This window comes from Pseudopipra pipra, chromosome 3, assembly GCF_036250125.1.
Source record: "Pseudopipra pipra isolate bDixPip1 chromosome 3, bDixPip1.hap1, whole genome shotgun sequence".
Classification (NCBI taxonomy): domain Eukaryota; kingdom Metazoa; phylum Chordata; class Aves; order Passeriformes; family Pipridae; genus Pseudopipra; species Pseudopipra pipra.
The window spans coordinates 9663914-9724861 of record NC_087551.1 but is presented as its reverse complement, the minus strand read 5'-3'; the positions used below and the strand labels follow the sequence as shown (position 1 = coordinate 9724861).

Below are 60948 nucleotides of genomic sequence, written 5' to 3'. Positions count from 1 at the left end.
GCGAGTGAGCCATTGCTGTGAGAGCCCCCGTCAGTGAGCCATTGCTGTGAGAGCCCCCGTCAGTGACCCCCATCAGTGACCCACAGGTGCAGCTCTCACCCCGACCCCCATCACTGCCCCCATCACATTCCCCCCTCGGTGATCCACAGCTGCAGCACCAGCCGTCGTCCCCCGGGTGGACGATGGGTGCTGCTCCACAGCCAGTGTTATTCAGATTTATACTTATTCATTCTTCATCAGGTCACAGGAGATTCTGAAGTACGGGGACTCTGTTGGGTCACAGTCAAGCGACAGCAGCCTCGTGCCTGGTCGTGCCTTAGACAATGATTAAATCCTCGGCCACGGTGGCACAAGGAGGTTCTGATTAACAGCAGCGATTCTCGGTGTGTTAAATGGCAGAAGCGTGTGAGCACGTGGCCGTGGGCTGTGTAAATGGATGTGTGTGGAAATCCGTGGGGTCACGCCGGGGCTCGTGGCTCACTAAGTCGTGTTTGTGTCTGCCCCTGTGCTGACACCAGACAGACTGGGCTGAGGATGTTGTTTTGCTCCTCGGTGGTTATGTTGGCAGATGCTTGTCGCGTACAATTTGTTTTGCAGACTCAGCAGATAACCCCAAATGAGTCGCCAAGATCAGGTGCTCAAGAGTCACAGGGACTCCTGGACTCCCTTGGGAGATGTGTCCGACCTGACCAGTGTTTGCCCTTCAAAAGGATGAGTTTAAAGAGCAGAAAATGTGACACTAACAGCCAGAAAGACCTGTTTATTATTACTGTTACTTCATAACTGTGGCCTTCAGTGTCAATGGTCGTCACCACCACTGCTGTGTGTGCATCCTTTATACCTTTTGTAGACAAGCTTTAGAAAATAAAGATGTACTTTCTTTTCTTCAAAATTGAATCCTTGGCTTTCCGGAGTTATTATCAGCTCAGCACAGATCAAACAGACTTTATTGGAAGCTGGAACACCAAAAGCTGTCAAAAAAATCAACTATGTTAAATTTTAAATGCTTGTTAGGAAGCCAATGGGAATTTCCCTCCAGCAACCTGCAAACGTCACTCACAATATTTTCATAGCATGTTTTCCACTACCTGGCAGAAATCTCTTTGTGCCTTACAGCCTCTGCTGTGCTCAGACTGCAGACATGCATTTGACACACTCCTCGTGGGCAAAACATGGTGGTTTGGGTTTTTTTTTCTTGTTTTATCTTTTTTTTTTTTTTTCCCCTAGGGATCACATCAGTTGGCCTCTGTCTGTCTTCTAATCCCTAAAACCTGACACAGCAGCAATAAAGTGAGAGATCATAAACATAAGGTAAAACTGATCACTGTGTATCAATCCAGACTGCAGAAAGACTGAGTTTGCAGGATTTGGTCATGTGGATAAAGTCAAGGAAATCTAAGAGGCTGTGGGAGGGAGGGAGGTGGTGCTGGCCCTGTCCTACCTGTCGTTCTGCTTTGCGTCACTTACTGTTTTCCCAGAGGAGTGTCCTCAGCCGCGTGGATTAGGGATAGCATTCCTGCCTCGGCATTGCTGCCAGCTGGCTGGGCGTGTCCCCATGGCTTCTGCAACCACTCACAAGTGAGTCAGAAAGTTTGGATTTGCCCAAATCATGTTCATTGTTTGCTTTCAGAGGTCTGACTTTCTGGAATTGAACCTGGGAGTATCTACATAACTGCTTTCCATTAGGAAAGAGACAGATGGGAGGTGATCAGAAGGGAGAGGCAAAAAGAAAGGGAATCCCCAGCAGAGAAGCAGCTGTGGGTGATTATTAACTACAGACACTGGTTTTGAAGGGAAAGCCCTTCCCACAGCCTTGGTGGCAAACCAAGTTTCCCCTTTCCAGCCCTATGGGTCAGGCTGAGGCTGAAGGCCAATCCTGCAGGGTGGATACTATTTTCCATGCCTCCCTTGTATGAATCATGGACTGATCCACTTGCTGCTGCAATGTGTTTGGGTCCTGGTGAGCAAACTGAGCCAGAGCCAAGTCCAGTCATGCAGGACTGACCTCAGTGCTCAGCTGGTGAGGTTCACATCACTGATCTTGAAGCATCTTCACTGAGTCAGGGAGATACCCTGCCGGGTTCATCTCAGTTGATTACTGAGAGCAGCTCTAAAAAGAAATTTTGCATCAGTAGTTTAGCATGAAATGTCCTTTATGTAGAGCTGGGCTTACCCCACTGTTGACATTTGCCCAGGAAGCCCTGATCTGGCTGAAAACGTCAGGTCTGTGTTTCTCTTGCACCAGAGAGGTACATTCAAATCCAGTGATTAATTGTGTCAGAGACACACGGGAAAGCCATACCCTGGAATTGACCTTTTAGCCATGCACCCTCCCATGACCTTTAATATTTTCCAGTTGCAATGAAAAGAGTCTTGTTATCTGCTCACACAGGGAAAGTAACAAACGGTTTGATTTTCTACCTTATGCTTCATTGACGTTCTCTCTGAGCTGAATGTTGTTACTGTTCTGCTGCATTTTGTATTAACAGCAAAGCCCTCTGTTCCCCTTGAGAAAAATAAACTAGTGCTGCATCATAGTTGTGGATTAGAAGGAAAGGGTGACAGCCAAGCAGTTACCTCCTGCTGCTTGCTTTTCTGACTGTCACCTTTCAGCTAAACCCCGTGGTGGCAGTGACAACACCAGTCCAGCCTGAGATATCTCCTCCCCTCTGGACCGTAGGATACTCAGTGGGTGATTTCTAGAGACTCTGAGAAGAAAGGCTGCGGTTTAAAGCATTAAGAAACCTCCCCAAGGCACGTGGAATGGCTGGGCTTGTGAGCTGTCGTCTGAATGTGCTGACGGATCTCTGTGGGTAAGAGCAGCCATTGCTTTTACCAGCAGGGTTGGTGAGGTGGGGGAATTGTGAGTCAGCAAACCACAGTTCACTTGATCTGCCCCTTCAAGTACAGCTGCTGTCCCTAAAGTCTGCTTTTATGGTGGCATTTCAGTTATCTTTGCTTCCTACTGATTGCCAAGGGCCACGTCAGCTTTGCAGGACAGCCGCGACTCAGCCCTGCCAGCACTACAGTGCCTGGGTGACATAAACCAACAAACACTCCTGGGCATGTGGGACATAGTCCTGCAGAGAGTCTCTAAGGGAAAAAGTACAGTCCCAAGTAATTTTAGCCAGGAAAATATTTCTACTGCTATTTTTTCAGCTACATGAGTTAAATTGGCATTCTTGCAAAACAACAGAAACATGATGGGGTTTTTTCCTGCACTCACACAGGTTCAGGAGTCTTCTGCGGACTCTTCCTGGGAAGGAAATGGGAAACAGTGGGTTTAGTGCTGTGGAAAATAAACAGTAAAAAGAACAAAGTAGCTCAATGTTTTCCCAGATACGAGAGAGAGCAAGAGACAATAAAAAGTAAGGAAATGCTTATTACTGCTCAGTGGCAGAACCAGCAGCCAACTGTTGTAGCAGCTGGGTTATCTCCAGGAATATCTGGGCTCCTTTCTTGGGATGCTATAGTGTTTTACAGGGTCCTTGGTTACAAGGTCCTGGTACCACTAGCTTTCAGAAACTTCCATAGAAAACCTTTGCTTGGCTTGTGCTGCAAGTGAAAAAATTAGGAAGGTACTGCGATCCAAAGGGAATATGAGGGAAAAGAGTGATTAAATGTAATTAGAGGGCAAGTCCCCTAGGAACCCTGAGTGTAGTGGGTAATCTTGTCTCTAAAAGAGCAGCATTAAACAATGATAGGAACAACCAAACTTCGAGGAAAAGCTCTCCCTGGAGGAAGCAAGGGATATAAAAGAAATATGTAAAATAATGAACACTGCCGAGAAAGCAGATGGAGAGTTTCTGCTCTTCTTGTCTTAAGTGATGCGAAGTGATATTAAGACTGAATTTTTCATGCCGATAGCAGGGAAGATATTTCCATGCCTTGTGTAAGTGGAGCGCGGTGCTCAATGCCACGAGAAACCTTTCAAGACAGGAGCTTAGGAAGATGCAGAGTGGGACGGCAGTTTTATAGGGCAACATTTCTGGCTCTCAAAATTAACACAGATGACAATTTTGAAGATTATTTTTATAATGTCAACCAAAGGCTAACTATTATGGCTCAGGATCAGACCTGTGTAGAGAAGACATGACTGGCCTACATCTACACTCGTGGGCCACCACCTGACACAGCTCTTTCTGGGACAGTTTCTTAATGGACTCCATGAAGACACTGTCATAACCTAAGGACAACCCATAAAACTGGGATGCCAAGTCTCTCCTGTTGCTTCTAAATGCTCTGGCACATATTCCTCCATGTTCCTCCTGGCTCTAAGTCATTCCTCAGCACGTTAGACATGCTGCATATGTGGCTACATTTCACACAGTTTCTTCTTGGTTCTCTCTGTCTCCAGTAAAGAGGCTGTGTAAAATTAAAAGCTCTTTCTTCTGTATCTGGATTGAGCCCAATTTATCACATAGCAGTTTATTCTGATGGAGTACATTAATACCTGAGTCATCAGGGGCTCTGGCTTTTTTTATGTCAGCTTTCCAGGCTAGCTTTGTTATGTGCAGTTCTCCCTTTGAATCTGGACACTGCCACCCCAACATTACAAAAGGAGGGATTCTGGTGGGATGTTTTCAGGAAAGTGTAATGGGAAACAGTCTCGTGTGAGCAGCACCTCAGGCAAGGAAAAAGCTCTTGCTTCTGAGATTACTTGTGAGTCAAAATGTGCAGTTTCAAAGCGAGTGATGGTGTGGAGTGAGAACAAAAGTACAGAAAAAGCAGATCAAGTTGGTGATGTCTAAAGAAGGTAACAAGGAAGCAGGGCTGGGATCTTATGGACTTTCAGAGGTCAGAATTAGATTATAGACACCACAGGGTGCAGTACAGGTTTTATTTAAAAGATCAGAGATAAAGGCCTGGAATTATAGATGTTTTGAGACTTTGCTCTGCTCTAGGTTGCAAGATCTGTGGGTAGAGGTACAGCCACTGGCCAAGTTCTCTCACACACACACCCTGCTGAGAGGAAAAAAACACACCTTTCTGCATTTTAAAATTCTATAACTGAGAGGCTGTAGAATGATGTGGGTGCCCAGATTAAACAGAGGGAGCAGCACCCTGTCCCCTCACTGCAGGCTCACCCAGCCAGCAGCTTTCTAAATAGTGCCTCAGTCCTCTGTCTTTGACCTTGAGTGGAAGTCGCAGGGATTAAAGCAGGTGGGGACCACAGGGAGGATTCTCTTCCTCTAAGGACATGACAGGTAACAGCCATTATTAGGAGAGGGATCTGTGTGGAAAGCATCACCAGGTTTTTAAGCACACAGTTCATCTTTGCTTGTGTTACCCCGCTGTTGCCCTGAGCTCATCACAGCTTCAGTGTGACTACTGTGATTTGATTTAGGTCAAATATATTTCCAGGAACCGCTTTGCGTGACAGCAGAGGGCAGCCTTTCCCCAGACTTCCAGGAATGACGAGTACATGGATTTCAGACAATCTTTTCTTGTCTCCTGGTGTCTGCTAGCTGCCAGCAGAAGCCTCCGTAGGAACAGAGCAACTGATTCAAAGCAAGCAGAGATAGAAACAGCACTTCAAATCGTATCCTTGCATTTGCACAGCTTGGCTTCTCACCAGAGGGTGATCAGCTCTTGCACCTCCTCATTATTCACCTAAGGTGATGTTTCCCTTCCAACTTATATCAGAGTTCAACATCAAAGTAATTAAAAATCCATGCTAACTCTTCACCTTGACAACAACGCATAACAGAAAATACATCATTCTTGGTGGGGAGTATGTCAAAATCAAAGTGACATTTTTCAGTGCTTGACATGCTGCATTAAAAAGCACCTCTGTTAAGAGACCTACGCAGCTGGCTGAATAAACCGTGGTGTGGGTGAGGCCTCAGATTACTTCATCTGCTGGTGACTTTTCAAAAGAGGCTCAGATATGCTCTGTGGATTCACCCAGCCCTGAAAAGCAAGGAGAAAAGTGATCAGCACTCTAATGTCCTGCCCCTTTTTATTCCCTGCTCGCAGAGCCAGAAGAGGAACGCTTACTGGGACAGGGTGTTTTGAGATGACCAGAGCCAAACTCTTTCTAACATCTCCTGGATCCTGTGGAAGCATTTCTTATTACCACATGGCAACAACCTTGTCCAAACTGTGTTTTTGTACTTACTTGACTGATATTAGTCTGGCTGTTTCACAAGCACAAGAAAGATGCAAAGATGTCTTCTTCTGGGAGGTTGCTCCTGATGCAAACACAAAAGAACACAGATTTACTTCTATGTAGGATCTGCTTTCAATTTCTACTTTTTATCCTGCTTCTGTTCTCTCAAAACATGTTAATGGCATCCAGATGCTTATTAACACGCTTCATAGTAAGAACCAGAGACAGGAAATACAGGCCAGATGAGGAAGAGAAAAGCTTAAACAACAGTTAAGAGAGCTGAGAGGAATCCAGAGTCAGCAGGACCAAGTTAAAATTTACTCTGGAGCCTTCAAGAAACTAATCAAATGGTTGTCAGTGAGTGACAGTATAAACTCCAGGGGACAGAAGAGGTCCCACAGGACCAGAGAACCTATTATTAATACTTAGAGGGACATCCAAATACAGCATTAATTAATATTAAAGGCCCACATGAGCCTTAAAGCCACTGCTATGGGCTTACAAAACCAGGCCGTGTCTAATCAACTCCATTCCTCTCTTTGATAAGGCAGCTGGCCTGGAAACTAGGAAAGGGAAGTCACAGATGTGCTGCATCTTCACTTGAATCATGCTGGCTAATGCAGCCACCAAAGGAAATGGCCTAGACAGCATTACTGGGAGGTGAAGAGGCAATCAAGTTGTTTACACTCAAGGTGTAACATTCACCACGTCCCCGGCTCTGTCTGTCCCATCAGCCACTGCCACGGGAACATCGGCTCCCAAAATCTGACTGAAGAGGTAGGAGGCTGGATTTCTGTGCAAGCACCATGCGGGGTGGGAGTCACAGGGAGACATTTATTTTCACACAGGAAATCACCATCAGCGAGGAAATTACACCAATTCCCTACACCATGCTCAAGGTCTTGGAATTCTCGAGCATCTTTTCTTTACAAGACATGCGGGCAATTCACCCCCAGTTCAGCTTTTAATGAAAGAAACACTTAAACCACTCTTCTACCAATCTCCCCAGCCCACAGAGCCTGCTGCAGCCTGCTGCTTCCAGCTGTCCCTCATAGGAGCCTTCTCATCCTTTGAAAGTTGCCCTCTTCTTTCCCAGCTCTGCAGAGAAATCTGGCTAACTAGGAATCTCAAGGCCATTCTAATGCTGTTCTCCTCTCTTCCTGGCTGCATTCATTATTAATAGCTCATCATTAAATGTTAATACATTGAATATCAGAGGTTTAAGGCTTGTTAGGCACCTTTTCTCCCTTTTTTTTTCTTCCAGGTCTATTTGTTGGACAAGTTCATTCAGTGTCATGCTGGGGAAGGTGCTGATCGATAACAGACACACCTTTTGCAGGAAGCTGCTTTTTTGCTTTATTTCCAAGCTCTGCAGAAGCACTTGGAATACAACAGCTTTTGCTTGGAGTTGTTTCTTTTTCTCTAAGAAAACAAACCCCAAACAGTAGGTAAATATTGGGTCCCAACTTGCTCCTTGGTTAATTTTAATAGATGTGAGTTTATGAGTTCTGTCTTTGTTCACTGATGAGTTGGTTTCACAGGGAAGATGGTCTGTGTAGGACTGATCCTAAGGCAGGATCTGTCCCCCAAAGAGTGTGAATGGTGGGTGGTCCAGGAGAAGCACTGAAGGCCATGGTAGGGAGAGAGCCTTTCCATTATGTTTTTCAGGATGGAATTTGCTCCACCCACATCCCACGGGTGTAGCAGTGACACTGTCAGCAGCACTAATATTTGCTTGCACAGAGTTGTTTCAGTGTGGATCATCCCCCTCACCTTGCAGTTAAAACCTGACAGGAGGACTCTGTAGAAGATCCAAATTGCTGAATGGTCGGGGCTCAGGCACCCAAAATTGAAATGCTTCTCTGTGGGCAAAAATGTACTGAAACAAAGAACCATCAGGATATTTTTCCTCAGTGGAGGAGGTGGGTCAGTCTTTGAAAGGACATACAGCACGTGGGACATGGGCAGGGACCTTCTCTCTTCACTCAGCAAGCAGAGGGGCCTCAGGGAGGATGAGGTGAAGCTGAAGACAGAGTTCAGGAAACAGAAGCAACAACCTGTCAGTCTGGCAAACACAACCTATGAAGAAAGATCAAAAGGACTGCTTCAGCAAAGAGAAGAACAGGCTGAGGAGAGACATGCTGAGAGCCTTAACTAGGTAAAATGCTGCTAGAAGGAGCTATGGCCTCCACGTGCTCTCAGTCCTAACTGCTTTAGTCCTAATGTGCTAAAGATGTCCTTTTGGGGGGCTTTAGATTCAGGAAGAGGAGCCATTTTTTCACTAAGAGGATGGCTGAACCAAGGACCAGGCTGTCTGGAGAGGCTGGGGAATCTCCATTACTGCAGATTTTGAAAGAATAAGCAAGTGGCACGCTTGCAAGCAGCATTTGGGTAGAACTGACCCTGCCACCAGGCAGACTAATGAAAGAGAGGACCTTCCATGGGTCTGTGGTTACATTATGAACAATATGTTCTTAAATCAGCTCATGCAAAGGAACTTGCATCTAAAACTTGCAAAAAAATTGTTTCGTACAACCTGGGAACTCTTGTTGGTGGTGGTTGTGGTTTTTTTTTTCCTTTGAAATAGTGAGGAGATTCCAGATGCACTGATGTTTTGAGTATTAAGAGCAGAGTTAGGTTAAATATTGCCCATCCTAGGGACTCCCAGAACTCCTCTTCTCTTCCTCTGCTGTGTCCTGGGGAAGCCCACCTCAGACATACCACCTTTATTCTTCTATACTGTGAATTAGCCCCTAAATTACAGTCTGAAACGTTGTTTGGGGCCAGCAGAGCCTAAGCCTCTTGCATGATACTACTCAACATATTTTTTTCACTGCAGAAGCATAAATAGAGCCTGGCTTTATTAACCATTAGCCTATAAAGTTAAAAGTATAACAAAATGCAGGCACACATGGTCTATAAATATATTTATGCTGTTGTGAGGAACATTAACCCCAGGCCTCCACGGTATGAAAAACACTTCACCATATAAATAATGTGCATTTGGCAATACTGGCGTAGGGACAGGAGGACTGGGTTTTTTTTTTTGCTTTGGGGCTGGCAGGGGCTCTAGGCAAGCCCCACTTTGGCAGAGGCACTGGCCCCTGCTCCAGCCATGGCTTCCCTGGCAGGCAGCTGCCAAGGAGTTTGCCATGAGCATGATTCATCATCACCCAAAGGTGCTTGAACACACCTTCTGCTTCTCCTGCTCCAGAACAGGTGGAGTGAGATTTTCAAGTGATAGAAGAGTGACGCTGGCAAAAAGTGCTGAGTAACACTGAAAACCCCCGGAGCGGTGGTGGAGCCGAGTCTCTGGCATCACTTACCCTGCCTCCTCAGGAAAGCTGCTCTGGATCCACTTTTAACGTGAATAAGTGAAAAGGCATCACATATCCATGCCCTGGGTGGTTATGTGGTATTTAAAGACCCGCTGATTGATTTAGCTCCCCTTCTGAAGTGAAGCAAGGGCTACTTCAGTGACCTGAGGCCCTGGCAGCTTTGCTCTGCTGGTGTGTTCACAAGCTGTGGGAAGGGGCAGAGGATGGGAAAGGTGCCCACATCCCTGTGACCTATCTCAGGCAGCATTTATCCCCCAGCACTGGTGCAGGGTGACACCACAGCCTCATTCTGTGGTGGGAGCCATGGACATGTCCCCTTTACAGGGCAACACAAGCTGGGCAGGTAAGACCATGACCTCTCAATGCCCTGCAGCTTGGAGCCTTTCATCTTCTCTGGAGTCATAACTCAGGTGACTGACCAGACAAAATGAAAGTGGGCTCACCTGCACCACAGTCCTACAGAGACTTTGGAGACTGCCAGCCACTGTGCCAAGGGGAAGCACAGGCCAGAGAGAGAGGAAGGAGGCCAATTAAAAAGCCAGGCTCTGCCTCCGTGTTGCTCAGGGCAAACTGAACAGTTGATGGCATCGCTGGAAGCTGCATTTGCTTTTAATTGTCCTCGTTCCACTGAATAACTAATTCTCTCCTCCTCCCACACGACAGAAAAAAAAAAAAAAAAGAAGCATGGGATTTTTGGAAAGGATGAGTTGACTCAATTCCTTTCATCCAGCACATGACAGCGAGCTGCAGTTTTTAGCTTTGCATCCAGGCAAGTTTAGAATATCGCTGCATGCGTTTGTTTTGTTTCAAATCTTCTGGGATCAGCTAAAAATATTATTGTGGAGAGATGTAGATATGGAAGCACTAAAGGCTTCGTATTCATCCAGCCCCTGAATTACAGCCAGCCAAAGGAAATTACCCAGGTAGATCCCGTTTGTAAGATGGTTATATTAAAAAATGATTTTACATGTGTCAGAGGGCTGAGAAGTGGGAGGTGCTGGGAATCTGAGCATGATCCAGGGAAAGAAGTGTATTCCTTCAACCCAGAGACAGGCTTAGCTCGTCCTTCATGAGCTGTTGCCCAGGAAAGCCATTGCTCTCTCCTTATCCTTGACCAGCTCGTGTTTCCAGCCTTTTCCAGGACAGACTGAAGGGAAACCCTATCTAGGCTGAAGACTAGATGACCAAAAAACCCCTCGAAATACATTTTGCAGGGCCTGAGTGCAGACAACATGGTTCAGTGCATTAAAAGCCACGTATTTCAATAGAATCAGTTAATAACCACAGCAAACATGACAGAAACTTTCAGATAAGACACTTGCAGAGAAAAGTGAATTTAATTTTTTTTCTGGGGGGGAGAGGGGATGTTTTGAAGCAGAAACAAATACAAGGGCCAACAGAATGAGATATAAACAAGCAGACAGTTAATCTTGGGAGTTGGTGGTAAAGAAAAATACACCTAAGGAAGCTTTTCCCACTGAGTGATTGAACTGTACACTGCACTTATATCTACTGTCTGACAACGTGAACTATCATTTCCTCCCTCCCCTCTCTGTGCTGTTCACGCTTCGTGTGGTGCTCCTGGGGAATCCTCAGGAGTCCAGTGTGTGCTCTGCAAGGGCTGTAGAGAGGAAGCCTTTTCATGAGACCTTTCCACTACAACAAGGAAAAACAGACAAATCCTGGCATGAGTTCTAACTCCAAAGGACTCCACTCTCATTGTATTTCTGAAAGGCAGCAGATCTCCAGTACCAATCTCAGTACAGGACTGGTATTACAGACATAGACAAGGTAGAGGAAGGAAACTGGAGCACATTCATAATTTACTCTTGCCTCAGAGCTGTTTAGGGACACTAAATCAGCGAAGTATTAAAAATAAAAACATCACAATATTGCAGGCATTGCCAAATTACAAAGGAGTTGCCTCTGACAGGAAGAAAGTCCTTCTGGACTTGATCTCTAAGGTCGTTTGCACCCCTGCAAGGTATCTGAGCCCCTGTATGGCAGCAATGGCAGAACCCAGGACCTGCCGGTGCCTTTGCTGCTGCCACAAACACATCCCCACCAGCAGAGCCAGGCAAACAGCACAGGCCAGCAAACAGGGTGACTTTGGTGCTGGTTCCCATTCCCTCCTGCCAGCCCTGCAAAAGGGGCAGTAGGACAAAAATGGAGAACTGGGCACAACAGCAGCAAAATAAGAGTGGCAGGGAGTGGGCAGGAAGCTCCTGACTGCCAGAGCTGGCACTTTGCCTCTGGTTACTCATCCTCCCTTGAGCTCAGCCTTGGGAAACACAGCCCCAGGCGATGCCTTACCTGATCCCACACAGGCTTGTGCCAGGCAAGGTGAACAGGACCTGCTTCTGCAGTTCCTTGCTCCTTGTGGCTGCATAATGGAGTGCATCTGCCAAGGATGGAAGGCAGGAGGATGGGCAGCAGCTCACAGGGGGTCCAAGGCAAGAACATGAAGATTCAGGCACTGGGGCTTACAGCTAATGCCATTCCCTAACGCTGCCCCGATGCCCAGGCACGTCCAAAGCCACCAGCCCCGCTGCAGGCTGTGTTTGGGATGGCTGCTCTCACAGAGGCACCTTAGGCTTGAAGGAGTAACAGCCCATTTTTTCTGCTCTTCAAATCTGCCCCCTTTTTGCTTTCAGGACAGGACATGGGACCAGATCAGACCAACAACCAGTAGCACCCAGCACAGCTGAAGGAGGCAGCAGTTCCTTGTGCACCCATCAGTGTTTCCCCGGCTCAGCTTGTGTCACCAGCTACGTTTCCATGGGATACTGCTCCCAACAGCACAGCGATGTGGTGCTGTTCTCTGTGAGAAAACAGGGTCCTCTGCTCTTGCTGCTGCCCTGGAAGCAGCACCTGGGAAGGGGCAAGGTCTGCTGCTGCCCCTGCAAAGACCACACTTGCCAGAGAACCCCTGACCCACGTAGGAACCATCACAGCTCCTGCAGAGATGCTTTTCCAGATCTTCTTTACAGGATACACAACAGCACTTGTTTGAGTGATCTCCTGCAGCCACAAAGAAGCCTTAGAAACTGCATTTCTAGGATGATCACAGCCCTTGGTTAAAGCCAAGTGCTACGATTAAAAATAGATGAGCTTTGCCAGCATTTTTACAGAAAAGGGATGAGCCAAGACTAGAACCAGGAAATGTGGTCTAATCCAACAGCAACTAGGCCTGATCCAGGCTGAAAGACAGCATGCAAGTAGCTGTAGTCATGATGATAGATTTATATTGCAAAACTGGAAATGTATTTTTAGAATGGAGCCTGGAAAGTGTCACTTCAGAAAGCGATCAAGCACGGCGCGGCAGGATCATTATGAGATTTGCAGAGCACCTTCAAACACAGGAGTCTCCTGCGGTGACTTCATCAGGGTGTCAAACCTTCCAGGAGACCAGGCTCATTCCTGCAGGTGTAACAAGCCTAGCACAGATGGGATTAGACCACCTCATCCACAGCCTGCACCAAACAGCTCAGAGCCACAGGTCCCACAGGTACATGTGGGACTGCTCCAATCCAATGGCTGGGTTGGCCAAGGAACCGGAGCGCTCCGTTAGTGCCAGGCTGCCCACCCAGGGAAAAGCCCCCAGGAACCTCCCCATCAGCTCCTGCCCTGCTGCCAGCCAACACACTGAGCTGCCCCACTGCTGCTTTGGGGGAAAAAAAACCCAAACAAAACCCCCAAAACAACAAAAAGCCTTTGTTAGCCAGCTGCTGTGCCAAGCTGCTGCCTCCTACCACTGTTCAATCCATGCAATTTCTTACAGCTGAAGAGCAAATTAAGTTAATTAAATCACATCTCACTGCGCAGGACAGAGCAGCCATGCACAAACCAGCTGCAGAACACTGGCTGCTGATTTCCAGAAGCACTTCTGCAGCACTTCAACAAACTCTAAGGCTGGAGAAGCACCTACACCTAACCTCATTTTCACATGCACTCCCTTATCAATTCCTCCTAATGGCAGTGCTCTCCCAGGGAAGAGTCCTGTCCCATCTGCTGTTTGCATCACCAATGCTTCTGCCAGTTGAGCAAACCTTTAAAACCAGGTGAAGGCCACAGATCCCACCTGGGGCTGGTTTTTGCAGGTGCAAGAGGCTGACTGAGGCTGTCACAAATGGAGCTGTGGTTTGTCTCAAAGCCAGCACGGTGCCGCCTCCTGCACCTCGCCCAGCTCCAAAATTTGTTCAGAAGCAATGGCCTTAAAGTTCAGAGTGCTTCAGTCAGCTGGTTGAGTCTAAGGGATCATTTTACTTTTAATCTGATATTCATTTTACCGTTTACAGAGGACTATTGTTCCAAACAAGAACAGAAGCCTGGCAGACCTCAAACAGGGAACCCCAGTCAGAGCTGCTGCTATTAGTGATGGAACTTGCTCCTCAACTACTCAACCTTTGCTATCCTGCTTTTGACAGTGGGATCTCCCCATATCAAGCATTTGAATGCCCGTGTTCTGCCCTTTTAAAAATGGGATTAACAAGCCCAGCTTGGGTCAAGAGAAGTATGCAACAGGCAGAGAGCATGGGGCAGACTCTGAAGACTGATCTTAGCCTAACACTCCCCAGAGACACAGCCAGTTGTGCTCTGACACCTTTGTATGGGGAGTCTCTTTTTTGGGGGGGTGAGGGTGGCGTAGGAAAGTACAGTGAAAGCAGAATGTATCATCTTAAAGAGGGCAGAGGCTTAAGGATGGCTGCATGTTGGGCGTGGACCTTTCTTCTTCCCCTCTGCAGTCCGATGTGCCTCTACCCAACGGCACCACTGGCTCCACACCAGCCTCCAGCTGTGCCTCCAACACAGGGTGAGTACATGGCTCTCCACACTCCTCCTGCCATCCCCTGCTCGGTCTGTGCCCACAGTTCAGCTCTATGTTACTCACACTGCTTTGCAGCTTTCATCATGTCCTTTTCTGATTTTTCATGTTCCCATAGTCAACAAGATCAGGGCCACGGAAGTGTCAACCAGATTTTGTGGAAGATGGAATCAAAAGCTCTTATCACTTTAGAAGAGCCCAGACATTTAGTTCAGGTTTTGCTCACATTTCAGTATTTTTAACTTACTCAAGGAAGAGATCATTTAACTGTGTCTTTTAAACAACACTCTCACCTTTGTTAACACACAGCTAAATATAAAATATGTTAAGAGGTCACATCTGACAGGAACCATTCAAACCCATGACCAGGAAAATGTGCAAAGTCTTTACAGCTGCTGCTTTTCTGTGCTCTTAACCCACATGCACAGTACAGACACCTTAGGTGACAAAAGAAGGGCCATCCCCATCTCTTGGAAACAAAGCCACAGACAATCCCAAATTTCTATTTTTGAAAAGTGTTTACTCATGTAGTTTGAATAAATTAATTTGCAAATAAAAATTAAAACTACAGTATACTATAGTTTGAATAAGATGATTAGAACAACTACAATACAGGGATTTCTTGCTGCATAAGTTTCATTACTTAATGCATATAATCTGGAAAATGTCAAAATCAGTTATATTTCTATGGAAAGGGAGTAACAACAGTTACTTGTACATGACAGCTAACTGAACTTATAGTACAGGTTTCCTGACACATGCATTTCCTGAGTGAACCAAACAATATATATAATTTCTTTTTAAAAATGGAGAAATAATTGACAGTCAAAGTAAGTAATTTATGACATCTAAGCAACACAGGTCTCTTTAAACCAAGAAAATTTTAGAACAGCTTCAAAAGAAAAATGAAAGCTATGCTATAAAGTACAGAAATTTGCTACTGTCAATTAATTATACAGTACATATTTTGGAAAAAAAAAAAAGTACGAAGCTGGCCGAAAAAGCTCAAATCAACCCTAAAAAGGTCAGGTTGTGTGTTTGCCTTGAAGCACAGTGGGTCAGCAGCAAAGCTGCATGTAGTGCACTGGTCTTTTCTGGTGGATATGGAGGGAATGGAAGGGGAGAGAGGGGAGAGCAGAGAGAGACCAGTTAACCAGAGCCCAAGCACAGCATCCCACACTGAGGGGTCTGAGCCCAGCCCAGCCCCAGCTCCCTCCGACAACAGACAATTGTGACCAGCTGCCCAAGGATGCTGGGACATGGGCACACATCCCCTGGGTACCAGGCTCCACCTGTGTTCCAGCTGTGGCCTTGATGAGCATCTGCACTTGGTAAAAGCCCCCATGTACCAGTCTGAGGGTGGAAGGCAGAGCATCCACCTGACAAACCCCTCCCAAGCTGGGATGTGGCCAAGTCACAAGTTACTCCCCACACTTGTGCCCGAGTGCCTCTGCCTCTCCCCTCACCCCCACCCCAAACAGCAAGGAACAGAACAAGCCTCATCTTTCAGGTCTGTTCATTTTAACATTGGAAAAACCCTCACAAATGTCACTAATGCTAAATAAAGAGAAGTGTTAGCGTGAAGGGAGAAAAAAATCCTTAATCTAGACTAAGTTGCATATTCAAAGAGTCTGGTAAATATTCTCCTCATAGCCAGATCTTGAGTACAGTCCTACCAAAAAGACATTTTAAGAAGTCCTTCTTCGCTACCTTTCGACACGGTTAAAGTACAACTTTATGCCATCATAATTTGCATTAGCTTTGTTTAAAAAGCATTTTAACTATTCTAAGAACTCATTATTTTAGATTAAAAGATTTTTCTACCATTTCCATCTCACGTTCTTCTCCATCCAGAACTACTCTACACATCCAACTGCCAGATGTAACACACCATGACCATGCTACTCTCTAAACATTCTACGTATGTTCAATAATAAAGATAAATAGAAAAGAGTTAATATACATGTTATATTTTACAATGTTTGCATCCAAGCTGTAAACTAATGTTCTTTGAACTTTTTACCCTCCATATACAAAAAGAATGAAACAACTTTCAAACACTTGTGGGCATGTGATTCAAAACCATTAAACGGAAGGCATCGAAGTTCACTCTTACAACACTTCCTTCACCTCTTCAGAAGTAGTTATTAACTAAAAAAAGCAGGAGTTCTCCCCCTTCTCCCCCCAATTTCTTCTATTTCCAGACTTTTCTCAACAGAGAGGGATTTAGCTGTTGTAACAAAAAAAAAAAAAAAACAAAAAATTCTTCATCTTAATGCAAACCAGCAAAGCCCAGAGAATATGAAAAAAGAGTTGGTTTAAAAATCAGAATCGCTTAGCTTATCAGTTTACTGCAGTCCTTGGTAACACCTGTGTTAGTCAAGAGGTCCTTGGAAAATGAGTCTGATGTAGCCCTGCTCACCAGCCAGCTGATGGGCACAGAAGGGACAGGCTGCGTGGAAAGTGTGAGTACCGTGAGGGAGAGGGATTTGGGACCAATATGCAGTTGTCTTTTCCGAGCACACGTGTCCGCACGGGCTGAAGGCGTGAGTTGGAGGTCCGGCGTCCACATAAAACCCCGCCTCGCACCCGAGCCACAGCGGCACGTAGGGGCCGACGGAGCGGCACATGGGGCACTCGCGGTCCTTGCCGTCCCTCTCCTCCTTGTTTCCCCAGTTGTGGTAGCCGTGCACGTGGCCACAGTTCAGGTACACCCACGGCTGCTTTTCGTCTACCACATCTTTCCTCTTCATGCTGGGGAAGGCCAAGGTGTTGAAGCCCACGGGGCACTGGGGCCTGGCCGCGTTGATCTCCTGCCGCAGGGCCTCCAGGTGCTTGACGGTGGGGGTGCGGGACAGCCCCTCCGCCGTGCGCCACAGCAGCGTCGCCCCGCACAGGTCGATCAGAGACCCATCCTGGAGCTGGTTCGTTTCGTTCTCAACCTTGTGGCGGACAGAGACAAAGAGAGGTGTCACCTAAGGGTGCCTGAAGAGGAACATCGTGCACTTCCGTAACACAGATCCAGACAAAGTTTCGAGCAGTTCCTGACTGTCTACATAAGATGCCCATGGAGAGCCCAGTATCAGCTTCTCTCTACCCTCTTTTTTTTTTTTTTCCTGAAAAGAACTTCCACCCCAACATCTTAAGAAATCAGTGTGTGCATTAAAATAGACCGCGTTAAGTCATGAAAAGTTCCTCTCCAATCTCAACTTCTCTCAACCCCATCCCTACCTCAAGCACTCCCAACTATGCTACTTCAATTGAGGAATGGCACAAGCCTTCTCCAGTCCTCCATCATATTTTAGACTGTTTTCTTCAAACACACCTTTACACATGGCCTTCCCTTCCTTCAGAAAGTCACCTGTTAGTGCTCCAAGATAAATACTTCACTGAAAGTGTTCAGTGTAGCATTTCTTTTTGCTGAGAGATCCCAAAACCAATTATCTCCTGAAATATCACCAAAGCTTTGTATACAAGAAGAAGGGGAAAACTCAGACTGCAAAGGTGGGAATTAATATCCAACAAAATCATAATTATTCTTTATTATTCTATAAAAAAGGAGAAGTAGGAAAACCTTCAAAGCATACACTCAAGAGGTAGAATGAGAAAAATACTCTTTAAAATGTGCACAGGACTAGGACAGTTTGCAGAAGTACACAGTAGATCAGCAACTCAATTTAGAAGAGCAGTCTAGATGTGCAATGAAGTACTAGTTTGCAGATAAACTCAGTAATTCAGGTTGAGCAAGACATCTTTGTGCATGAAGACAAGACACACAGAAGTCAGTGTAACTAACTGCAGAGATGACAACTACACTGAATTACAGCAGATTCCAGCTCTATGCCCAAACTTTACCACTTATGGCTGTATCCATTTTGAACAGGTTGCATAAAACACTGGTCACTGCTCTCACCATTTTTCCCCTCTGCTGAGCCGATCTGGTTTCACGGAGGCTGAACACATTCCCACACACAGAGATCTCTCTCCACACCCCTGGCTTGGAGTCCTCTGTGAATCCATTACGAGGATGCATAACAAGAACCCCATTCGTTGTTAGTCCATCCATTTGCCCATCTGATGTCTTCCACTTCGCAGCTTTCTCCTAGAACAAATTACATCAATGAGAACTTTAATTTGTCTGAAGCAGAGCTATGAATTAATTTTAAAATAAGCCTGAACTGAACTTCTGGGGGAGAAAAAAAAGTCTCCTTACCCCAAGAAAAATGTTTTTCGAGGAGTCAAATCCTGCAGCATATATTCTTGCTGTGAAAGGAGGGTTACGTTCACATATGATTCTGCAGGCAAACCTTGATATAGTGCTCTGCACAGACTGTGTATCTGAATTACTCTGACTTCCAGGAACTGTATCTGTTACTACAAAGTCTATAGGGCTCTCCGTTGACCGACCGATCTGGAAAGAGATTAAAAAAAAAACAAATGGTCAGAAGTTTGTCTTTGGGTCTGGGAATATTCAAATTCGAAGCACTTGTGATAATATAAAAATCATGATGTTATAGTTTAAAGCATTCCCCTCCACCCCTCTAAAGCCTAATCTGAATTAATGAATTATTCTGCCTTCAAGTGATCACAGTTATTTTGAAAGCTGGGTATGGCCAACTAAAGGAAGGGGAAGTAAAATGATGTAATTAAGTAAATTCTGAGATGATTTCCCACTGAAGGCCTTCTCATCAGAGAGGTTACACTTGGGTCAGGTGGACGAGCTGCAGCAGCACCAAACAGCGAGGAAACAGCAGTTAGAGGGAAGAAAAGTGACATTCAGTCACTTTGCATGCCTGCAATATTCTGAACAATGCCAGACTAGTGGAGGTGTAGATGTAGGAAAATTAGATAATGTGAGCTGTCTCTTCAGGCTCTGGTGGGGCACTGAGAAGCAACAAAACTTTTGTTAAAGACCAGGTACAAGGTGCTTGTGGTAGAGAGGGGTTATGAAAACACTCACAGAACACAAGAATTCAACATCTGACAACAATCAGATTTTTCTGGAAGCTGGCTTCTTTTCAGAGAGTTTTGCAGTCCCACACAACTGTACTGAGTATCTGTACGGGTATCGCTGCTTTTCCAGTCAAATCACCTTGTCCTTTTCTTTACAAACTAAGAAGAGAAGTAATATCCCTCTCCCAAACATTCACTTAGCTGGGTTTAAAGCTCTTATACACTACTACTCACTCACTGCCAAAGCTCTCAGGCTCCGTGAAAATAGCTGGTTATATTAAGACTGATTAACTGCTGAGCAGGACAACCCAAAAGCTTGATGTGCTTTTTTTGGTGAAGGCTGGAGAGCTTTCATGAGACCAAAACTGCTTTGTCAGAATGTATTTTTCTATTGCTTCTTAGGCAGGATAACCCATCAGTACGTGGGGATTGCTAGGGGCAATTTCAGAGCAGCACGCATGCCACAGCATGCCTGAAGAGAGAACACTCACACAAACAATAGCTTATGCTGCAGTGAGTTCATTACAGTCCTTTTGCTCTGTTGTAAGTATTTGCAGTTGCAGAGCAGCTTCCTCCACCACTTCCCAACACCTCCCACCTCCTTAGATCTTGCAGTGGCGTCACAGCTAAATGCTGTGACAGCAAAACTCCTTGCCATAAATTACTGACAGTAACGGGGGGCAGGGGGGAAATCAATGCAAGATCAGTCTGGGAATCAGAAAGAACAAAGCACACATTAAAAAAAAAAAAAAACCAAAACAAACCCCTTCCTTCTGAGAAAAACAGGAAACAATTATAAGATATGAGTGCACACCACAGCTGCAAATGTGTTTGTGGTCCCTTCTCAGACACACAGGAACTGCAGCAAAGTTGCTCTGAACTGCCATTGAGGCTCCTCTCTCCACACCTCCCAGCACTTTAGACATTTCTGGGTTTGCTTAAAGAAGTTCAGGGTATTTTTCATATTAGTTGTGCTAGAAGCTTTCCTGTGTTTCCACACTGTATTTCTTCTACCCTGTCTCCAACTAGCTGATCCCAAATCCCTTTGTAAATTCCAGAAGCAAAGTTCCAAGTGCTTAAAGAGAACTGAGCACTTTATTCTTCATTTAGCAGAGAGGGACTAGGAGACAGGTTACAGGACTTGCCAACCAGCAATCAAAGGCAAAACCATAATCCTGTGCATTAGTCACACCACCCCCCCCAGCTTTCACCTTTGCCCAAGTCTAAGAGAGATGCACAGACACAGTCTTGTTCATAGGATGGCCTTGGGAACAAACAGAATTAAATTGTTCTGAAGAGTAAAAATGTAGAAACTTGACACATGTGAACTTTTAGGTCTGAGGGAAAAAAGCCTGCAGAGAGGATGCCTTGTTAGAAGCCCACCAGAAGTGAGAATACACTTACATGTTTACTTCACATACCTGGAACATATCTGTGTTGCTGTCATGTGTATATTCAACCACTACTGTCTGGGCCCGAGACAAAGTGTAAGATATGCTGTGTTGGTCCTTATTACTGATTGCCTATGGAAAAATGCCAAATATTATTGAACCAGTGCACAATGACTCTTCAATATACAGCAACAAAGTAGACTACATATACATCTATATCTATATAAAAAAATCAGGCTCCTATTCTGCTAATTATTGCAGATGGTTGTTAGTAACATACCTGTAGTTAAACTTCACAAAACCCTGTCCTGACTATTGAAAAAAAGCTGCAGGACTGATTCAGCAACAGACCAAACTGGTCTCTTCACCACATGCTGCAACAAAATACACTTAACCAGGGCATATTATTAGTCATGTTTTGTGTTAAGGCAATGTTGGCCTTAACACAAAAGAACAAAACAACCAAATGCAAAGGCTAAAACTGAATGTAACACCTTCGTGGCCATCTCAGCCTCAACCTGTCCAACAGCAAAGTGAGGACTGAAACTTAGGGACTTCATTCTAAAAACAGGACCCAAGCTCATACTAAAATCAGTGATGACTGATAACATATATAGACTAAAAAGTGGTGGTAAATAGGGTAAAATGGAGCAACTCAGCACAGGTTGCAGAAGTTGTAGCAAAGTAATCTAGGTTTCAGTTTGTTAGTCTGAATGTTCATTCTGCAACTCCCTAGTAGGAACTGAGCAAAGACTATTCAGAAGTGCATCTAAACAGCACTTGAAGACCATGAAGACTTTGCAAAAATAAGTGTTCTTTTCACAGATCTCCTATGAATGTAATTCTACTAAAAGAACTTGGGTTAGAAAAATGCTTTTGATTTCAGAAAACTTCATGGCAATTTCCTGAATTTAGGGATCCATATTTTTATGTATCAAGGTATTCAGAGAGTCAAACACTCAACACTACAGTATTTGTTTAAGGGCCTGATCTTGTCACTGGCAATTTCTAACCAACCACCAAACCTCCTCAAATTCCACTGTTTTAGTAGAAATGCTCAATTAGTTTTTGAACATAATTGCACACACACTTGAATAGCCACAATACAAAAATATTGCATGGTTAATACCTTAGCTATAATGTAGTTTTGACATGACAAACAATTCAATATCAGGACCTAAGCCCCTCCTTTAGTGCTTCTTTATTGCTACTGATTATAAGCTCTATGAACCACGTCCTGCAAAACCCACCTGGCCCCATCCCTGGGGAACTCCTACCCATTGTATGGAGCAGCAAATGCACGTGGAGCTTTGGTAAAGAATCATTTAAAATTCAGCTTTAGTGAAGCAAAGTTAGCCCAAAACCACAAAGTCTAGAACAGATGTCTGTAGTGAGTTTGGAAGGAAAACAAAATACAAAGTTTTACATGACCAGTCTGTGCCCGGAACATTCATGTTTCAAAAATAATTATTTTTCTTCTAGCCACAGCAGGGACTAGGCACCAGATCTGCCTTGCTGAACTGTTTCTTGCCAACCCTGACAGGTACCAAAAAACCTTGGATAAATATGAACCATTCTTTTCACAGCCACAACTTCATACTTTTTACACTGTTTCATAACAGCTCCGACTTGATGGAGCTCTTTATTACAGCACTAGGAGAAATCAGATTTAACTAGAGAAATGGAGCTTACCTTTGCTGCTTGAGGGGTACAGGCAATGTGCACAGTGCTAGGTTTCACCCCATTTGCCTTGGGTCTTTTAAATAAAGCAAACCTACTTTTTCTTCTTCCTCTATCTCCATTTGGGAGAGACCCATTGTACCTACCAAAAAGCACAGAACAAGAACAGTCCATCTTCCTGTATTGCTTAGCTCCTCATGAGATACAGGCCCACAAGACCTTTCATTCTAAGTACAAAGTATCCTTAATTAGTACAGTGTTACTAATCACAGATTTTTAATTAATCACACTTAAATCCAAGAATCGATGAACACAATATATTGAAACATGCCCACAGAATCACAGCACAGACACACAAAGCTTGTAGGGCAAGGAATGCTACCCAGCTGAATCTCAAACCTGCTATCGACAAGCCAGTGAGTCTTGGGTTCCAAACATGAAACCAAGGAAGATTATCTGCCTTTCTGGGGCTTTACCTATAAACGGTGTGTTCATGCTGTAAATGAAACATTCTAAATATTCACCAACCCTGGTGGAGAGACAGTATTTTAGAGAATTTTGATTGAAATAAACCCCTTAGATACGCTGTCCTCCAAGACTCCAATGTAACCCATGAGAAAACCCTCAGACTTTCACACTCAAACACTTACCCTAATACAATCAATTCACCATATTTGACTGGTGCTTTTGATGGATGATTTTCTTGATCAGGAGAAAACATGAGCTTAGCTAATGACTTCTTCTCAAATTTCAGGTCTCTGATCAAGAGTTGTGGCACACTTTTTTCATTATTTCCTGGAAAAACAAAAACAAATTTAAATGTCAGAGAAAGTACTCAAATCCATCAATTACACAAACTTGCATGCCTATCTGGTACAGTAGGTACAATATTTTGTGTTTTCCATATTTTGGTTTGGGCTGAAATAATTTAAAAAAACATTTATATAAACCCACATGAATTAAGGTTGAATTGCCTTGAAGAACTAGGAGGTCACAAAAAAATGCACTCAGAAAATTCCACTATGGCCTTGAAACACCCACACCGCTTTTCCTTCCTGCTAGCTTTTAGAATAAATGGTACATAGCTTCATTTACTATATTTTGTTCAGCTATTAAGAAGTAGAGCCAGATAAGCACTAAATGTAAAGAAAAAAAATTACAAAGCAAGACCAGTCCATTAGCCAGAGGTAGAAGCTTTCATGGAAAGTGTCTGATTCAGAGCTTTCCAAGAAGGTTCTGGATTTGCAGACGGAAGGAAGTTGTTTGACAATTTGATATTGAGTCTACCATACAAGTGTAGGGTGTGCAACATGATCTCATGTTTAACCAAGAGACAGAAGTCACATAAACATGTTTGAAGGAAATTTCCTGAGGGAATTCCACATAGTTCTTAATGAAAACAGTCTTGAAGTGCATTTTTTCCCTCAGATTTCTGCTTTGAGGAACAGTTCATACTATTATATTTTGCAGCTTCTCATTAGGAGCATTTCCAGACACTCCTGACCTATCCAGCACATCTCTGACCTTCCTCTAGAGAAAGCCTACCCAGCTGAGCACTTGGTCGATAAAGAATAAAGCTGACACCAGCCTGTTTGAAGCTTTAATAGAAATAAGAACATTTCCTTCCTTCCAGGTAAGTTTTCACACCAACTCAAAAAGTTACTCATCTTTTTTAGTACTGATGGTTAACATCCTGCCTTCCGTGCAAATATACTTTTTGACACACACAGCATTTCTTGAATCCTGTCATCAACTTTGATCACAACTACAGTGCTGTATCTCCATTTTCTTCTACCTTAACTAGACCATAGTTATTAGCAAAAAGACACCATCATGCAGATTCTATCTACCACCAACTTATGTCGTAAGAACAGAGAAAAGGACGTGGCAGTGCTTGACATCTTGCTCGTATTTGTTCAGAAGCTGATGCAAAGATCCCACTACTGACCTTATCTCTACGCCCTCTCCCAGTCCTCTTTGCTCCTTCACTGAGAAGCTTGGCCTTCAACATGTGTTCTCAATCTACCAACTTCTCATCCAGCATGGACATACTGATTGCCACCTGCAATCCACTCACAGTGCTCCCTAAGAACTCGGTTTGCTCCTTCATGCTATTCCACATACTTGTGAGGGCTTCACACAAATACAAAGACGTCTCACTGTTCTACAGATGTTTGCTGTGATGCCTGCAGAACACAACCAGGAGGATTCCTCCTTTAATTTCGCATTATTTTCCAAATCTTTTCTCCTTTGTTTTCAAGTATGAGTACTGTAGATTTCATAGTGCTTGACACAAAGTTAACTGCAGACTGTTTCTGTGGCTAGCACATGTGTAACATTATCACAGCTGTATCCTGACCCACTGCCATATGTGCAAGTGCACTGCAATAAACCTGACTGGCACAACATTCCCGTGAAGTGTCTGTGCCCCATCTACACAACACTTACACCAATATATTTTTGTTGCATAGGAAGCACTGTGCATTTTCACTGGGCAGCTGTCCTGGTTCAAACCTTTGGGACCCATCACTTTGCTGGTGCTGAAAGTGCCTTATACTGATGCAAGAGTCCCCATCTGTCCCACAGGAACAGCAGCACAGGAGGGAGCAAAGCAGTAGAGTTTGCTCCAAGGCATTTCTAGATTGCTGATCCGAGTTTAGCAGTAACTCCACTGGGATTGTGAAGGTACTTACTGCTGTAGGGTTTGCATTTAAAATTCTAAGATAACGAATTTAAAGCAAACTTATCATATGAAAACGAGACCTTAAGCCTTTATCTCGCCAGTAATCGCAACACATCGAAGTGGGGATTGCCCCATTTGATAAGAGGAGCCCCCCAACATTAACTGTTCACAGTTTTCATGTTCATGTCTTCTAGAGTCCTCCTTGCCCCCTGACATCACACCCCACCTTGAAGCACCACACCAGCAATTCTCTGAAACCATGTGCCTACAAAGACACCTCAGGGCTGGTTTACTGACAGTACTGAACTGTATTGATCTTATTGTTCTATAGTGCTCAGTTCTCTAGCCACATCTCCTGTCTGAAGTATTTCTCCTTCTCAAGAAGTGAGGATAAATCTTCATGCTTTACCTGTATGCAAAAATAAGGATATATTTTCTATGAAGTATTTTTACTATCAACTTCAGCATTTCTTATTTTAAAATCTCACATTATAGTTGCTTGTATGATTATCATCTTAAAAACAACTCATGTTTTCATCTCCTCCCCACATGATTAACCTATTTTCTACTTGAATATTGATCTCCTCAGCAGGCTCTCCCCTGCAATTCAGTCTTCTCCACATAAAACTAATTTCATCTTGGTCAACAGTTGTCCTTTGCATTGACATTTAAGAACTCACAAGAAATACTGCTATGAAATCTGGAGCACTGCCTATTAGGAAATAGCATAGGACTAGTAAATACCATGACACAGTAACCAAAGATTTAAATAGTATAACCCCAACATTGCAGTGTTTGATAAAGTGCTAAAATCCTTTCACTCAGAGAAGGTGGGAAGGCAAGCATTAAAAATAACTTTAGCTATTAATACAAGAACAGGTTTGGTGTAGCTTCTCCTCTTCCTCTGTTTATCCAAATGAACAGTTTCACAGAAAGCTAAAAAATACATCTCCCAGTGTGAATCAGCCTCCGAGTCTCATTAAAATAACACATGGACAGCTAAAGGAGACTCTAAAGCGTTACCTGAGCAAATGGCCAGAAACCTCCTCTTAAGAGATAACTCAAAAAAAATGATAAACAGGGTCAACAGTGCTCAGGGATAGACTTCAGCAATACAAGAAATTATACAGAAAATCTTAGTATAAGGAAAAGTGCCCAATGTCTAACACTCAGCTCCTCCTTAAAACATTTTCTTTTGTTTTACACTTAAAGAAATCCAGCCAAGTTTACTTTGTACATATGATAGAAATCCACTTCTTATTAGATTCAAGGAAGGTTCGAGAGAAATCTGGAGCTATCACTAAAAACACAGCTTGCTCATCCATTTTCAAAAGCCTGGCTTGAATGTTAGAACTCTGATTTTTTTAAAAATACATCTCAGAACCTTTATGAGCTGCACACACCACTTTCACAACTACTAACACCTCCAGATTACTTCAACTCAAGCACATACAAAATTCAGCACTCCTGAAAAAAAATAATCAGCCCAACATACACACTACTTCTCACCCAGTGTGATCTGCCTGGTACCCAAAAGGAAACTTTTTCTTGTTCACAGAAATAACAAAGAACAAGTATATCCTCCCAATGAGATCCTGACGACTAGTCCAAGGGAAATTTGTTGTCTGCAAATAAAACTCAAGTGCTGTCCCACTAGAGAGGAGTCTAATCTAGCCATGGGATAACATTTCCACTCCTGAAACAGAGCAGGCTTATGGATCGTTTAAATCAGAGTAAAGAAGTTACAGGGAGCAATGCTTTTGAGAGGAAGGATTGACTAATATATATAATGGATCTTCTCTTTTAGTATAACCTGATCAGTTTTTATTCCTAGAACACTACAGGAGACTTCCTCGAAGTGTTAGGAAAGGCTAATTAAATATGTTAAAAAGACAACTTGGCCCTGAAGTGACAACTAAGGAACCAACTGCTTGAACAAAATACATGCAAGTTACAATTTTGCTTTTTGCAGCAGCATTTCCGAACATCACTGGAAGATGCTTCAATGGAGCAGGCTCTGAACAACAAACCGCTCTGAACTCCTCCAAACACCTTCAATGCTGATGAGGAACAAGGCGTCGATTACAAGATCCCATCTCATCCAACGTTCTTCCAAAATCACAGAACTGGCAGCAGCAAACTTTTCATGTCAAGACCTCTGCTTCTGCCAAAGAGAAGAGGCCAAAGCCCGAAAACCCCTACCTGTGCACAGTCCTGTACTACAGATTTGAAAAGATTTTGAGTAATGCAACTTGCACGGTTAAGAGTCGAGCACAACTGTTTGCAGTTAGCACAAAACCACAATGGGTACCAGTTAAAATCCTTCAGTCTCAAAAATAGGAAACTGGACCAGAAAGAACTCATGAACAAGTAGTACCTTTTTATTCTTAACACTGGCTCCTCTGGAGGCAGGAAAAAGCTCACTGAGGGCAACTTGCTCAATACTATCATGCGAAACTGTTTTGAAAGACTGGAAAGAGATAACAACTAAGCAGAGAAAAGTATTTGTTTGAGGAATGTAAATCTAGTTTCTTACAAGCCTTCCTGTTCTCCAGTACTCACTAAAGTCACAGAAGGCAAAGACAGAAGGAAGCAAGCCACAGATTTCTGACTACATTCAAGTAGAAGGAAAAGCCATATAATTCTAGTCTCTCCTGTCTCATGCAAGCCCCAGTCTGAACCCAGACTATGCCCTGGAAAGACCTTTGGAGTACATGAGTTTAAGAGCCCACTTTCACTGAACACATCATTTTCAGTGGGTGACAGGCTGAATTTGGGTTGGTTTTGAACTATCAGCTTTAGTTTACCAGCCATCCTCAACCACTCAGCTGCCTTTTCTGATCAGGAGACTCACATACAACCAGGCTTTGGTGGCTTCGACAGCAAGTCTTCAGGTCTTGTTTGCAGGAAGGCAGAGCACCTTGTGAATAACTTTGCTATTCAGTAGACCAAGTACAGCTTTTGGAATTGCAGCAGGAACAGCAGCATCTTAATGGTTAAAATGGGGCAGGGGGAGGGGAGAACATAAATTCAATGAGCCCAAGCAGAGACTCATTAAACACTCGGCTGTGAGCTAAAAATACTAGAATAAAAGTCTCTTTGTAATAAATTACCGTCATTTTCTAAACACAGAGCAAGCATTATAGGCTGCTAGCAACTGTAGCTAGTGCCAGACTAGCCCTTTTCTAAAATACTGCATAAAAAACCACTTTCACAGTATAGAAAGAAGTCCTCTGTCAGTGAGTACATTAAAATAAAAATATGCTGATTCAGATGCAAAACCAGGAATTTTCCCCTCCATTTTTATAACGTTATCTTCTTTACGTTCTGTCTCTACATATTTTAAAGTCTGGATTTTTTTGGCTTTTAGAAATAAAGCACAAGGCATCTTGTCTATTACTGTTTTTATCTTTATACATTTTGCTATTTGCTGTTCTCCATTCACTATCCTTGCAATTCTCACATCCAGCTCTTCCCTCAGCAATTCTGTGTTAAATCAGGGGGGATACAGATGAAGTAGAATCTAGGTATGCAGTGACAGAACAAGAGGCAACAAACAAGCTACAACCCAGAAAATCCTGATTAGCTATTGGGGGGGGAGGGGGAAACAATCCAGAGAGGCTGTGAGATCTCCATCCTTGGAGATCAACCTCAGCTGCATCTGGCCCTGAACAGCCTGATCTAAAACAGTCCAGTCCCACTCTGAGTTCAGGGACTGAACCAGACAACCTCCCAACCTAAATTATTGTAGGAACACAGTTAATTTTAGGACGTCCAACACAATTTTATCAAGTAACTGAAATATGCCCTTTAGGTGCACTTTTGACCAGTTAGACATAAATTTTGAGTAACTCCATCACCAGTGAAATACAATTTTGTCCTTATCCTCCTGAGATTTACCAAGCCCAAAAGTAATTCCCAGCAGACTGACTTCTTGTTTGAGTTCTCATCAAGTCCAGGTTGTCAGGTTTCACAAACAATATCAATGTTGTTACTGATTTCCACTGGTGTGAGCAACAAGGAATCAGCTCCTTTGCATCACTGTGTTTCTGAAAGCTGAGGTTGAGAAATCACTTTCTTCTACGTGATGATTAAATCACCACTGGAAAGTTATTCCCCTTTCACTGTTTTTCCTATCAATCTTTTTGTAAACTTGTATTGAAATAGTTTTTACTGAAGTGATCACTAGGTGAAAGAGCATGTGTTTATCAACCATAGTTTTCATACTTCTTCCAGTTTCTAGTTAAAAACAAGCTCATGTTTCCTTCAGACACATTCTTGCAATTTTAAGATCAGCAGGTTTTATGCTCCACTTTTGAGATTAGCCAGTTTCTGTTTACAGCTCACATCCTGCACTAGAGATGCTCAGGGAAGGTATGGTGATGCAGCTGACAGGCATTCAAACTGCACTATCACTTTAGATCAGTAGCCATAAACTACCTTTCTAAGGAAGGATAATTCATTTTCTTTCCAGAAAAGGGAGCTTTTCAGCATAAACCCCCTTTCCCCCCTCAAGAATAAGCCTTGAGAGTTTGGAAAAATCAGTCTAGCCTTCTGCTTCTGTATGGTTCATTATTTTCTTAGTCTACACTGTACACCTTTTCTTTTATAACTCAGAATAAGCTTAGCCATCCACTATACACACAATAGTGTCTTATGATATGAAAGCATCAAAAATAAAACAACAAGGCCAAGGTCTGAAATGAGCAAGGAGCCTCTCCTGACACAGGATACCAAGCATAAACCAATGCAAACAACTATCTGCTATTGTGCCCTGAGAACATCTGTAAAGTCTCAGTAGAAGAGTTTTTCATTCTCATAAACAGAATGAAAGCATCTTTTTACTATGGACATCTGCCATTAGTGGGTTGGTCATCCTGGAAACAAGTCATGCAAGAGTCAGAGCACACACACACACTCAAAAAGGGCCGTTTTGTGTAGACACGTTCAAAGGGGCATTAACTTGATACACAAGAGCAAATCTACTGTTTTGCTCCAAGGCTACAGCTAACTTTTTCCAGGCTAAGAAACAGCAGTTTTGGTTGAATTGGCATCCAGCATCCTACTTCGAGTTCTGTTCCAGCCTCAGAAGCAAGTCTGAGCAGTTCTCAGCAATTTTAGGAAAGACAGGAACAGCACTATGAGGACAGGCAACCTTGCTCAATGAACAAGGGAAGTGTTTTAGAACAGGACTTCTATTATGGGCCCCTATACGAAAATCTGTACTTTATGATAGTACTCAAAAATAGCATTCCTGTTCAGAAGATGGAAAAAAGCCATCTAAGCACAGGAGGCTGGTTTCAATCAGACCTCTGCTAACTTCAGTTCTCTTATTCTGAGCTGCCATTGATGAGATGAGAATGTGGTTGGGTGTACTAAACCTGGAAGATTTATGTAACCAATAACGATCCACTCCAACAGACTGACAAAAATCAATCCTGAAAATATTCCCCTGGGAAAAAAAAAAAATAAATCAAAAGAATCCAGCATTTTTTTCAGTTATGAAAAAGTAACAGCTGATCCTCCCCTGAGGAAACCACGATAGCCTCCTACGGGTTATAAATGATGTAATTCAGACTGCGTGTGGGAAGCCAAAAACATTTGTCTTTTAGCACAAGGTGTCTATTTTAAAGCTGTCACCGCAATATTATCTCTATCCTTAATTAGCTGAGAAAGTTCTTCACCAGTGCTACATTTCCACGCAGCCTAAGCCCCCTTGCCACCTCTATCCTCCACATCAGCTTTTGGATACACTGGTGATGATGCACAGACTCTCACACGGGGCACGGCCCTTCCGCCAGCACTCCCTTTTAGCAGAGGGACAAATGCTACAGCCTGGACTTGCTCCATCAGCTGAACTACCTGTCAAAGTTACTCACAAAAGCTACTTCAGGAGATCAATTTGCAGCTTTCTCCATGAGGTTTTGGCTGCACCTGCACTTTGGCTGTTACTACAAACTCTGTGGGCTACGTTAAAAAAGGTATAGTTTTGATTTTGTTTCACTCAGATTACCAAATGAAGATTATTTATAATCTCAAGAAGCCATAAAACAATGCTACACAGAGCCCTGCTGGGAGAACATCAGGTGTTCATTAGCCATAGCACTACCTATTTGTACCTTCAGGGAGTGCCTTGCCAAAGTACAGGCAGGAAAGAAAAAAAAAACCAACTTTGTTCAATATGAGTACAATGTGGCAAAAGTACGGTTCTCATAAAGAGAACTCTGCAGGTAGAAACCTTTAAAATTATCATCTCTACTGCCTTCAGACAAATTACAAAGTATTTACCTTAAAAATAAGCAGTCCCAACTTCCATGTCAAGTCAGTGACAAAAGCAAAACTTCTTAAGAGTTTAGACCAAAAGAGATGTGTCTTATTTTTAAGAGGGTTGTTACACAAGTCAGCTTTGATGAATGAATCCAGGAAGATTCACTGTCTGATGTACCTGTACTGGACTATAAGGCTGAGAAGCCTGTAATTGCAAAAAACCACAATGACTTCTTGTTCTACATTTCTGAACATTACAGTTTTGGCTTTTATGAGCCTCTGACTTCCTGATGAGGCAGTTCATGTACCAAAGTATCTGCTAAATAGGTATTTGTGTTACATTAAAGCCTTTTCACGTAGCATACTGCACCATCTTGCAAAAATAGGAGTTACAGTTACATTTAAAGCCTCTATTTCAGTTAAGACAACACAAATATTTAACAGCTCCATGAGAAATTCCCTTAGGTAATGATGACAGTTTCGAGGCATCTTGCTCTGCACCCTAAAAATGAGAAGTGACTGGTGCTTCCTACGAGCAAACAGCATTTATTATACCGGGCACTTTGAATGCCTCTTCCTCTCTGAGGTGGAAGGGCAGCCTGCAGACACACTGCCCGCTCTCACATTTCCTTTCCACCACATCACTGAAAACCACTGCAACTGAGGAGGCTTTTGAAGACAGACTGAAACAATACCACACTGAAAAGGGAAAAGCGGTGGCATGCAGAGCACTTACCGGAATCTTTGTGTCCTTTCAGTATTTCCACACAGTAGAGAAGAAAAAAAGCCCAACACTTCGATCTCGTTAAAAACCAGCCGAAAACCACCAACTCCTTAAAACCTCCGGCAACTGCCAGACTGAGTGACTCTGCTCTGAGTGCTTTCACTTCAGCCGTGGGTAGCGCCTTCTGCCTAAAGAGGGGCTGGCTCTGCCTTGCGTAAGCCGGGTAAACACGGCTGCACCACACAGCATTGGCTGGAGGCAGAGCCGGCATCCTGCTCCCGCTCCATCAATTCACCCATCCCTCGCCCCGAAAAGGAAAAAAGGAAGCGGAGGGTGTGCTGAGAACACTGCTGCGGCCCAATTGCCTGGCAGCTCTGTGGTTGAGGTTCTCAGAGAAACACTGATTTATTTCCTTCTCTTACATAACTGTACCCATGCATGCTATACCTTTTCTTTTTTTTTTTTAAACCATCATTTATTAGCCCAGCTAGCTTTCCTCACCTCCCACACAAAGAGTAATTTCTTAATACAGTCAGTGTTATACCAGCAGAAACTCTTCAGGCGTTGCTACCTCGGTTTTCACTAACGCCGTAGAATTGGACACACCACACACCCGCAGACACCACCTGTGGCCAATGATTCTAGAACAGCTCATTCCTGTAGGATGCACGTTTAGAAAGGCAAATCTGCACGTGCCAGACCAGGTTATGAGCTCATTTCTCATTCCACCAACATCGAAATCGCTGCATCGAGCCGGTGGGTGGGATAATTTAAATGTCTGAGCCATAAAGTGGTGATCAAGTTACCACAGCTTCCAAATCGCCGCCTCTCGCAATCAATCATGCAAATGCTCAAAGGCTGCTGCAAGCGTGATATGACACAGCAGCTTAACCTTTACATTAAGTTTTACATCACAGTTGTAGTGGGCCAAGAAGGTGTACCTGGTTAACCTGGCCCAAGCAATGTACAATACACAGGCTGACATTTCGCATCCCCCGAGTTCTACAAGTGACTCTTGCTCCTGTTTCTGCTGCTCCCTCCTTGGTTTGCCACCTCAGCTTTCTAAGCACAGTTTTATGGCCTGGTCTGTCAACATTTTTAAAAGTTGGTATATCCACTCTGCTGTTTTTCAGCTGGATCTCTTTCCTAGTTCAGCTCACAGTATAGTCATTGGGTAACCTTAAATCTAAGAACTGTCAAACAAGCTTTCTGTTCATAATGCCACAACACAGCATAAGTTGCAACTCCACATATGGCAGCTTCACTGCTGAAAACCAGGTGAATGCATACCTGTTTTCTCTCTCCTCAGCCTATCCTCCACAGCCAATCTTCCCCTAAGTAATACTGTATGGCTGTCCTGTTACAGGATCTTGGCACCTACCTGAAAAATTCAGCTGCAGAACACCTTGCCACAGGATATTCTGGATAATAAAACTATACATAGGCTCAAAGACACTTTTTTTTTTTCTCCTATCATAGATTACTAAGCACAAAGATACCACTTTGCTCCACAGAAGTGATTGAGCCACTGCTGCTGAACACTGAGAAGTGCCTGGAGAAATACCAATGTACAGGTGCTCCCTCATTTCCACTCTTCTAGTCACCAAAAAAATCGTGCTCCTGAACACTGATCTGAGATGGTATGGTCATTATCACAGCTATCAGATTACTAAACTGGCAAAGGGCTAAGGGAAAAAACCAAAATAAACAAACCTCCAACTATTTTAACCCAAATAATTTTGCTTATCTGTCTGTGGGTTTATTCTGTAAACCTGCTATACCAATGCAAGTGAGGGGATAGGGACCTTCTGGATCAATCTCAACAGTAAAGCCAGAAACTCATCAAGTCCCATCTTGAGACTAATGTTGAGTCCTCCTCCCTGCCAAAAGTCAGTGGCTTCACCCTACTGGCACACAAACCCAGTTCTTCCACTGGTAACATGAAGATCCTTAAAACAGCACTTTTTACTGGGTTAGAAGAGTCACACAACCTCACCTCCCCCATCACTTTCAAGTATTTTCTATTTTGTCCTGGCCTATACAAAGCTGACAGCTTTAATACTGTTTTAAGCAGGGCATAGGGTTTGCTTTTGCAATTTTGTTTTTAAGAAAAAAAAAAGAAAACCACATGAGGACTGCATTAGTATCACTTAACACACAGATATGGCACCAAGAGTACAAAGGGTGCTCTGTATTCAGGTATTTAACAGCAGAGATAAGTTATTGGTAGGACCACTTCTACGTTCCAATTACTTTTCTCACACGAGTTGCAACACTTGCACTGTTTCAAAAGCATTCATCCTGAAAAGCACAACTCAAAGACTAATTTGTTTCTAGAGCTCCTTTATTTTCTCATTTTACAGACCCAGCTGCTCAGAGTTCAGGTTAATAAGCTTGTGGATTACTTTATGCCACCTAAGAAGCTCCAGAGTGAGCAGTTGCAGGTGGATATGCCCCACCCAGCCTCCTTGAAGATAACAATCCTTCTCTCTGTGCCCTACCTGCCTTCCTATTAGTGACCCACTGTATTCTGGAGCACAGGCTTCTGCTATCAAGCAACACCAGAAAATGTCCTTTCCATAGTTAACCATGCCCCACCTTAATGCAGGTTTTTTTGAGGTTTATTTTGCCCCTAGGCACACTGCTGTGTGGCTGCCTCTGAATCTCACTCTACAGAGTTTGAACCACTGTGTTTACTCACAGCCATGCTCAACTCAGCTGTTCCTGTGTCAACAATGTCCCTCACTTCTATGAGGAGGAGGGTTTAATGATTTTCACTCCACACAAGACCCAATGCTCTGTCTTGTGTACTGAAAGCAAATGCCTCCAGCATGCTGTCGCTAGGCAAGCCATCTGATTTCTCCTGGAGCAGAGATACCATGCCAGACTAAAACAATGGAATCTGTAGCCCAAGATATCATTGCTAATTTCATGAAGTGATGCTGAACTGCAGGGGAGGTTCTTCCCTTGAACTTGTTAAAAGAAATAAAGGGCTGTATCGTCATGTTCCTCTATCTGACTCACGAGCAGATGCTGAACAGTTTGATACAATTACGTGATTTCACATGACATTCAACATGAGCTTTGAAGAGGAACACATTTCTAGCTGTTCCAGCTAAAAAGACAAGTCTTACTGCTATGGCCTCTCGTGTCCACACTGCCAAGAAGCCTGAATGGCAAGCTCTGCACCCTGGAGTTAACCTCATCAGTGTATTACTGCCAAATTTCAAGGTGGACATTTTCAACAGCTGTTGATAATTTTATTTAGCAGAACAGGCAGGGAGTGGAATAAAAGCCCCGCACAGGATAAGTGCTTGAAATTGCTGTACACAGGTACATAAGAACTGAGTCTGAAGGAAAGGAAACACTGAGAAAAGGGAGCAAAAATGTGGAAGACCAGGATCTGTAATGGTCCCAAGGGGGAAGCAGGCTTGTAAATTCAATACTGAATGCTGAACATGCACTATACACCACCTTAACTCTTCTTCCCACAAAGTCAGTGGCTGAACTCTGAGCAAAGCAAACAATATCCAAAAACCCCCAAATATTACATGTGTTGCAAAGCATTAACACTGTTAAGGGGTTCCCAGAAGCCTAACCCTAGGTGCATGAGGGAAGAAGAAAAAAGGGAAGATTACTGACTTACCAGCCCCATTAATCCTTTATTGTGTTACGTCACATGTAATCTCTGTTCAAGGAGTTCCCATGTTATACAGTTAATAAAAAGTCATACTACAGTGTTTTAAGGAGATTATGGGGGGGAAAGGGGGAGAAGCAGCTTGAAGCCAAGAACATGCTATTTAGAGTATACAATAGAAATGTTAATCAAATAATCTGCAGGAAGAGGAGAAGGGAAGGAAATGACCTAATCCTCTGCACTACTCTGTGGTGGCTTATGGTGAGAAGTAAAAAAATTCTTGAGCAAACAAAGGTCCATTGTTAGAGCTACAGCTTCCAGATAAGAACCCTTTTCTGCATCTCAAGTTTCTGTGCCATGAAGGGTAGATGGTACTTCATGAACTCTTCTACACTGACCACTTCAGGAGGGGGTAGAAGAGGCTAATTAGATTTCCAGGACAGCTGAGTGAAAGACCCAAGTAGAATCTCAAGTTCTTAAGGCACAATAAATGCTCCTTCAAACAGATCTGCCAACTCTAAAATGTCTTTCATCCAGCCATGGTGATCCTTGAGCAACAGTAGAGCAATTTGTCGCTGAGGCAGGCTACTGACACAGAGGCAACAAGTCCTCATGCTGCAGAGAGGCATTTCCCATGACACTAATCACACTTTGCCATCAGACAAACCTAATGAGCATTTCTCATGAAGTTCTGTTCCACCCTTCCATCTTCAAGTGCCTGTTCCTCAGGTACACCAGAGAAGCCCTTCTACTCAAGGACAGCCTGTTACCATCAATCCACATCCCATCCTGCAGACTGCAAAACATAACTGGCCCTGTCTTCAGTTTGATCTCTGCTCACATATGGCTTTCAGCACTGTACCAACTCAGTACTTTCAACTTCCTAGGGGACAGACCCCCATCAGGAAAAGTGCAGGCAAGACTTCTGATCCTTGGACTGAGAACATATTTCATAGTTAACCTTACTAGAAGCTGAAGGAATCTCAGGCACGAATGAAGGAATACCTTCAGGACAGCAGGACAGCTGACTGTTATGTGCTTATGTGTTTTCAAGAGGCTGAGTCAACTCTTTTCCTCATAAGGGACTTCATGGAATCACAGAGCAATTCAAGAGATCATTTAGTCCAACCTCCTGCTCAAAGCAGGAATTGGCTTACCAGATATGGAGCTATCAATCCAAGAGACTGGGAGCTTTAAGTATGAAATGGCCTCTCAAGACACACATTCCCTCAGAAAATAGTAGAGGTGTACTGAATGCTGGAGAACAGCAGATGACAAGCAGACTTGCAGACCAGTCTGGGGTTTCGTGTTTGTTTACAGCCTTCCTATGACTGCTGGATCCAATGTTTGCTTAAAATAAAAACATTTCCCAAAAACTACTGCAGAGAGCTTGCTGTAGCCACACCAAAGATTGTTTGGGCTGATTAAACACTTGAAAGGGTGAGATCCACACCGTGTTTTAAAACAGCTTCACAAGAGAAATGTGGACCAATAAGCAGTTCATTAATAAACAGCAATAGTTGCCTCAGTAAGGCATTTAGGGATTCAGCTGCTCTCAAGATGGTGTTGTGGTTTAACCCCAGCCAGCCACCAAGTACCATGTGGCTGCTTGCTCACACCTCCCCCTGTCCTGTGGGATGGACAAGAGAATCAGGGAAAAAAGGTAAAACTCTCAGGTTGAAATAAGAACAATTTAGTAATTTAACTAAAGTAAAATAAAACATAATAAGGGAAAGGGAGAGGACATAAAAGGAGAGAGAAATGAAACCCAAGGAAGTGATGCACAACACACCTGCTCACCACCCACTGACCGATGCCCATCCCATCCCTGAGCAGCTGATCAGCCACTCCCAGCCAGCTCCCCCCAGTTTATATACTGGGCATGACATCCTATTGTATGGAATATCCCTTTGGCCAGCTCAGGTCAGCTGTCCTGGCCAGGGTCCCTCACAGCTTCTTGTGCACCTGTTCACTGGCAGAGCATGAGACACTGAGAAGTCTTTGATTTAGAGTAAGCACAGCTCAGCAACAACCAAAACATCAGTGTGTTAACATTATTCTCATCCTAAACTCAAAACACAGCACTGAACCAGCTACTAAAAAAATTAACTCTATCCCAGCTGAAATCAGCATGGATGGTCCTTCACCTGGCTTTCTCAAGCACCTCCTGAAGAATCAGACACACTCAATTCCTAAAAATCAAAGACTGAAAGAAGGATAGGCAAGGCCTCATTCTGAGGCAAACACATTTGTTTCCCAAAAGGTCGAACTGACACAAGCCATCTGCCAAGTCAGAAACACGCAGATGTAGTTGCACCAGGCTTCCTTCCAAGACAATAAACTTGAGTTTCCCAGGTACCTGGAAAAGGCTATTGTTAAAGACTTTTTTTTAAGTTCTCTACGATCTTTTCTGGTTCAATTAACCTCGGCTATGAACAAGCACTTCCTCAAAGAATCTTTTAGCTGTTGTTCTGCCATCTTTCAACATCAGAACTCAGACTCTCTGAGCTTCAGGTATTATGGTTTCCCCTAAATAAAGAAAGAGAGGCCCAATTTGAATTCATTTCCAAGACACAGTTTTCATACTTGCAAAGCCTTTTAAGGTACCAGCAGAACTAGCTGAACCTGCACTACCTGAAATTTTTCATTACCACAAAGCCAGATCATTTGACCATGGACTTCTTCAGGGAATGTTAAGACAGACAGTTGCTAGAAGCAGAAACACTTTCAGTGATGAAAACATCTTTGCCTCACTTTCAGTGATGACAAACATTTCATACAGACCAGCAAAAAATAGACAACAAAAGTATTCAGCTGTAGAAATTCAGCTCTTACTGGCTGTCTCCCCACGCTCACATTGTAGGGAAAGATATCTTAGGACGGACAAAGTTGAAAAACTATACAGTTTCTAATCAACTCCCACATCACACAAAAGGATCTCTTAAAAGAAGGCAAATACATTTTCACTCAAAGACATTGTGATGCACAAAATCAAGTTTATCAGTTTCCCTCTGCTTTATCCTAAATTCCTAACCACACTGTATGTATACTCTTGACACTCACCATTTCAATTGTAGTCCATCTGCAATTCTGGTAAAAAAATGTGCTGGATAACCTCCAAATGGCCTCCTCACCTCTGCATGTGAATGTCCCAAGACTGTAGTTCACACCTGAATATTCTGTAAGTCACTGCTAATAAACATACCATCTTACCATATTCCTCCTCCTCACTTCAAACTCTGGACAGTCTTCATATAAGGTACAAAACTTGGCCCTTTTTAAAGGTATCACCTCCAGCATTTACACATAAAAGCATATGACCTACATACCTCTGGAGAGTTGTCAGAGGCCTCCTCTCTGAAAGCCAAGGGTCAGGTTTTTATAGTGGCCTGCAAGGATATATTAGAGTTCTACACAGAAACAGCTGGTTCAGTACCTCCTTTTCCTGTATTTCTGACGTTCAAGCACATCTTTTTAGGAATATTTTAAATACTGTTGTATGAGCTCAGGTACAGAACAAATATTACTTTAGGCAATAACCCAAGAGAGCAAGAACTGATTGCTTTTCACATGCAATAGGTTTCTGGTAGAGGTATACTGAAATATGTTCAGATACATTAAAAGCTGCCTCTTAAGGAGTCAGGTGAACTGACTTCTATGCTAGTACAACTTGTATTTATACATGAACACAAAACTAACTTTTTGCACACTTTAGTTTCCAAGTTCATCACCTCCTACAGTCAGCAATGCAAACAGGACAGTCCAAATACCTCCTCATGTTAGACCACCTACCAGTTCCCAGTTACTGCTCAGAGAAAAAAAATCCCATGCTAGTCAATTATATCTTTTTTTTTTTCCCTTTCTAATCCCACAGGCAATGCATGATTTAGCATATCTAGACAGGCATAATACTTTGCTTCCTACACTTCTAATCCAATTTGGATAAGAGGTTTGCTGCTTATAAAAATAAACAGGCAGTTGCATTTTGCCTCTATGCCGGCACTAACACCTAACAACAAAGAAGGTCATTCCCAAAGAGTAGTAAGAATTCAGTGCTGGAGATGCCATCTCTAAATTCTACTCCTTGGTTGAGAAAGTAATTCAGTTACTTCTTTAACAGGTACAAGAGAGAACTGGCAGGCACTCTTGGTTCTTGTCATATGCAATTTTTGACGTTATTGTACCAAATATATTCTCAGCAAAAAAGGCCAGGACAGAACACCTCAACATGGAGATGGAGCTGTACTATTTCTATAGGGACCCAAGGGACCTTAGTCTGACCATATGGTCCAGTTTTAATTAAGAGCTAAGGAAATCATTATGTTCAACATTTGACTTACAGCTGGAAGTTTTCAAGGTGTCGCTAAAGTTTTCGATTTGCTGTGTACACAGAAAAAAGTCACCCTCAAATAAGAGAAAGTATGTAGTTCTATATGGCAACTCCATGTTTTGTTCTGGGAAAAATAACAAACAAAAAACCAAAAATAACCCACAAACCCCCGTGCTTAAAGCCGGGGTTCAGGTTCTCTGTACATACCAGCTCATATGTAAAAGCTACCTGAAGAAGCATGCAAAACAAATGTAGTTGAAGAGTTAAAGACTGAGCTAGATTTGAATTACCACAAGTGTGAAAGAAAACCTACATTTCTTTCTCATTTCAGGCATTTCTCTGACATGCAAAAGCCTCTCAACACTTGCAAACTCACTTCTAGAAATGACCTTGGCTTTGCACTTTGTACCTGTATGCACTGAGAGGCAGGCTTTAAGCAGCAAAGAATCACCTGCTTTCTCTCAAAGAAAAATTTTTCCATTCAGGAAATAGGAAACACCAATGGGCAAATATCCCAAAAAGAGCATACAGCCACAAAAAATGGCACTTTTGACAGCACCATGACCAAGCCATTTTTGAACAGTACCAGACAATCCAGAACACAGCAGTACTTTATGGAGACTGAAAATAAATTTCACATGATTTACAGCATCACTTATTTATTAACCAAATTGACTGGTTAATATAGTACAGATTTCTTCCTTTCTCAACCCTGAGAAAGAGATTGAGAGAAGCCTCCACCTTAACCTACGGTGTGCACTGCATACACCTACCTAGGCTACATTTGGGTATCTTCCAAGTGCACCTTTTGTGTACCATGGAAATCTTAAGTCCTGTTTTTCTAGTAGAGCAAAGTTAACAGCAATAATCTGTTCTAGAGGAGCTGTTTCACTTGCTCCTTTTCAGTCAGCCACTCAGAGCAGACTCCAAGAAATTCATTCCAAGAAATCTGGCTCTTCAGAAGTAATCCTTGCAAGTTTTCAGGGGTAGGTCGGCCCTCTCTGGACTGACATTGTTTATGAACATTGCTTCAAATTACAAACAGCTGCTCACACTGAGCACAGCAGTGCCTCATTCACACGCACAGAGAAGTCCTGCTCATGTTCTATTTGTCATTGCTTACTCTCCTGCTTAGGGATGTCTCCTGCCATCCCTTTGCAGAGCACGATGCTCAGAGGGTATGAACTGTCATGGGCAATGAAGAAGTCACTGCCCAGACCTGGCAGAGATGTCTGACACACTTCTGGACCAGTGCAAATTCAAAGTAAAAAAAAAAATAATAAATCAAGCCAAACAAGTGCCAGGCGAGTGGGACAAAGGCTACAAGTCTGCCAGGCTGATCAGCAGAGCTGCCTTTAGCAGTAGATACACTGTAGTACCTCAATGCAACTTAGCGGCAGAAGTTCTATTTAGAATTTCAAAAACGGACTTCCAAGCACGCTCAGTTTAACTTCAGCAACACCAACCCCAGCTGTAGAACATATATTCTCTAAACATAAGGGAAAGAAAACCCTTTTCTCTGGGTTAGCAGCCACTGTTGCACTTAAGCTTTTTAAAACACTGAAGTCATTCTGTACTTCACTGATGGAAGTGTGTGGATTACCTGTCCCCAAAATAAGCTTTGAACTACACAAATAAATACAGCATTGTTACAAGCTCGCCCTCCCTCTACTCTCTATTTTATAATAGGCATTCCTTGTCTGCAAACATGACTGCTAGGACAAAAAGATGCAAGGTCAGCTATACCAAACAACTCTGAAATATTATCAACACTATACAATGTTACAAAACCAGCATGAGGAAGGTATCAGCTCCAATAATTTTACTAGTTTCTGAGGTGAAGTATTTTTCTTTTACTAATCACTTCCAAGCTGAGGCTTTTTTTCCTTGTTAGAAAGGATGTACTTCATTTTAATTGCAGAAAAACTAAAAAAACCACCACCACCACCAAAAACAGGCAAGCACAAAAAAAACTATTTTCTTAAAAAAAAAAAAAAAAAAAGTCTTCACTTTAAAACCAATCTGTGGCCTAAGCTCTTTATTTTGAAAGTATGGTTTAAATAACATGGTGGGAAAGAACTTGTGTCAGTAACTTTAGATACACAGTTATTTTATTTTCATTATATTTAAAATCTAACAAAGTTATAGTCGCTATCTCATATTATTAGAAATAAGATACACTTTTTTTTAATTACTTAAAAGAGTGATGCAAATATCACAGCCCAAAATGTGGACATGTAACTGTTGTCACAAAGCTCCAGTCCCAAGACTCGCCCAACGAGAAGTGTGAGTTGGATCTCAGTGTCTGTGGAGCAAAGCACCACTTCTGGGAACGAGCACATATTCCCAGTTTTGTGACAGAGAAGCTATTTTACTGCTTCTGGGATTAAAACCTACAACTAAGCATCCTCATATTTGCTGTACTGGGATTTGGGAAAGTCCAGCTGCAGGAGTAACTGTATGTTTTGCTTGTTCTAGGCCCTTCTTTTTAAGAACAGAACTTAGCCTAAAATGAAGAGGTGCAAGTTTAGGAATTACTGGGTTTCTTTGTATATCTAGTCCTGTCTTTTCATGTCATCCTCCCTCATTCAGCAATATGAAAAGGTTAATACATCCTCACAGGTTACTTATTAATTTTTTTGTTAACACATTTAAATAAACGCCTCTGTTTCCCTGAAATGTAGCTTGGTGCTTGTACCTTAACTTCTGATATGGAAGTCTACCTAAAAATTGTATAAATAAAAGAAAGGCTGCAATCCTAACCCCCAAAGCAACGCCACTAAGGCTGTACACACTGAAGCAGCAAGACTTATCTTTACCAGCAAAAAAAAAGGTCCAGAATATAAAAGTTAAGCAAAGATAACAGAAGATCTAACACAAAGGGGCACTGAAATATTACAATCGAAACTCCCAGTGAAGTGGCAGCCAGCTGAAATCAAAGATCATAAGAAAAGCTTTCTTGTTAATCGAAAGCAACATGAAATCTCTTTTGGACCACAAATGCACAGAGTAATCCACACTAGCTCCAGTGCAAAGAAAACTCAATCCTTTGTCAAAACTTCAGCCTTCCAGACAACTGCTTGCAAACTCAACATGTTACAAAGATGGTTTTTACTGTGGCACAAATGAAGACTCTCTAATTAAATTTAAACAAAGTAAAAATATACTTGCAGCCTATAAGTTTAGCCCAGATTGGAATTCTGCAACAAGATCCTCTCCCTTAAGTGTCTTTTTTAAAGCGTGCCAAAACCATTAGTTAAAAGGATAATCTAAATAAAGCCATTGTTAAAAAAATAAAACTACATCATATCATGGCTGGAACAGCTAAGGAACAGGTCAGGGAGGAAGGATTATTTCCTGGCACAGTAATGAAGCAACAGACTAAGTTCTCCCTCTCTCTTTTTATTATTATATTAAGCCTTCCCAATGCTTTGCAAAAATAAAACTGAGGTTTGCAGCTCATCTGATCAATTGCACTGAGCAGGAGGACTTTGTTTCTGTGCAAAAAAGTAAAGGCATGCTTAGCAAGGAAAAGAAAATGAAGTCCAAACTCTGTTTTTCTTCATCCACCAGGTCAGTTCACCAAACATGATACTTGAGCCCAATTATGCAGGTGCAAGTAAGGATTCAACTGCACTGAAGGCAACTGAATTCAGCAGCATAAGCGAGATCACTATCAGCCTAACTAAGCAAGACTGTACTAGAGCAGATCTTGGCTGGACACGTAATTTAATTCACCACTCTGATTTTGGATAAGCCCCAGACCTTCAGAATAATTACACTGCTGTCAGAGACAAAGCTCAATGTCAGTTATAGTATTTAAGTTGTGTATTGTTTGTCTGAAGAGAAGAAGCACTTATATGCCAGGCACCTTCCAGCTTCTCAAGCCATTATACTCAATTGTGTTTCACAACTCCTCCTATGAGTTTTTTGCAAGTATTTTTGGCCTATATACAAGTACTTGAACATGGCAAGTCCTCTCTGACCCACCACGTTTCATTAGAAAGAAATGTCTTCCTACCTTATCTTCCAAGGAGACTCTCAAGTTGATAAAAGAAAGCTGTAACAGCTACATTACTATCAAAGCTCCAGACCATCATGCACTATCTGGTGAGTTTCCCCTTGAAATACACTGGCAGAGTTCAGGAATTTTGCAGTAAGAATTCACTCGTGATAGAAACTTGACAGAAAAGTCGAGAAGCACAGTGGAATAATACACAGCTGATCAGAAACTAAAATAAATATGCAGCATGAATTCAAGTCAGCAAACTCACATGAAATAAATAATGAAGTGGTGTTTCCCATACCTAAACCATTTCAGGCTGTTAACCACCAATACTGACTGCTCATAACCAGTTTCAGGATTCTGGCAGCTGAAACACAAATAGCAGCCATTGAAGTACTGATACCTTTGATCATGAAAAACATTATTACGATTAGCATCTCCTGCCTATTTGCTCCAATCCCCTGAGATGTAAAATGAAACTATAAACATTTTCAAAGTTATATGCCAGAAGTCCTCTCACTGTTAATCACACCCTTTGTACTTGAGGTTGTACTCTCAATTTCAGTAGCATTAGCTCCATTTGAAAACTGGTCTAAGCAAGGAAAAGTTAGTGTTCTCACAACACCACATTCATTACTCCTTTGGTTCAAGCAACAGTGAGAGGAGGAAGCAGCTGTTGTCCTCAAACCAGAGGGCCAAGGAAAAAGAACAAGACACAGATACATTCACAGACAAATCTAGGGAAAGCAACGCAAGAATTTTAAGCCTACCACATCAGAAGGATATATAGTCAGTCTAATAAAAAAACCTTAAAGCACAGCTCCCTGAACCTCCTAGAAAACTCCCACACTTCATTTGTTTCTCTTGAGTTAGTGAGAAAACTCAGCTCGTGCAAAGACTCTGGTCAGCAGGTCTGGAGCAAAGACAGGCCCAGGGCTGCACAGCTCAGGGGAGGGGTTGCTACGTGTGTGCAAAGGCCAGGGAGAGGAGATGGAGAAGGCATTGCTCTCAGCAGGCAGTAAACAGTGTATCAGCTTAGAGCCTCTGGAAACAACCTTGGGTAGAAACCCAGTATTAGGGCATGAGAAGGTAAATTTGGTACAGCTTAGGAGGCATCTCACTAATATAATAATCAGCATTTTTATAAAAGCTGGGAGTGGTTGCTGTAGGGAGATCCTGTCCAATGAACCACTTAAAGCATTCTCTCTCCACTTTCTTTTTTAAAAAAATAGTGATTAGAGAACAAATACTGTTATGGGTGGTTGCAGCAAGACAATACTAATAGTTTGTATTGTTCTACACTTGTACTTCTAGCAACTAATCTCAATCAAAATCTTCCAGAGGTAAACAAAAGCTCCATTTTAAAGGAAGTCTAGAAGTAGTTACTGAATTCTCTGGATGAAAAAAAATTGAAAAGAAGTTGATGTGCAGGAGGAGAAGTTTGTTCTTGTAGAACAACTGCGTAGATGCAAACTCACCGTGTCCAAGAACCTCGAGATTGTACCCGCACTTCCACTTGGATTTACGATACATAATCAAAAGCCACACTCGCAGAGGGGAAATGACCTGTTGATGATGGTGGCTGTCAACAATGAGCTCAGATCAGTTTAGCTGCTAGTGGAGACAGGGCAACGGGTTTTCAACACTGTGAGAGAAAGTCAGAGTGAGACCATATGGTTAAGCCCCATCCACATCAGCACCATCAGCAATTGAGAACTGTCAGCTGGGACAGGCAGAGGTGGGAAGTCTACCTGTCACAGCCCCTGTAAAGAATGGTGTCCTAGAGGTTTATCAATGTTGGCTCAGTGTCTGCTGGAATAAATGCATGTTGAAAAAAGCACCAATAAAGTGTCTTTGAACACAGCATATCCCCTTCTCTCCAGTCAGTATTCCCAGTGCAAACTAAAATGTTCAGTTGGTCGAAATTACTCAGGGAATTCAGTTACCCACTGGCTTGTTTCAGTGAGCTCAAGATTTACTGAAATTTAAGAACATGTTCTGGAATTATACTGGATAAGTCGAAGTTTTACATTTACAGAAATGCCAGTTGCAGGTAAGCTTTAGACAAGCACTGTCAGCAGACACCCTGGCTGTGTGTTATCCAAAACCGTGCAAAATAAAGGGATGAAAGGCCTGGCTTTAACTTCAAACTACTTAGAGTGGGGGGAGCTGGATCAGATGAACTCCAGAGCTCCCTTCCAAAATAAATTCTCCTCTTCGTTGACAAACCTGGCCATTTGCACAGAGGCATGAGCTCTGCATGCAAAGACAAGTCCTGCATCACAGAGCTATTTATTTATCGCCCATTCTCACGACTGCCTGAACTTAGTTGTTAACAAAGAGCTGGAGCACGTTCTGCAGTCAAACAATTTTAAGGTGGCATAAAACACCACTGCCTGCAAAGGCAGCAGGAACTGCCTGCTCCTTGCAGTTGGATAACAGAAGGTTTGTGCACAACTGTGATTCACAGATGTGTGCCCCCGTCTGCTTCTCAACTGGATTTACTGGCGCCGAGAGCACCTGAACAAAGGATAGGAACAGAGAGCTGGGACCACCTGTCATATGACTTTCTGTTCATTGCCAGAAAAATAGTAAAATTATGTATTTTTAAAGGCATAGCCTAATCAATAGCAAGATAACAGGAAATAAGAGTTTGTTCCTGAAGAGTACTTAAAAGCTGTGTTTAATCTTGAAAAACAATGGAACTTAACTATTTCCATTCTTAACTCCAGAGCTAATTTTGTTTTCTTTATACTCACTCTTCTATTCAATTTACTTTGTTCCTCTAGGTAACAGAAGCTACATTTATCAGCAAAAGACTGCTTAGTACAGGAATAATCTAATTAGCATGCATTCTGAGTTAATACTAAGCTTATATGAAGGATGTTTTAAAATTAAGTTTGAAAACAAGCAGAGTAACAGCAGTAAATGAAAAATTTAAAATTCTTAGTTACAAAACCACACTTGGAACAACCTATAGTTCTGTCTTCATCAGGCTTAGTCATTTCCCGTACGTTTCTTCATAGGGCAATGTTTTTGTTAGAGATTTTGCTATGTTTAGGGGTCTAGGACTTAGGACAACTCCAGAGACAAGAGGAAGACAAGCACCATTAGTCTACTCAGTTCTGCAGCATTATGTACCACCAATTCTTCTTATGAGGAACAACACTATGATAAAAATTACCAAAACACTTTTAGGAGGCTAAAAGATGAGGCACAGCCTGTCTGCTAATGTGAGTCACCTGCATAACCAGTTGCTACAATAAAACCCGGGGTACACAAACATTAACACACAATGGTCTGGTTGCCAAAATTCTTCCACCAAAAATTCTCCTGAATTGGTCATTTGGTTGCATGCTGGGAAAGCATCTTCTAACACTGCCTGGGCAAAGGTAACCCACAGAAATTGGACAGGCCCAAACAGAGACTCCAAGGGAAGGAGTGGAATGAGGAGACAGGTGTAGGACAGAAAATACAGACTCCGAAGACTGTGAGATAATACCTAAAGACTGGCAATGCTTAAGTAATACTTCCAGAGACTAATCATCTCTGAGATGGAGTCTGAAACATAAACTATGTCTGAGGACTGGACAGCTGAAGTTAGACTTAAAACCCATGCTCAGTACTTCAGCATAAGAGTGAGGTCTAACAAAAACCACCGAGTGACATGGTTAAGCTTACAAAGCAGACTAACTAGGAATTCCCACATACTTTATTACAGTGACTACTATTAATAGGGAGTGTAGAACTCACTGGGATTTTAAGTCGCTCTGTATCACGAGACACCTCACTTCCTCACTTAGATGCAGGTCTTTGAAGCCCTGAGCAACCTTACCTTCTGCCAGAGTTGTTAGAGTAAAGCTGCAAAGCAAAAACCAAAACACACTGTCATTTAATAAAAGGAAGCTCAGCAGAAGGAGTAAAAGAGGCAGAGGGGGAAAACCCAGGCTCCATCGAACACCACGCTGCTCCACACCAACACAATGGAAGGGAATCCTGTTCCACTCTGAGGGCTATGAGCCACCTGGCCAGAAGCCATGCTTATGCACAGCTACTTGGCCCTGAGGGTTGAAAATAAAAGATGAACAGCCAAAATATGAGGCCAGCAGACACAGCTGTCAGGCAGGGATCAGCAGACCTGAGGACTGTAGCATTAGGAATGCTCCATCCCATGCTGGTTGGCTGTTTTGAACTATACCCTGTTCTTTCCCTCAGTTATTTCCTTCCTCTCTTTGTCTACCTACCATAACTCCTATTTGTGCTCTGCTTCTCTCCCCCTACCTCTTCCCTTTTTTGTCTCTTCAGAGTCCAAGGTCTTTCAGTCAGGCTTCTATTATACAACTGACAAGAGCTGAAAAAAAGGAAGTTCACAATTTTTGGTACGTGGAGCTTCCTGTCAGAGGAATTTTTATAAAATTCAAGTTTCTTGAAAGACAACTGATTGACTGTTTATAACACTATTCTCAGTCACAGCATACCAGTCAGTATTAAAGACAAGAGTTCACAAATAATGCAGTCTGCTGATTTAGATTCTATAAATGGAGGGTTTGGCCACTGCAGAGACGTCTGATCTACAGCTCTCACTCATAAACAGTCCCTGGTCACACAAATAAAGACTGTCATGATCCTTGTCCAAACTCTTGCAGGGAAAAAAATTAACATGATAGCAGATTGGATGGAACAGCTCTAAGAAAAATCAATAACAGTAGCTGTAAAATCTAAAATTAAAGTAAGTCTGTTTTTGATGCTTTCAGTACACACAGTACATTAAATTTGGCAAAAGCCCAATGGAACATGAAGTACTTGTGGACAATGTCTGCCAAGAGCTAGAAATATAGCACTTAAGTCTTTAAAGAACAAACAGAGAACCTCAGTTGATTTCTACTTTATGCATCCGAAAAAAAATTAAATCAAGGTGATCTTTCTGAGGGAACATTTGTATTAAATCTCATGGGCCTGCTTTGTGCAATGCTGAATGGAACACATGCAGATTGGCAGATAATCAGTATTTATCATTTTATAATCTGTTCCACTTGTGACAAAGGTTACACACAGATGTTATACCTCCCCATACTCCAAACCACTGTGCTTTCCTCCTTAGCATCAGGCTTGTGTCTGACACAAGCTCTGTACCTGGCCCTTGGTCACGCTGACACTTCCAGACAGGAACTCACGCTGCACAATTAGTTTTTTTCACCCACCTTCAGGTTTGTTGGTACTTCATTAGTTTACATGCCTCAGAGCAGAGCAAGATTTGATTAGTAACTGAAGACTAATTTGCATTTCTGTAGCAGCCCCCAACCATTAACAAATTAAGCATCAACACACCTGTGAGTTGCCTACCTTTATTAAAATAAGGACAAAAAAAAAGAGACAAGGCTAACAGCCATCTGGGGCTTTGGAGACATCATCCATCATCCCAGCACACAGGTTCCTCTCTCTGTCACCTCCCATACACAGAGTTCCCTCCTTGTTTGACAGGAGAGTTGAGCACAGTTCCAGCTTTGTTATGTTTCAACCTGAATCCTGCCTTGGGAAACTGGACAGCAAGAGAAGAGGAAACATGCAATGCTACACTTGACACCAGCCCAAAGTCAGGCAAGAAACTTCTCATGTCATCTCTCTCTACACGTAAGCCAAGCACTATCTGGATCTTTAAATCAGCTATTTGTTGGTGATTGAGGTTTTGAAATATTAGAAACACCCAGATTATTCTGCCTGTTACTCCTCCTCATTAACAGCTATAAAATAATAGCAGCATGCCTACAACACTTGGTGCTGTGGACTCTAAGAGACTGAAAGGCACCAGACAAGTGATTATTGACATAATAAATAAGCTCTTCACTTCTTCCTGTGACAGGTCTCTTTGCTTTAGGGGTTAACATCTTGTTTGGCTGAGGCTTCTACCTCTGCTCCTCTCTAGATACTTGCAACTTGAACGAGCCCCTCCCCAAAGTTGCAGAATAAGGGAAAGATGGCAGGAAAAATGCTTGTAACACCCTCCCTCTCGGGTAGAAGTTTCTCTTGCTATCTATGCATATCTCAGAACAGTGAAATATGCATGTTTATTTCAGTGAGGAAAAAAACTTAATAGTGTATATATACTGGCACAGAAATTCAAAAGCAGTTGCTATATCTGAGTCACAAGTGGCTTATAAGCCCACACTTTCTACTACAGCATCCTGACCCTTCTCAGCCAGCAGTGAGAGGTACAAGAACCTACTCTATGTTCACATCTGCTGCTCAGAAACCCTCAGACAAAGCTAATACACCGGCCACAGCGCTGGCTGTAAAATTACACACATGCAAGAAAAGAAATGCATAAAAATAAAAGCTACTTGTGCATTTATATGCCTGCATGATCAAGTTGACTTCCTCAATTTTGGCAGGTGGCCGATGGCCTCGACACAGTAATACATCACATCTTTTAGAAAGAACAAGAAAAAAAACCCACCAAGCTGTTATCTCACCATGGTACACTCCAGCCTTCTGGAACCATCTCGACTAGTTTACAGAAACCTCACCCAACAGGCTTGTGCTGCACCAAAAGGGAAAACTCTACTGGAATGGTATTTCACAGACACCATGTATAGGACCAAATAAATACTAAGACAACTGATGCGGGCTATCAGCAGCATAGTAATTACCTTATTATAAAAATAACAACAACAAAAAAAACCCAAAACAAACAAAAAAAAAAAAAAACCACAACCCCCCAAAAACCCAAAGATCCAGCATGATGGATCCACCTTCTGCAGGAATCAAGAGGCAATGGCTTGGCTGTGAAAGTCATCTAAGCACAAAAGGGTGACCAACTGTCTTCAGACTAATATGCTTTAAAATATAATTTGTCTAAAGCTTTGTCTGCTAATCTCAGGGTATGAAGTGCATAGACATAAATATATATGGTGTGTATGTGTATATATATAAAGATATAAACACATTAAGAGGCACAAGGACAGCAGATTGGAGCAGGAAGCAGACCTTACCTGAAGTGTCAGCACTACCATCACAAATTTGCCTCAACATTATCACATGAGAAAAAGAACAAGTGAAACACTGTCTACTTCTGGGCCTCCTGGGTCTCTGCACTACCTATCTGAAAAACTGAAAAAGTGTTAGATCTTTTCCCTTTTAAAAAGCAGTTTTTACTGATTGTCCCCAGAAGTTTCAGGCAATTTGAGCTGGATCTCTCCCAGCTCTTTATTGAAAGTACATAAAATAAATATCCCCACAACTACCAGGTGTTGAAGTTAAGTTTTACCACAATGACTTGTTTTACAGTTTGACTATTATCTTCTCCCCTATAACTATTCAACTGGACAGCCAATGTGCTCATGCCACTTCTGGGCATCACAGTTTTTTCTGTGGAGTTCAAAAGGCAGCATCCCTAAATCTGAAACCTAATTACCATGAAGGTTTCATCATGAAAATGGATATAGCAGTATTGACTGCACAGTCCATAACTCTGGCTTCTCAAACATTAGTAGTCAACAACTGTGGTTTCCTACACAGGAGGAGCTCTCCCAATTTCTATCAGCAGATTCTGTAGCATGTTACATTTTCTTTCCTAAATTCAGAAAATAGCACTTGCCCAGCAGAAAGGACTCAGATTCAAAGTGCAGCAGACACCCTACCTCCAACATTAGTAAGGCTGAAGCCACTTTACTCTTTTTCACTGCAGAACAGAAGTTCAAAGTCCTCTTCTGCCAACCTTAAAATACAGCAACTCAAATATCTACATGCAATTATTTTCTTCCATGTTGAACATTCCTCAGAGTATTTAAAGTGGCTCAGGAAAAAAAGTAAACCAAGCCAAACAAAGAAAAAAAAATATTAGTGGGAAACAGCAGAATTGACATATTTTTAGAATTAGCAGTTTATCCCAAGAGGTGCATTAAAGGAGGAAAATGAGCAAAAAGTTCTTTAAAAGTAAGCAAATTACTTGTAGTAAGCCTCCATGTATGATACATTTTGGACTTTTACCCCTAACCTCATACCAAATAAATTGTTCAGCTATGTGATCTGACAAAAGAATCATTACTGATTTTCCAAGTTGAAACTTGTGTTAAGCCACGATTAAGGTAATATTTATTCTTGTAAAAATATTGTAGTGAACTACAACTGCTTCAGATAAGTGGAAAGAATATCAAGGTAGCATGAGACAAAAATCTCAGTACACATATTAACACTTAAAGAGAAGAGGAGCCTTGAGATTTCTTAGCAGAAATTCTCCAGGGACCACTTTTATCATTTAACACAAATAATCTGTCTTAGGACAAAGAAAACACAGATGAAGTACTCAAGCTTGTATGATTTTAAAATCAAGTCTTTACTCTTTAATACTGTTAGACTACGAAAGGCAGAATGAACTTAGAGCAGGGACAGGGGGCACTTTGGGGCAGCTCTGTAACCGTAGGAGAGGTATGATCTAAACACAAGAAAAGGAACTACAAACACATGGAACTCTAACCCTAATTTTGCTGCTAGTTTAATGTCAATTTACAGTGTCCCAGCGGACTCAATGTTTAAGGGGGCCATATGTGCAGCTTCCATAGGCACACTAGTTCCCATTCCTAATGGGAAGCAGTTCCACCTGGGTGCCTTGTGTGCTGTCCCAGACATTGCTGATAAATCCCTGGGCAAAGATGACCAGCTGGACAGAAATATCTCAAGCCACATCTAACCCAAAAATGCCAGTTTGACTGCCCTGACCCAAAGAACAATTAAGCCATTAGTGTTGTTGACACAGAACAAGGGGTTACCATCCTAGAGGACAAGCTGGCAGGGACAAACTAACCCAACAGCTGCAACTTTCCAGTTGCTCACTACTCCATTCAGACAATTAAGCAGAAACACTGAGGAGACAAAAAGGACAGTGTGAGATGCACAAATCACATCACTTAAGTTTGTTCTTACTATGCCTTCAGAAACTCTTGCAGGCCTTGAACTTGACCAGTGTCAAATCTTAACGCTCTTCTTAACAGAAAACAAACCAGTGACCTCAAATTCAATCTCTACTTCCCATCTTGTCCATACATTAAGGAAAATCGGTATCCCAGCTCAGAAAAGAATATTTTTAAGCATTTGTAAAGAAGCCCAAAGGGTTGTGTAGTTGTAGAAGCATTGCAAACTTGAAATACAAACAGCTAAGTACATCCAGGCAGATGAATCAATTGGCAATGGAAGGGAAAAAAACATTGATGGTGGTCTACTTAAAAAGACAATTTTGCCTAAGCTGGGTTTTCTGTTTTATTATTTTTCTGGGTTTTGGTTGTTTTGGGTTTTTCTTGATTTTTTTCCAATCTTCCTTTCAAGTCCTAGCTCCAAGAAACTATCCCCCAAAGAATGCTACTTGACTTTCTTCAAACCTACAAAGTATTTTTTAATATATCCCATTCACTCTAAACCTCAGTCAGTCCACAAAACACCACTACCTAGTAGCTATTCATATTATCAACTATCCTGATAATAATAAGTATTCTAGAGATCACTTCTGGTTTGAGTCTTCTTCAGCCTTTCAATACCTTCCTGCTGTTCACACATATAAACCTACCCTAACATAGCCAGACCAGCACCACTCCAGCACAAATATCTCTGTACTATTAAAAAAACTTCTCACAAGGAAGGCTCTTCTCCCTTCTAAAAACATATTTATGCAATTAACTGCTACAAACAGGGCTGGCACAGGAAAACATCTGGTTGACATAGCTGTATAGCCAACATCCAGGGAAATCAAGAGCATTTTTGAGCCAGCATGACACAAATCCCAAGTCTTCTACAACACAAATTACTGGTGAACAAGGAAAGTGAGTGTGAATTTAACAGATCCTCTTCCCAAAAGAAATATAATTACTGGACCAGAGTAAGAGGTTTTGACTGCTCCTAATCTAAAACCTGCAATAGACCTTTAATTAGAAGAGTAAAATTATAGGACACTCCCAATCCTGAAACCGCAGCAAGGTTTAGTCCACTCTGCTCTCGAGTACGAGATTCAAGCCCAAAATTCAGCATTTACATAAGTACCACGAGTGGCAGTCAAGTCACTATGATTAAATTCAGCAGCATGGATTAAAAACAAGGTCAGCAGATTAACTTTTATTACCTGTTCATGAACTGAACCGTGCTCCTGCATGGCAGGCTCCAGGGAATACCATCAATCCTTAACTAAACACTTCCACCCAGGCACTGTGTTCAGTCTGAATCAAACAAGCTGCTGACTAGTTCACACTTGAGCCCACGTCCCACAATGCCACCTCACAGCATTCCCACCTCACATGCCAGCCAGGAGGATGCTGCTGCAGCAGGACTGGTATTGATGATTAGCTCTCTTCAGCACAGGGTGCCAGCAGGGGACAACAGACTTTTCCTGTAAAGCCTGTCGTTTCCAGCCAACTATTTCACATCCATTCGTTACTACAGGGTTATTCCAGAAAGGTCATTTTGAGCAGTTAGGAACATTTGGTGCTCCATATCATGTCACACGGGTCAGCAAAACATCCATGGCACAGGGCTTACCCAGGTAGCCCATAAGCCATGCACTCACTCGTGCAAAGCACTGAAGAACCTCTTCCTACTTGAAGCAAGAGCTTCTTTTCAAATCAATATAAATACAGGATACTTGTAAAAGAACATACTCTCAGTGCAAGGCTGTAATTTTTCTGCAAATCAAGTTATTGTCAAGGGTTTTTACTGCTCTACAAAGGTAAAGCTTGCCTTTTTTTTTTTTTTTAATTTAAGGAGGATTTCTAGCACAGCAAGGACCTGCCATCCTTTTTAACTTGAAAGGCAGGCTTTTCAACACATCAATTCAAACACCTTAAGCAAGAAACACAATCACTTGTAACTATTAATTGCTACATCCACTGCAAAACATCAAGGCCACTAAGAATGTGCCATGATGCTACCCTATTGTCACAGCCCACCCCCAACCATCCACTGGAGAGGAAAATCCACCCCATGAGCTGACCACAGCCTCCTAGGAGACACAGAGCCACTCCAGCTTTACCCCACTGACACGATTTCTCACAATTAAACCGCTGGTTTACCTTCTTCCCCACGAATCTTTTCATCCAGGTAGACTAACTGGGCCTGATTAAGGATGTAATGTTGCTTTCAGTAGAACTGGGGAACTACAGGAAGAGTATGACATTTAGTGGTGCATCTTGCTAACCGGTAGATTGAAAGGACACAGAAACTAGATCAGATGGAAACATGCTTACTTTTTTCCACTGAAACTCTCTCAGCAGTGTTCAGCGATGCTCGACCTACTTCCTATACCATCTCTTTGCTGTCACTTCCTTTGACAGATTGTCAGCACGCTTGTGAATCTGGAGATTAAGGAATGAATGCCTTGGAAGCAAAAGAGCTGGACTTTTTCTTCTTGATGTTCAGTCAAAACTTTTACAATCTAACCAGCAAGGCGCACAGCGACCAGCAAGGGAGCAACAAGTACCTCCAATTACTGGCATCCAGCAGGAATTGCTAATCAGCTGTGTAATTTCACTCACAAGTATGCACTTAAAGGTGACTGATTTCTCATGAAACACCCTCATTCTTCTTTTTTTAGCTCAGGGCATGGATTAGCATCTACAAACAGCTTTGGGTTTTCTGCTTTCCCATGTTCCAGAGCTCCTGTCTGAAAAGACATTTTATATCAAAATATACTTGTAATTAGTTCCTTCCAAGTGAATGAGAGTTTTAAATACCACTGGCTCCAGGCAGATGATCCTCTATTTCGCATCTACAAACACAGACGTTAGCTATAAATCCTGAAGTGAAAGGATCCTGTTTTCCATGCTTAGTTTCTTAATAGAAACCGGCGTTGCTACCAAAATACAAAACTGTCGTGGCAGATATAGTATATTAAGTTCTGCTCTAACTGAAATACTAGCAGTTACTCAAAACTTTAATTTCCAAGATGAACACTAGCGCGGTGACCTGCTGTGTTGAGAAATACGGTTCAGTGTTTGGTAAGAACGGAAACATTCATGAGGCGCACACACTTCGCAGGACAACAGTAGGTGCTCCTACATGTTTAATTCATTTGAAACAGGAGATGTTGAAGCTTAAGGTACCCAGTAGCTGCCTATTGCATTCCTAAAGCTTCCTGCCGGGCCATTCACACGACTTCAAAGAGTGAGGACACTTATCTTACGCAGCACTAAAAGGGTCTGATTTTCCAACTACCAGTGCTCAATTTTCAAAAAACCCAGACTTTTTCTTGGGAGAAAGGACCGTGGGGGATAGGAGAAGGGGGAATACCCCAGACAGACGTCTGAGCTTTGGCTCTACATTACTCACTCCAAAACTGCCGGCCTAAAACATTACAAAGCCACGTGAACCACACAACGACAGACAGAAACGAAAATCCGGGCAGCCCGTTCACATCCACTAACCTACAGGCGCCTTTCGGAACAAAAAGCAACCGATGATGTATCATCAACAGGTCATCCGGCTGTTTCTTTGTGGGAAATAAAAAAATACGAAAAGCCGCTGAACAGAAACCGGAAACGGCCTTTTTTTTTTTTTTTCCCCCGGGTCTCCCCCCGCCCCCCACACGCGTTCAAAATGGAAAAAATAAACCCATCGTCCTTCAGATGCAGAAGCGCCAGCACTGGCTCGCTGAAAGGCTTTGTGATTTTCCTCACCAAGTAGTGTTTTGTCAAGGCAGAGCAGTCCCAGCATATTAAAAAAAAAAAAAAAAAAAATTGGGAAAAAAAAAAATAAGGGTGGCCTTTAAGGCCAGAAACATGAGTGTTACAGCCACACTGCATTTTGCTTCCATGTATTCCAGAAGCTGCATTTTTGCAGAGGTGAAGTAGCTGCAATTTTTGAAGAGGTAGTTAAAACAAAAACAAAGGGGGGGGGAGAAAAATGCTTCCGGTATAAAAACGTTTAAGTGCTTTAAAATATACCCTTTAAGAGGCAAAAATTATTCAGCTGAAAACACAACTGCTCCTCCTCTCCCCTGCCTTCAGAAAATCTTCTCCGTGGCTGTTACAGGCGGAAATGTCCCCCTCCTATTAGATCTTCCTGAAAACGCATTATTTAACTAGGTGAAAACAAGAGTGAAAAGAAAAACCGGACACAAGTTGCGCTGGATGGCAGGCTGCTCACAAAAGAGCCGAGGCTGGGGAGACTGGAGAGAAACCCTGTGATTCCCCCAAGAAGCTTAAAATGAAAAGCACACAACTTACCTACCGACTATCTGGATTCTTCCAGAGTGAAAACATCATCATATCTGGAAGAGCTAGGGATATTTAAAAAAAAAAAAAAAAAAAAAAAAAAGGGAGCAAGCTTTCCCACCAAGATCTTGCAGGTTAACAACGGCCAAACAAAATCCCCCTTTGTTTTGTTGTCACCCGCCTGCGTGCTGCTCCCATTCCGCGCTCCGGCACGGGGGGCTGCGATCAATGGACTTCGGGGGGGGACTTGTTCCTAGCCGAAAAAATATATATAACACCACTGCCAACAAAAAAAACCACAATTCAAGAGAACCCCAGTGTCTGAGTACCGAGCGACTTTTTTTTTTTTTCCCCTTTTGTTTTCTTTTTTTTTTTTTTTTTTTTTTTTTAGTGATGTTTTTTCCGAGGGCAGACGGCTCCGGCAGCCGCTCCATGACAAAGAGCTTCTCCAGCACATCCAGCCCCAGAGCGGGGCCAAGTCCGGGTGGGAAGGAAATAAGATTGAGGAGAAAAAAAAAAAAAAAAGACGAAGAAAAAAAAAAGACAAAAAACTTCCCAAAGCCCGGGGAAAAAAAAAAAATAATAGAGAATTATTTTAGAAACAGCCGCAACGAGGGGAGCCCTGCGAGGCGCAGCACAAAGCGCGCAGGGCGGCGGGGAGGGGAGGAAGGAGCCTGGGGAAGGAAGAGGGGGGCAGGCCCCGGGCAGGCCCCCCACCTCCTCACGATAGCGCCGCGCGGATGTGGGCTCTGTCGCGACAGGCGCGATACTCACCCCAGGGAGGAAGGCAGTGGGCAGCAGAGGCACCCCACGCCGGCAGGCCGGGATCGGGGGAGAAGGGGAAGGCGCAGCCTCAGCCTCCTCGCGGCCGCACGGAGGGCGATAGTTCCGACTGGGCGACAGGCGGAGGAGCCTCGCAGCGCTCAGTCCCCGCCACGGAGGGATCCGGCAGTGCGAGCCACAGGCCGGGAAACTGCAGGAGCAGCGGCGGTGGTGGTGGTGGTGGTGGTGGTGGTGGTGGCGGTGGTGGTATCTGCCGGGAAGCGGCGAGAGAGAAGCACCCGATGTACGCCGGCTCCGCCGCCCTCACGCCGACTGCCGCTGCCACCGCCGCCTCCCGCCCCGCCGGCCTCGCCTCACCGCCCGCCCGCCGGCGGGGCGGCACCCGCCCGGGAACCGCCCCCGGCCCGCGCCATGACGGGACTTGTAGTGCCCCCGCCGTGAGCAGAGCCCTGTGTGCGCCCACAGATCCACATCCCTCTGTGTGTGTGTTCTCACAGACCCACGTGTGTGTGTGTGTCCCCACGGATCCACTCTCCTGTGTGTGCCCACAGATCCACATCCCTCTGTGTGTGTGTTCTCACAGACCCACCCGTGTGTGTGTCCGTCCCCCCACAGATACACTCTCCTGTGTGTGCCCACAGATCCACATCCCTCTGTGTGTGTGTCCTCACACACCTACACGCCTGTGTGTGTGTGTCCCCACAGATCCACTCTCCTGTGTGTCCCTACAGAGCCACACACCCTCGTGTGTGTGTCCCCACAGATCCACTCTCCTGTGTGTCCCCTCACAGATTCACACATCTGTGTGTGTCCCCACAGATCCACATCCCTGTGTGTCCTCACAGATCCACACACCCTTGTGTGTGTGTCCCCAAAGATCCACACACCCCTCTGTGTGTGTCCCCAAAGATCCACACACCCCTCTGTGTGTCCCCACAGGTCCACACATTTGTGTGTGTGTCCCCACAGATCCACACACTCCTGTGTGTCCCCAGAGATCCACACACTCCTGTGTGTCCCCACAGATCCACGCACCCATGTGTGTCCCCACAGAGCCATGTGCCCTCATTCGTCCCCCAAGAGCCACACATACCCTTGTGTAGGTATCTGTACTTTTATGTACTTCGCTGCCCAGAAAGCAACTGAATCCTGGGCTGCATCCAAAGGAGCGTGGCCAGCAGATAGAAGGAGGTGACTCTTCCCCTCTACTCTTCTCTTGTGAGACCCCCCTGGAGCGTTGCATCCAGTTCTGGGGTCCCAAACGTAGGAGGGACTTGGAACTGCTGGAGCAAGTCCAGAGAAGGGCCACAAAGTCGATAAGAGCACTGAAGCACCTTTCTTATGAAGAAAGTTGGGGCTGTTCAGCCTGGAGATGGGAAGGTTGCATGGAGACCTCATAGAAACCTTCCAGTGTCTGAAGGGGACCTACTGGGAAGCCAGAGGATTCTTCATTAGGAACTGTAGCAATAGGACAAGGAGTAATGGGCACAAATTGAAAGAGGGGAAATTTAGGTTAGATATTAGGAAGAAATTTTTTACTCTGAGTGTGGTGAGACACTGGAACAGGTTGCCCAGGAACAGTTGCTCCATCCCTGAAAGTGTTCAAAGCCAGGTTGGATAAGACCTTGAGCAACCTGGTCCAGTGGGATGTGTCCCAGCCCATGGCAGAGGGAGGATTGGCACTAGATGATCTTTAAGGTCCATTCCAACCCTTTAACATTCTATGATTCTATGTGTGCACACGTGTGTGTATATATATCTATATATGTATACATATGGATATATGTATGTACATTCACATATATGTATATGCATATGTGTTATCTACATGTGTGTATGCACATATGTATGTGTATAAAAACGTATACATGTATGTATACACATGTATATGTATATGTGTGTATACACACAGACATATATATACAGAGCTGATGTTGCCTCAATCCTCCCAGATATGTCTTGCTATGTGTGTATGGGGCTTAAATAAATACATAAAAATCTACTTCAAGCAAGGCAGGAAGATTGCTCTGTATCCTGGGCTGCTCCAGCTGTACTGCCAATGATGACTATTGTAGTGGTTCTCCAAGAGTATTTGTCTGGACAAAACATATTGTTGAAATGAACGAATGAAATGTATACCTGTTGAATGAACACATATACATGTTGAATGAAACATATACCTTGACATACTATTTCAATTCAAAGACCCTTCTAGCCATGTATAGAAAGACTATATTAATTGATTTTGTTCTATATTTTCCATAGCTCAAGAGAAAACACAGCCTGGACGTGGTCTTCAAACTTTTTTTTCATGTACGTAGTGAGAAACAGATTTTTAAGGAAAACGGGAGCTTTTACCACCACATCACTCAGAAAACAACATGGTCCTGCTCCAGCACAACTCACAAAGCCAATGGAGATGCTCCCATAGCCATCATACCATGAGCTGCTGAATTATCCAGGGTTAGGAATATCAGCGATGCCAGGCTGTGTAAACTCTGCTAGTCATTAACCTGAGTTTCATTGGCCCTGGGATTTTTAAGGAGAGATTAAGAGATATAACTCACAGCTCCCAAATTATAAAAACAAAAGGGTTGGGGTGACCATCCCTCCTGACCTCTGGCGTAACCCTACACATCTCAAAAATAGCTTTTGCCTCAAAGGCAGTATTTCTTTTGAAGAAGTGTTGACACCTGAGGTAAAAATAGTCCCGATAGTAAATCCACCCACCCCCACTTTTGGTGACCGCTTCAAACAAAGCCCAGTGTTAAAACTGAGCTCTCCAGGGAGTGCTTATTGGTTGGCCTTCGGATTTGCTGTAACTTTGTTCTCTCACTCGACAGCCCATTATCTCTGCTGTATTTCCAACCTGTGTATTTACAGCCCCCTGACAGAGGCATCCTTTAATCTCCTCTTTGCTGAGCTGATGATACTGACATCCCCCAACCCTTCACTATGGGGCAAGTCATGCCATCATCCTTGAGCAGGAGCATACTCCACATCTCCCCGAAGCTGCTGGAGGTGTTGTTTCC

At 43.1% G+C, this 60948-nt stretch overlaps 1 protein-coding gene across 3 annotated transcripts; it reads right to left on the bottom strand.

Moving 5' to 3' along the window:
- Positions 1-14774: 14774 nt before the first annotated feature.
- Positions 14775-58257, bottom strand: PELI1 (pellino E3 ubiquitin protein ligase 1). 3 transcript variants are annotated; one of them, XM_064647653.1, is made up of 7 exons: positions 57908-58257; positions 22950-23094; positions 22312-22441; positions 20650-20751; positions 18489-18686; positions 18189-18377; positions 14775-17217 (listed from the first exon to the last, which is right to left on the bottom strand). In XM_064647653.1, the coding sequence occupies exons 2-7, from the start codon at positions 23018-23020 to the stop codon at positions 16651-16653; spliced, it is 1257 nt and encodes a 418-aa protein (XP_064503723.1). In that variant the 5' UTR covers positions 23021-23094; positions 57908-58257; the 3' UTR covers positions 14775-16650. The 3 variants fall into 3 exon arrangements, with proteins under 3 accessions (XP_064503723.1, XP_064503722.1, XP_064503721.1); XM_064647652.1 differs by lacking the exon at positions 57908-58257 and adding an exon at positions 45425-45553; XM_064647651.1 differs by lacking the exon at positions 57908-58257 and adding an exon at positions 31986-32246.
- Positions 58258-60948: the final 2691 nt, after the last annotated feature.

Coding starts and splice junctions, on each gene's coding strand:
- PELI1 (XM_064647651.1), bottom strand. CDS start 32,244: ATGCCGGCTCTGCCTCCAGCCAATGCTGTGTGGTGCAGCCGTGTTTAC. Junction 23,095..31,985: donor GAAAGGACACAAAGATTCCG/GTAAGTGCTCTG, acceptor TTGTTTTTCCAG/GAAATAATGAAAAAAGTGTG. Junction 22,442..22,949: donor GGTGAATTGATTGTATTAGG/GTAAGTGTTTGA, acceptor GCTTTTTGGTAG/GTACAATGGGTCTCTCCCAA.